We start from the raw sequence: 72,089 nt of genomic DNA on the forward strand, positions 1-72,089 counted from the left end.
AGAATTTACAAATTAATAGAATTTTAGATCTGGAATTTCCTCAGCTTACCTCTCAATGTCTACATTTTCAGGGTGGTGTTGACTCTGAGAGGATGTGGCATTCTGGCATTAGCCAATCTCGTCCTTGTCTTTCCTGTCCTGCAGGTGAGGCTCCAGGAGTCAGGAGACAGTCTTCTCTGTCTTGCCCAAGTTATTGTAAAAGATAGGGCAAGTGTGTGTGTGTGTGTGTGTGTGTGTGTGTGTGTGTGTGTGTGTGTGTACACACGCGTGCGCGCGTTCTCTAGTGTGATTGGAGACCACTGAGCAGGCAGCCACGCTCTTCTTTCTTCATCTTGGGGAGAAGAAGTACAGTTTAAAGTTTCTGTTGCGTAGTTGAATGGCTCCTGGACATTTTGGCATCTCCATTTAGCTGGCAACCAGCAGACTGAGGGCGCGGCTGGAACGAAAAAGCTTTGGATGTCAATGACAGCAGATAAAAGTTGCAAAAGCTCTGCCCAGGTTTCTGCTCTGGATCAACTTTCCAAGGCATCTGATGAACAGCTCTGAGGACCGGTCCGCTGGGATTGGCGGTGGCGCATCCTCCTTCGCACTCGTGCCTTTCTCTGTTCCCCACTCGGGCCCAGGGCTCCCGAGCTCGCAGAGTCCGCACCTGCCCGGGGCGCAGCCCGCGCGCCGGGGATGCTGGAGCCGCCGCGGCCGCGCTGCAGCCCGCTCCGCCAGGCACATGCGCAGTGGCGACGCCGGGCCGGCGCCTTCAGTCTCCTCCTCCGCCGCCTCCCGGTTCCGCAGTCACTTCCTGCAGCTGTTTCCCTGTGGGTCCGGTTGGACTGACTTTTGAGTCAGCCTTCAGCTGCTACGAGGGCTCGGCTGGGGCCGGCTGCGAGCGTTGCGCCGAGGGAGGCGGGGTGGAGCCCGGCCCAGCCCGGCGCGCAGGGCAGACGGCGGCGGGCGTCCCGGGCGGACTCGGCGTCCCGGGCGGACTCGGCGCCCCGACTCCCCGCGCGCCCCCGGGGTTCCGGTAAGTGCGAGCCATCCGGAGCCTCGGGGCGTCGGGGACGAGCCAGGATCCGCGGGGACTAGCGGTTCCTTTCGGCTGCGGTCTTTCCACCTGCCTCCCACGTGACAGACTCGCGCTGCTTCTATTTATCTGTTTGTTTTTAAGCCTTTCACGTGCTCCATTCGGATCATCGCGGCGGGCAGCTGCCGTGACCCTGTCGCTGCCCTCTCCCCCTCCTGGGAGACGGGGGATTCCATCTTTCGTGATGGCATCCTTACGAGGCTGGGGTGCGCGAGTGTGCGCGCTGCTGTGTACGCGTCTGCACGTTTCAGGGATGTGCGTCTCTGTGGGCGAGGCTGAAGTATCTGTAGCTTTGATTCAAATATGTAACCGGTGCCCTCGCATTAGGCACCGTCACAGCGGAAACTGGAAAACGTACGCCAATGCACCAAGGCCTCTTGGCCCCCCGACTCCTGCGTCCTTTTGGGTCTTCCTTACAGGAGATACCTTGCCTCGGCCGATTGTTTTTCTAGTTTTCTCTCTCATTCCTTCTGGCTGCGTTCTGGCCGCTCTGAATCATGCTCAGCGGCTTTTCCTCATTTCCAGAATTGCCAATTACAGACTTCCCTAGTTTGCTGAGGTGCCAGTAACCTGTTCCTTTACATTGTTCTCTTTATAGATGTCTCCAAATGAGAAGGTGATTGTCTTTCATACGGTAATGTGAAGAGTAGGCCCCAGTCCAATTATGAAACTGTGCCGTAATCATTCCTTTTCTTTAAACAGGATACACCGTGAGGCTTTGATTTTCTTTATTGTCCCCTCAACTCCTTCCAAACCGGGACATTAACCACCATAAATCCTTCCTTTGTGCCACTTCAAGCATCACATTGAATGGTTTTTATGATCTGAGGCATATTTTATTTACATCAGCCATCAAGTTAGTTTCTTTTGACCTAATGCAGTAGTTGAATGGACCTGAGTCACATATGCTTTGGTTTCTCTATGTTCGACCATTCACGCTTTTACTGCAAGCTTGGTTTTATTTCTTTTAGGTTTATATTTGTTTGCTTGCAAGTATAGTAAGTGATGTAATTGTCATGTATTCTTTTTGGTAATTGACATTATCATTTTGATTGCTGAATATTACAAGAAATAATTTTGGAATGTCTAGCTATTTAAAAATCTAAAGATAAAATGCGATAATGAGTAAGTTTGTACGTGGTGTGAATTTTTTCTTTAATTCAGGGGATTTTATCACCTATGGAAGGGGACCTCTTGTACCTCTGTGCTCTGAGAAGAGCTTCTGATGAAAATCTGTAGGCAACAATGGGGGAGACACATGCTGAAATTTCCTCCAGTGGGAGTGAGCTTCTATAAAACAAGTCCAGACATGTTTAATTGTTATTGGTAGCATTTGATTTTCTGTTGATATTGCTGATTTCCTTTATCCAGATGTTTTGACACCCTCCTCCACCATTTCTCTTCTGAACTGGCAGCTCATTTATGTCAATTTGGTATCAGTGTGTTGTGTCGGTACAGGCAGAATGTGTCGTCTTTTTAGTATATGTGCTGCCGAAGCGAGCACAGAATGTGTCGTCTTTTAATATTATGATTTACTATAATTATGTAGTTAAACTTTTTGAAAAAATGGTCTTTGTCTCCTTAGTTTTCCTTTTAAAAATGTCCGTATATCTGTCTTTACTTTCTGAATGTCTTTGCTTGATTTAATTGAGAGAAATAATATGATTATAGAGAACCTGTTTTTTCAAATGTTCTAAATCTATATTGCTTTTCTTTATGATCCCAGAGGTACATGCAGCATATTTCTGCTGAAGAATAAAATAATACTGTTTTTCTAAATGTTATGATTAAGGCGAGGTATTGTTAAATACTATAACTAATAATTTATGTACTTTGCTCTTAAGTACATTATTTCCCCATTGCACTGATATCCTCTGCTGCCCCAAGACCCTGAATTTAGTATAAAAGTTGTTATTTGATTGACATTTCAACATGTGTATACTTATTAAATATGGTAAAAGAGACTTCTGACTTTTCACAATTTATTTGGTTAATTTTAATAAATCTTGTCATAAAATGTACACATTTCTATTGCAGATGACAAATTTCAGCAGCCCCAAATATCCATATTCTGTTGACCAAGAAAAGAAGTTTTAATAGCTTTGAGAGAATGGAATAGTGGAGTTTGAAATAAAGATTTTGATTTGGGTTAATTAGAATCATGGGAACTCAAAATGTGTACTGTGGTTCATTTTGAGATACTCAGGGTTAGAAGATGCCATTTGGGTGGCAGGCACGAGAAATCATGGATAAACTTAAAGAAGGATTGGAATATATTGGATCTTTTCTTTGGGAAACAGAATAGAGACTACTAGTTATCTAATAAGGAAGGGAAAGGAAATAGCTGAAAGACTGAGGAACTGGAATTATATTTGGGCTGTGGTAGTGTGATCCATTCCCTCATTAGACAGTTGGTTGATACATTCTTTTGTACAGGTAATTTACCTCTAGAGGGAGAGAAAATATTCTGATTTTATAGGGGATTCCTGAATATATAGTCTAAGGCTGTGTGAGGTGAGGTCCTGAACTCAAGGATCCAGGCAGCAGGCCAAGTGGGGACTGAGGTGGCCCGGAGAAGGCAGGCGTGGCTACCGGGGACCCTGCTTTTCAGCACTAACTAGCTAATTGTTGCCCACGTGGGACCATGTGCTACGTTACCAGGTCATTCTTTTATCAAGAGAAGCCACAAATCTCTTGATTTTTAACTGTTGAAGACTACCTTGATTTAAAAAATGAAAGCAAAACAAAACACTAAATATTCCAAACAGAGCAAGTCTGTGGCTGCATGGCCTACAGCCTGTTTGCAGCCTCTGCAGTGAGGAGCTGTTGGCTCAACTATTTAAATGTTATTAGTTGATCAGAAGGTACACTTTTATTTTTGTCACATGGTAACTCCGAGTGATTCCTCGAGTTCCTTGATATTTTAGCTACTTCTAGAAGTGCTTTAAGGATTCTGAGAAGTGACTCTCTTTATTTCGTTCTTTTTGATATCATTCGGATGGAAAGACTAGTTTGGATGGAAAGGAGACGTTTGATAAGGTCCTTAGCTGGTGGAATTTTTGTCTATGCATGATTATCAAGAATGTTTAATTGTAAGTATGCCTGAGGGAAGGGGTCTGGACTAGGTGACCTTTGATGTCCATTTCAGCCATGTGACTTTTAGATTTAATTAGTTATGGATGCAGTGCTATTAATGTTCATGGGCCAGAGGGACCACAGTTGGAGCTGTGCCAAGAAAAATAGAACCAAATCTATAAATCTGTTCTCCGTGGAAGAGCATTGTGTCAATGTGCATTAACAGACAGGGGAAGTCTGCTAGATGAGGCAAAAAGAAAAAAGTCCCGAAGATGGTTTGGAGAAGTAGAGAAAGGGGTCAGGTGGTTGGATCATTTACATGTGGTATTGCTGAGGTCACATTTTAAAATGAGTATGTTTTTGCTCTTGATTCAGATTTGAAGACTTGACTTCTACTCGCCCACTGGATTATGCCCAGGGCTTTCATACCCAATGATCCTCTTGCAACACGCCGGGCTTCCTCTGCCTAAGCGGCCCTCATCGTCTCCTCCTATGTCAGTGGCCGCCAGGTCTACAGGAACCTTGCAGCATCTGCCACAGAAGCCTTTTGGGCAGGAGGCTTCCTTACCTCTGGCAGGAGAAGAAGAGTTATCTAAGGGAGGGGAGCAAGACTCTGCCCTGGAGGAGCTATGTAAGCCCCTGTACTGCAAGCTTTGCAATGTCACCTTGAACTCAGCGCAGCAAGCCCAGGCTCATTATCAGGTAAGGGAAGAAAAGAAGAGTAGGCATTTAGTGGGAGAACATTTCAGAGTTGTCTCTCCAGACATGACTGATTGTGCCTGGAGTAATCAAGGTGGCTTAGTGAACCACTAAGTATTCGTTTGTCTGATTAAAAGCATAATGTTCCTACTTTTAAAGAAAGCATCACTTTTTATAGAATGGGGTATTAGCCTTCTGTACTAAGCTGTGTGACATTTGATAGCTTACCTGTCATTGTAGGCAAGTGTATGCCATCTGTGTTGGTGTACAAACCTGTGATCCCAAGGAGAACAGGTATTTGAAGCATGGTATACCAAACTCAGTTCAATGTCACAATTGCCTAGGAGAATTAGCCTTATAAACTCTCTTCCAGCCAATACAGCTTGCATGAGTTCAAGGTAATGGCTGTCTACGATTCTTATGCTTTTCCTTTTTGACCTCTGACTCCTCTTATATACCCTACCACTGCTAAGGACAACACGGGCATCTTTCTGCAGGGAGAATAAAATGAGGTTGGAGTATTGAGTCTTACCCTTCATTCACAAGAAGCACACTGGGATTTCTATAAGCCCGTTAGTGTGAACTGATAATTATTTCTCAGATTTAAAGCTTTCGCCTCCATTTAGAGTAGCTAGCGGAAAGGACAAATTTAAAGGGTATTCTTACTTAGGAACAAACAGAAAATTAATTTTTGGCTAGAAAAAGAGAGTACCAAAGAGAGTCTTTTTATTCTAGATTGTTGTCTGTTTAAAATGATATAATTCATTTTTTGGAGAAAAGAGACCTGAGAAGCAATCGAGGCCAAACACCACTGAGTGAAAGTTTTCCTTTTGGATCATCATTGATTTGACTGTTCATTTTGTCTGTGAATGTCTACGGTAATAAGTCAGTATGGTAGACAGATGACTTGCACAGATATTTCTTCTATTATACCATCCTTTCTCCAACTTCAAGTTTTTATTTACTCTGGGTATACGTCTTTTCTGTTTTGTTTTGATCCTAAAGACTGATATTGTGTCACTTTGTGACTGTACATCAGAAGTATTTCGATGGTGTATTGTTTTCTCTGGGATTTAGGGGAACATACTGCTTCCCTGGAGTTCCTTTTGTTTGGGTTTGTTTTGCCCTCAGGTACAGAGTTGAGTTAATTATATCTCTCTGATCTTGGCACATGTCACCATTGGTTCATAAAGGCATCTTCTGGTTTTGTTATTACGTTGTTTCCCCAACCCCCGCTCTCATTCCCTCTGTGTATCACTTCCTACCACAATGGTTGGATACCGGGTTTTCCTTTGCCTGTTTTACCATTTGAGTGGAGTGTTGGGATGATCCATCTCAAACCCAAAACTTAGTGCTAGCTTTCCTCTTCATTTATTCTTATGGAATGTTCAGTTGTATAGCCAAAACTCACTTAGAAAAATCAAACCTGGGTTTTAAAGTTTTGATTTTTAGCTATATATAAGCCCCTAATAGATCATTAACTTGGAAGCAAACCCACTTGTGTGCCCTTTAAAGAAGAGTTGTCTGCTTTTATGAGGGAAGACTCTTTTTATGATGGAAGGGCATTGTGTAATTTTAATATATGTGCATGGATTATACCTGGACCTCCTGCCTTTTTTTTCCCCTTTAATATCGCTTTGTGTCTCCAGACAGTGATGGATGCTTCTGGTTACACATAGAAAGAATTCAGTTTGAGCAGGGTCATTGGAATATAAGGCTTAAAGCAGATAAGAAACAGAATCAACATTGTTTAGGTTTTTTATTCTACATTTGTGTGTGTGCTCTTAACTTTTGAGTTGACAAGATTATTAATTATACTTAATTTCAACTCCATCAGTCATACAGAGTGAATACATAAATTAGAAAATATAAGAAAAGGGAAATAAGATTTTTATAAACTTCTCAATAATCAGAATTATTAAGTGGAAAAATTGGAGGGGAAGGGACAGACTGTCATAGGGGACAATTCAAGCAGCTAAGAACGAGGGTAAAGATAGAGTAAAGAAGTAGCCAGTGGGTATTAAGAAAGTAGAATCTAATAGAAAATAAAAAGTTTGGGTGTAATAATCGCTTGTTTCTAAGAGCTTAGAAGCAAAGATTGGAATGAAACTAATACTATTAGTAATTCTTAAAGAGGGAGAAGTATTTTTACAGAGAGACCACGCAAGCAGTTATTGTATAAAAGTATGGGGCAATTCCATTATGAAAGCAGAGAAGAAAGCTAACCTTAGAAGTGAAATCTGGATTTTTACAAGATAGAAATGATCAAGATGAGAGAGTGTAGATCAAAGGATCAAAAAAAATAAAGACAATTAGAGCATGGCTATAACGTAGAGGTGGATGAACCAACATGGAAAGAAAGCATAGAAATATTAGCCTGAAATGTGTGTCAAAGGTTACACAAAGAGTACATAAAGAGGCAGTGATTCTTAAAGAAGTCCCTCTAACATTCCTTGTAATACTGGTTTGGAGGTGATGAACTCCTTCAGCTGTGTCTTGTCTGGGAAGCTCTTTATCTGTCCTTTCGATTCTAAATGATAGCTTTGCTGGGTAGAGTAATCTTGGTTGTAGGTCCTGGCTTTTCACCACTTTGAATATTACGTCCAATCCCTCTGGCCTCGAAAGTTTGTGTTGAGAAATCAGCTGCCAGTCTATGGGAGCTCCCTTGTAGGTAACTAACTACTATTCTCTTGCTGCTTTTAAGATTCTCTCTTTGTCTTTAACCTTTGGCATTTTAATTATGATGTGTCTTGGTGTGGGTCTGTTTGGTTCCATCTTATTTGGGACTTTCTGCTCTTCTTGGACTTGTACATGTGTTTCTTTTGCCGGGTTAGGGAAGTTTTCAGTTATTATTTCTTCAAATAATTTTGACATCTTTGCTCTCTGTCTTCTCCTTCTGGTACTCCATGATGTGAATGTTGTTATGCTTGATGTCCCTGAGGTCCGTTCAACATTTTTGGATTCTTTTTTCTTTTTTGCTCTTCTGATTAAGTGTTTTCCACTACCTTGTCTTCCAAATTGCTGATTCAGTCCTCTGCTTCATCTAATGTGCTGTTGATTCCCTCTAATATAGTCTTCATTTCAGTTATTGTATTCTTCATTTTTGACTGGTTCTTTTCAGAAGAAGAAAAAAAATATAAAGAAGAACATATTACAAAGAAAAACATTCTCACTGACAAAGGCAAACACATAATTAAATCAGTGGATCACCTAACACCAAAGCTAGTACAAAGGTTACAAGGCATAAAAATGTAGGAAGAGCCTGCGTATTTACCATAGTAAATTAAAACATACACACAAACACCTACAAAAGAAAAAAAAATGCCAAAAGCATAAATGTGGAAGATGTGAGTAAAAATGTTAGTGATTATAGAATGTGTTCAAACTTAAATGACCATCAACTTAAAATAGACGGCTATAAACATAGCTTGGCATGTATAACCACAAACTGAAAATCAACAAAAGACATACAAGAAATAAGAGAAGGGAATCCAAACACAATACTACAGAAAGCCATCAACATAAAAGAGAAGAGTGAGGAGAATAAGAAAGGAACAGAGAACTACAGAAACAATCAGAAAACAATAAAATGGCAATAACTACATACCTATCAATAATTACTTTACTGTAAATGGATTAAATGCTCCAATCAAAAGATGAATGGATAAAGATGTGGTACATATATACAATGGAATATTACTTAGCCATAAAAAGAGTAAAGTTTTACCATTTGCGACAACATAGATGGACCTAGAGGATATTGTGCTAAGTCAAATTAGTTGGACAGAGAAAGAGAAATACCATATGATTTCACTTATATGGGGAATCTCAAGAACAAAATAAATGAACAAGCAAGACAGAAGCAAACTCATAGATACAGAGAACAAACTGATGCTTGCCAGATGGGGAGAGGTTGGGGGGCTGAGTGAATAAGGTGAAGGGATTAAGAAGTACACATTTGCGGTTACAGAATGGTCCTGGGTATGTAAAGTACAGCTTAGGAAATATAGTCAATTTCATAAAAACGATACATGTCAGGGGGGGTGTAAGACTTATCTGGGGGATCACTTTGTAAGTTATATGAATGTCTAACCACTACGCTGTACACCTGAAACTAATATAATATTGAATGTTAACGGTAATTGAAAAAAACATTTAAAAAAAATCAACTGAAAAAAAAGGGCATTGATTTAAAAAGGCTACTAAAGACAAGGGTAAGACCAATGAGTAAGGTTTACCAAGAACCAGAAATAGGCAGAATGGCAATGATTGTAGAATAATAAAACAAAGTGGTTTATTTGAACTCTAAAAACCTGCTTTGTAATTTTAGCATAGAGTGATACCAAGATTGCAATTCACTATTTCAGCTATGTGTGAGATAAAAGGGGTTATTGGTAGCCTGCTTATAAGCTAGAAACACATTCATGTGAAGTGTTAAATCACTGTGATGACATTACTGAAAATGATCAAGTTCGTTGATGCCATTGTTGAAATCGCAAAGTTTCAAGTTGCCCAGGGAATTGTAAACAACCCTCAGTCTGGTTTGAGCAGTGTTACACTAGAGTCTGACTGTATCCGGTTCCAGTAATCCAGGACACACAAAACTGCTCAATCAATACTTTCCTTTAAGCTCACTACCAGTTTTTCCATTACATCCTGATGTTGTCAAGTGGGGGCTGCCTTAGCAATACCCATGTGTGTTTGGGGTCACCACAGATTTAGTTTTAGTTCCAAGACTTTTTAAACCGGTCAGTCTGCTTCAAAATACCCTTAGCTGTTCTTTTGTTTTTAATGAGGTTACCTATTTTTGCAGTCTCAAAATTATGGCTTTAGTTGTATCTTAATTTAAAATAAAACCTTTAGAGGAAAAACGTCTTCATTTTATTAAAATCTGCAGGGTTCAGGTTACTTAGGGCAACCCTGGCATGGAGTAACACAACGCTGTTTCAGCAGCATAAATGCCCAGAAGACGAACCACTTTAGGATGGAAGGTCATTAACAGAAATTAAAAAAGCAAAAAGCATGGATAAATTTTGCTTAGGCATCCACAATTTAAAATAAAGTCAAACAATTTATCTGCTAATTTGCATATTCATTTGAAAGAGAACTAGTTGCTCAAAGTACATTTCTAAAATTTGTCATAAACATGGATTTCTATTTATAGTATTTAGTAGCCAAATAACCTACCGTATTAGATTAATTATTAAGTTGGTGCAAAAGTAATTGCACCAAGTATTTTAATCTTTTAAACCGCAGTTACTTTTGCAGCAACCTAATAGAAAGAGAGATAGAACACATGTAAAAAAAGTAGTTCTAGCATTATGATGCTAAACGTCGGGATCTTAATTCATAATTCAGAGAGTGCAATTAGATGTTATCCCCAAATTTAAGTACTGATTTTGTCATGTACATTTGAACATTGATCATTCAGGTTTGGATGGCATGATCAGCAACTCTAATCTCAGCTAGTTTTTATGTTTTCAAAATTCTCCCATCTGATAGATTTCCAAATGCACTTGCCATGGACTGAGATGGTCAAAATACACTTCATTAGGGAACAGAAGCTCTCCATGATCCTGCCATTAGCTTGATCGCATCAGCTTTCTGCCTCCCCATCTGAGCCCTCCCCTACCTTGTTTCTTATTTCAGAAGAGTAGATATCCCTTCTCTGGACAAGGCTGATTCCTCACCCTGTACTCTGGATTTCATCACCTGTCATCACTTCTGCTCCTTGATCAAATTAAAAGCATGCTTAAGTTTTTTCCATATAAATAAAAATAGCAACAGCAACCTTCCGTTTACTTTTCATTCCTCCTGTTAGCAACCTTTCTTTTCTTTTTTGTCCTTAGAGTTCTGCCAGTTATAATTGTCCTCGTCAGGTCTTTGTTTCCCATTCATTCTCTCCAGCACTCTGGTTTCCATTCTAATATTCTACTGAAATGGTCTTTTTTTTAGAAAAAGATTTTTGTTAAAATATGGCTAACATACAATATTATATTAGTTTCAGGGGTACACCACAGCCATTCAACATTTATGTAGCTATCTACGTACAGAAGAGATCACCATGGTAAGTCCAGCAACCATCGGACACTGTACCACGCTACCACAATATTACTGACTACATTCCCTGTGCTGTACATCACATCCCCATGACTTACGTGTCTTATACCTAGAAATCTAAACCTCCTCTTCCCCTTCACCAATCCCCCCCTTTTTTAAATTTTGCAATTGCAATTGACATTCAGTATTGTTTTGTAATAGTTTGAGGTGGACAGCATAGTGGTTAGGCATTTATGTACTTTACGTAGTGATCCCCCTGACTAGTACCCACCTGGCACTGTACAGCGTTATTACCATATTTACTGTAACCCCTATGCTTCGCTTTACATCCCTATGACTGTTCTGTAACTACCCATCTGCATTTCCCAGTCCCTTCATCTTTCACCCAGCTCCCCAACCCACCACGCCTCTGGCAACCGTCAGTTTGTTGTCTGCATCTATGAGTCTGTTTCTGTTTTGTTTGTTTGTTTATTTTTGTTCTTTAGATTTCAATATAAGTGAGATCATATGGTGTTTATCTTTCTCAGTCTTACTTCTTTCACTCAGCATAATACCCTCTAGGTCCATGCACGTTGTCGCAAAGAGTAAGATTTTATCCTTTTTTGTGGCTGAGTAATATTCCATTGTGTATACGTACCATATCTTCTTCATCCAATTGTCTATTGATGGGTGCTTGGGTTGCTTCCATATCTTGGCTATTGTAAATAGTGCTGCAATGAATGTAGGGGTGCACATATTGTTTGGAGTTAGTGTTTTGGATTTTTTTCAGCTAAATACCCAGAAGTGGAATTGCTGGGTCATAAGGTAGTTCTGTTTTCAATTTTTTGAGGCACCTCCAAACCGTTTTCCATAGTGTCTGTGCCAATTTGCAGTCCCACCAACAGTTCACGAGGGTTCCCTTTTCTCCACAGCCTCACCCACACTTACTGTTTCTTGATTTATTGATGATGGCCATTCTGACAGGTGTCAGGTGCTATCTCCTTGTTTTAATTTGTGTTTCTCTGAGCATTAGTGACAATGAGCATCTTTTGCCTATTGGCCATGAGTATGCCCTGTTTGGAGAAATGTCCGGTCAGGTCCTCTGACCATTTTTTAAATGGTTTGTTGTTTTTTTGGGTTTTTTTTGGTGTTAGGTTTCGTGAGTTCTTTATAAATTTTGGATATTAACCCCTTATCAGGTGTATCATTGGTGAAATATCTTCTCCCATTCAGTAGTTATCTTTCCATTTTGTTATGGTTTCTTTTGCTGTGCAAAATGTTTTTAGTTTGCTGTAGTCCCATTTGTTGATTTTTTTCTTTTGTTTCCCTTACCAAAGATGACATATCAGAAAAAATATTACTAAGGCAATGTCTGTTTTATTGCTGTTTCCTTCTAGGAGTTCTATGGTTTTGGGTCTTACATTTAAGTCTTTAATCCATTTTGAATTTATTCTTGTATATGGTATAAAAAGATAGTCCAGTTTCATTTTTTTGCATATATCTGTCATTTTCCCAACACCATTTATTGAATATACTCTCTTTACCCCATTGTATATTCTTGTCTCCTTCGTCATAGATTAAATGACCATATAGGCGTGGGTTTATTTGTGGGCTCTCTGTTCTGTTTCGTTGATCTATAAGTCTGTTTTTATGCCAGTACCATGCTATTGATTACTATAGCCTGGTAATATAGTTTGATACAGGTAGTGCGATATCTCCTGCTTTGTTCTTCTTTCTCAAGATCGCATTGGCTATTTGGGATCTTTCATGGTTCCATATAAATTTTAGGATTATTTGTTCTGGTTCTGTGAAATATGCCATTGGTATTTTCAAAGGGATTGCAATGAATCTACAGATTGCTTTGGGTAGTATGGAAATTTGAATGATGTTAATTCTTTCTATCCATAAATATGATAAATCCTTCCATTTATTTCTATCTTCTTCTCCCTTCCTCACTCATCCCCTACCTTTTCTTTGTTCTCCATTCTCCTTTCTATCTCCTGTGCTGAGTTGGCTATAGTTTTACTTTGGCATTGTCAAGATTGATCACATTTTGTTTATTCTATAATTAAATTAAATTTTCCATGCTTTATTTGCAGGTTGATTCCAGTTGTTGAAAATGGACATTCGGCTTTTGCATAAATATCAGTAGGGAAATACTGTTCACTGTAGAGCTGTTTTCTTATCTATGTTTCCAATGTCATGATTCTGTTAAACAAAAGCTTTCATAGGCAAAAACTTTTCTGAAAGAAAGGGTTTATTGAGACACATGCTAGCCAGAAAAAGGACCACGTCTTGCAGCATGCAGTCTAAACCACCAGCAGCAGGGCTAGGTGGAGGAGACAATATGTCCACCATCGTGGGATTGATGGGACTCTTTTATACAGTGAGTTTGGGGAAGAAAGATATAATTTGTTTTGAAAGAATTTACATTGGTAATAGGTAAATGGGGTGGGATAAGGTAAAGTGGGGCTAGTTCTGGGATAAGTGCATATAGTCCATAAGGAAGAAGTGATTGTTCTTTTTGGATTAGGGGTGGGAATCAGTTTGGAAAGTTCTTGTCTAAGCAAGAATTGGAGGCACCTGGTATAATTGGTGGTGGCTGGCTTTTCTCTTTAGAAAATTGTGGAAATAGCCACCTGGAAGTTAATTCAAAGTTTCAACATACATTCGGAAATGTAAGTCACCTTTTGTGGGTTTTGGCCCACAGCTGTTAGCTGGTTAACCCATCTGTCTCTTCCTTTCATCCTCTGGCCTGCTGTAATTTAATGTGGGACATCTCAGAATTTTTTTCTTGTCAATTCAATGCTACTCAAAAGAGAAGTTAAAATGGGTAACCCTTTCATGAATGGCAGCAATTGCTCAAAATCATGCCCATTTTAGTTTGCTTCATATGTGGAGTATAACTTTGAAATAGACTTTTGTGTTTCCTTGAGTTTCTGACACGTTTGTTTAAAAAAGAAGAATCTTATACCTTTTTAACAAAACCATCTAGTAACTTCTAAATCTTTCTTTTTATTGCATACAATCCATTTCACTTATCTATCATCATGAAACCCACTGACTCCTTTTTCTAATTTGTTTCACATTTGGGTCATAATTTAATTGTGTAGCCTTTTGTATTTCCTAGAGTTTTTCATTGCCTTTCTTCTTTTCTTTTTCTTACATTATGTGTCACTAGCATATTGACTTTTCCCTTCAAACTCTCAGTCACACTGTGTGGAATCCCCCTTTTATCATCAGTTCTTCCACTTGCTCCATTTTCCACTGATCGCCGTCTGGGTTTGCTGCACGCTGTCAGTTTTGGACTTTTCTTTGTTGTTCTCTCGCTTGGGCTAGTATACTCGAGTATACATGTTTTCTTCTTTTTCTAAAAATAATCTTATTTGCATGCATCTTCACATTACTTGAAGGAAGAATAAATATAAATGTATATCACAACACATCTCCCTCTTTAGTGAGGGGGTAATGGGAGATAAATTTTTCTGAGCCTCTGTATGTCTAAAAATGTTTGCATTGTGCCTTCATAGTTGACAGTGTTAGGGGTGACTGACTTTAATTTTGTTTTTTTTTTCCCCCTGGAAGCTTTTGGTTTCTCCTTTTTATCCTTGGTACCTGAAATTTCACAATGATGGATGTGTCTAGGTCTAGGTCTTTTTTCATTTGTCCTTTCAATTTGCATACTCCTGTTTCTCTTGAGCTCAGGGGAATTTTCTTTGATACTATTTCTTTGATAATATTGCTCTCATGTTTTTTCTCTCTCTTTTCTGGTAATACTATTAGCCCTGTGTTGGACCAGCTGGATGGATTCTTTATATTGTTTACCTCTTCTCTCTTTTATCATTCCTTTATTTTAATTTCTTAGAGCTATTCTTGAATTTTAAATTGATTTTTTAAAAAAAATTTCGACAATGATATCTTTAGTTTTTAAGGATCTCTTGATTTCTTATTGTTACTTTTTCTAGCATCTGTTTTTTTAGGATATTAGCTAAGAACATGAAATCATGGACTTTGGGGTCAGACTGTTTAAATTGTAGTCTTACTACATACCAGATATATGATATTGGAAATATTTTCTAACTTCTCTATACCTCCAGAAGAAGATGATAAGAATGATTTAGCGTGTATAAGACATTCAGAACATTCTGATACCTGAGCTAGTCCTTAATACTGCTGAGTTGTCCTGTGGGGCAGTGGAGCATGGTGATATGGGCTCTGGAACCAGATTATCCCTAGCTCTGCTGTTTACTTTTGAGTGTGAATTTTATTGACTTTTCAGTGTGAATCACTTTTAACTTACAAACTAGTTCTAAAAATAGTGCAAAAAATTCCTGCAGGCACCTCACCCAGGTAACCCACATATTAATATTTTATATAACTACATTGCAATGATCAGAATTAGGAAATTAACACTGGTAACAATATTATCTAATATACAGACTATTTATGTTTTGCCAGTTGTCTACCGATGCCCTTTTTCTGGTTCTAGGATCTAATCCAGGATGAAATTTTGCATGTACTTGTTACGTCTCCTTTAATATGGACAGTTTTAGGTTTTCTTTGCTTTTATGATCCGGTAATTTTTGAAGAGCTGTTTTGTAGAATGTCCCCGTTTAGGTTTGTTTGATGTTTTCTTATGATTAAATTCAGGTTATTTTTTATTTTATTTTAGTTTTTGGCAAGAATACCACAGAAGTTCACCACTCAGAGTCAGTTCTCTTTCCTTCACCATATATTTGATCCCCTTTGCACACAATGTGATATATAGATGTAATTATACGTATAGATGATATATTACAGAAGTATACACCTGAAATCTATGTAACTTTACTAACAATTGTCACCCCAATAAACTTTAATTTAAAGAAAACCCAACAGCACAGAAGTCATATTGTGTCCTTCCCAGTGTATCATATTGGGAAGGACATGATGTGAATACTTTGCATCATTGGTGCTGTTGACTTTGATCATGGGTTAAGGTCACGCCTGCCAGGGTTCTTCTTTGTAAAGTTGCCATTTTTCTTCTTGTGCTTAATAAGTATCATCTTAGGGGGATACTTAGAGACTATGTGGATGTTTTATTTCTCATCATATTTTTAGTCAGTGATTTTAACATTCATTGATGATTCTTTCCTGCAGTGATTATTTACTGTGGTATTTGCCAAATGGTGATTTTTTTTAAATCATTCTTTCTACATTTATTAGTTGGAATTTTACTTTAAGGAAGATCTTTCTCTTTTTCTCTTTCTTTCCATCCATTCATTTATTTATATTCCTATGGATTCATGGATTCTTATTTTATTTTAGGGATATAATCTTTTACTATCATTATTTATTTTGATGTTTAAATTTTCCAGATTTGACGAGTATAAATCCCTTCAAGCTAGTGCTTGTGCCCTTTTGACATGTCCGCACAGGTTTTTTTTGCCTACTTCCTTAGTTTCTGCCAATATAAAACATTCCAGGATTTTCTTGCCCTTTTCTCATGCCAACCATTTCTTCAAGGAGCCAGACTTCCTTTTACTGGGGAGTGGTATTTAGAAAACAAAGAGCCAGGTGTGCTCTTAGGTACTGGGTTGTCATTGTTTTCAGATGCTCTCAGTGTCAGAGCTAGTAATATACTCGTATGTATATGTACATATATACACATACACATTTACGTATACATATACATGTACATGTACATATACTGAAAACTGAATTCAGGCTCTTCTTCCAATTTTGAGACGCCAAGATAGCGTTCATTCTAGCTTGCTTCTATCTTTTCTTCATGTTTAGCTCCATTCTTTAATAGTGAGAAACCTAGGCTTTATCTACAAAACACACACACTCTCACTGTGTCTCTCCACATAAAGTAGTTTAGGGATTTATAATCTATATCTCTGTGAAAAACAAACCTACTAACCAGAGGATAATATTTGTGTATTGTTTCTTTTGTCTTTAGCATTGCAGTATATAGTCAAAATATTTACTGTTTTACAAAGTTACTTAGATTACAGAGGTGCTGCCTGCCAGGTTTCTCTTTTGTAAAGTTACGTGTGTGTGTGTGTGTGTGTGTGTGTGTGTGTGTGTGTAATAAATATCATGGGGTTGATGCTTTGAAACTATGTGAACATATGAATAGTTTTTTCTCATTTCTCTCTTCATTGTGGTTATGTGGTTATGTTATTTTTTCATACAGTTAGGTTTGTTTGTTTCTCTTTGTATTTCATTTTGGGTCCGCCCCAGTCCTTATTGGCTTTGGTTCTTTTTTCTAAAGTCTGTGAAATGTTAATATAGTCCTAAAAGTCAGACCGATACAGAACTGTATATTCAAAGCAGTGTCACGCCCCACTGTCCTTTGCCATCCATTTTTATTCCCCTGTTATTTATGCATATTTACATGAGTTTACTTCCCTGTTTGGTTATTTAATATTTTACTATATGGTTTGTCAGTTTTTAATGGTATCCCAGCTATTGTCTATTGCAAAATCAATGAGCTTTTTCTACTTTCCTCTTTCCTTTTTTTCTCATTTTTTGTTGCATTATTTCCTTGGGTTATAGCATATAATATTTGAATGTTAATCTTTCATCCTCATCTCCACGTTTTATTTGTTCATTGATCTATAATTTTATGTACAGAGGGTGTCAAATAAAGTATACACATTTTAAGAAATGAACAAACTATTAAAATTGTAATACTCAGTATATACCGATAGCAAAAAATGAATACAAGTCATGTTTAACTTCTATAATTACAAGAGGTGCTCAAAGAGGTTACCATCAGCGTCTAGACACTTCTGATTATGGCGAACTACTGCTTGAGCAACGCTGACCAAAGTGTTCACTTGTATACATTTTTTTGGCACCCTTCATGTATATATATACACACACACATATATAAAATTATAGATTACCAAAATATGTGTGTGTGTGTATATATATATGTATATATATCATCAGTCCTTTTGCTGACGTTTTCCCAGTCATTTCTTGGTTAAATCAAGCTCCAATAGATCCCTCAAGAAACACTTATGAGTACAGAATTCTTAAGGTCTTCATGTTTAAAATGTTTTTCTATAGTCTTGACACTTGATACAGGGATAGTTGACTAGACATAAAATCCTTGCTTCACACTTTCATTAAGTTTTTAAAAAATGCCTCTCCATTATTGCTTTGTTTTGCATATTATAGATGCCATTCTGATTCTTTTGCCTTTGTAAGTTATTTGATCTTTTTTGCCTGGAGAACTTAAATACTTTTCTTTGAGGTCTTAAAGCTTTAAAAAGACATACCCTAGATTTGGTTGTTCTGGGTTAATTTTCTCAGGTATCTGGTATGCCTTTTCAATATTTAGATTCAGGTCTTCATTTACTTTTGGCCAGTTTTAAGCAGTTTTGGACAATTATAGTTTCAAATATTAGTTCTGTGTCGTTTCCAGTTTTACATTGTTATTCCTTCTTTACTTGTCTTCCATTTCCATTGTTTCCTCTCTGACCCTTTAAAATTTTTCCTTATATCGCTTTTATTTTCTTGATTACTTTTCTCCTATGTGTCTTATTACATTTTCATTTGAGTCTATTATCCTTTGGCACTTGTACTTACTCCTCATTTTTGACAAGATTCTGTTTTTGCCCTGAGTTTAATTGCTCTTTTCATTTCTCACTGTGGTTTGCCCATTTATGGGGGTACATTTTGAATTCCTGATTCAAGGTGTTTTTTACAATACCAAATTCTTGTTTGAATATATTTAATTCAATTTGGAGGGTTTTCTTCTATTTCATGTCGGGTTTTTTTGGTTTTGTTTTTTGTTGTTATTGGGGAGAGGTGCGTTCATTTGCTGAGATGTGTTGATTGTTTTGGTAGTAACTTCGTATAGACTTGATTAATTTTCATCTATTCATTTTGTGGATTTTGGGTAGCTTATGAGATTCTTAATTCATTGGAAAGTTTTTCTTCTTCCATCAATGCAGTAAAGTCCAGTTTTTTAATTTTTTTTTTTTAATGGTTAGGGGAGGGTTTTGTATGTCTTCTGTTCTTTTTTTTCCTTGGTCTTGCGCGACACTAGCTTTTCCTGTTTTGCTTCTTGTTCCCCTTCGACCTCCTAGTTGCCAAAGGATGCCTCTCCTTTTTTGCCCTTTTATCCTCCAGAGGCCACTTTGAAGACAACCACTTCAGACTGTGTGTACATTCGAGCCCCTTTCCAGCAGTCAGTGATTGGATAATGCTTTAGTTTAGGAAACCTAGGAGGCTTCCTTCTTCTGGTGGTGATTATAAGGTAGTTTTAGGTCTTCTGCTAGCCTCCTCTTCTCTCTTTCCGACAGTTTTTGTGAGACCACTCTTGTTTACTGTGAAGGATTATGGCAGGAGCATGAGTGATTGCTCAGTGGGGTTTGATATTTTGTGTTTTTCACCTACACTTCTTTTGAAGTCTGGACATTCTGTGGTGTCTAGTTCTGTGGAAGGCATGATGTGTATGTAGTTTTACTTGTTTTTCTTATTGTTCTGTATTGTTTGTAGGGGATATATGGGGAGATACAAATATTGGCAGCTTCTACCCAACTCTCTGGAAGCTCTTGGGCAAGTTTTTAACCCTCCGAGCTTAGTTTCCTCATAGTGAAATGGAAATAATAATTATACCTACTTGAGAGAGATTTCAGGAAGCTTAAATGAGATACTATTTATGAATTGTTTAGAACACTGTCAGTCACATAGTGCTCGAACATTGTTAGTTGTCATTATTACCATTATGTGATGGATGCAATATCTGTTTGAATACTCCTGTGGATACTGCTTTGAAAATAAAATCCCTGCTATTATCTAACGTGGACCCCTCCCATAGTACTGTGTACCCCTCTTCCGTGGACTGTGCTCCTGGAGCCATGCTGTAGCTTCTGTATCCTCTGTTCTTTTTTTTTTCTGACTTCTTCCTGTAGTCATGCAAAGTCGGCTAAGTAAAACCCATCTTGAAACAAATCTTTCACTGACCCATTTCCCCCTCTAGCTCTATACCCTGTTTCTCTTCTCCTTGTCATCGAACTTTTCTAAAAAGTTGCCTATACTAATAGTCTCCATTGTCACATCTCTCATTCTCTCCTTAAGCCGCTCCACATACCTGTCATCTTCCCTACTCCACTGAAATGGTTCTTACCAAAGTTACTCTTAACCTTTATCTTTTACAATCCAACCATTACTTCTGTGTCCTCACCCCACAGTAGCACTTGACCTGGTAAACCACTCCCTTTTTTGTTATTGTTGTTTTACATTATTACGAAATCCTTCAAACCTAAGAGTACTGAACATAATATAATGAGCATGTGTAGTTGCCATCTAGTTTTTAAGAGTGAAAATTATCAATTCAGTTGAAGCCTCCTGTCTCCCTTCCCAATTGTATCCCTTCCTATGCTCCCAGATGTAGGCACTATAGTGAATTGGTATTTATTTTTCCCATATTTGTTTTGTACTTTTGCTACATATGTTTTCTTATATAATATGTAGTGGTTTCTCATGTTTTAAACCTCCATATTCAAGCGATTATTCTTAAATATCTTCTGCAACTCGTGCTTTTTATTCAACATTTTGTTATGAGAATCATTCCTGTTGCCATGCATGATCCTAGGCTGTTTGTTTTCACTACTGTAAATAGTGTTCCATTGTATGACTGACTACAATTTATCCATTATCTTCTAAATGGACACTTAAGTTGTTTCCACTTTTCAGCTGTTACAATCCTTTTAGGAACATTCTTATAGGTATCTCCTTAGATGAGTTTCTGTTTGGTAATGCCTAAAAGTACGGTTTCTGAGTTATAATGTATCTAACTGGACCCTTCTTTTGAAACAACTTGGTTTAGGCTTCCGGGATACTATACTTGTCTGGTTTTCCTATTCCTTCGTATGCCAGGCATTCTCTATCTAATTTTCTGGATCCTCGTTCTCTACTACAGTCTATATTTTAGTGTCTTAGGTTTTGTCTTTGGCTTTTTTCTCTATAGTCCCAACTGCTAGCTTTGATTTACTCTAATTTAGCCCCATTCTGATCTTTAGCGAATACAAGCCAGTCATCCCACTGCTCTGCTTCAAGGCCTCCAGAGGCCGCCTGCTGCCTCTAAAGTCCAAGTTCTGGGGCATGGACAAAACCATTAAGGATTAGCCCCCGCGTGTCTCACCTCCTCCCTCTTCTCCAAAGGATCCTGAAGACCATCTCTCCCGCAGGCTGGGCCTTTGCGCAGACTGTTTGCTCTGTCCCCAGTTTTCTTTCCCCTGGCTCCTTAACTGCCTGGAACACTTTTGCTCATTTTAAAAGATGACTCAAAAATGTCCCCTTTTCAGGGCAGCCTTCCATGACACATTCAGGCAGAAGTAAGAAATTCCTCCTTGGTATTCTAGCAGTTTATCTATCTCCATTATACCACTCAATTCATTTATCCAACAAATATTTATTGATGGCCTGCTATATGCTAGAAACTGTTCCAAACGTTGGGGATAGAACAGTAAACAAGACCAGCAAGGTTCTTCTTTTCAAAGAGTCTATCTTCCAGAGGGTAGGAAAGAGAAAGAAACAGGTAACCAAATAATATTTTCAATAGTGATAAGTGGTAACGAGATAAAAAGTAAAGTCACACAATGTAGTTATGGTGGAGAACGTGTGTGGGACGAGTAGGTGGAGATGGGCATGACACTTCAGATTGCATGGGTGCTGTTTGAGTTGAGACCTGTAAGTTAAGAAGAAACTCTCTTGCAGCCATCTGAAAGAATATTCTAGCCAGAAACAGCAGCAAGTACAAAGTGAGCTGGAGTGAGTTTGGCATGTTTAAGGAACGGAAAGGCCAGTGAGGCAGGAGCCTAATGAGCAGGGGAAATACATGAAATAAAATCCGAGAAGTGGGCAGGACCAAGTCAAGTAGGGCCTTATAGGAAAGATTTGTTGATTTTAAATCTGTGAGAAAGCATTGGAAGATTTTACTTGAGAGAATGATATGGTCTGATTTATGTCTAGAATTCTCACTCTGGCTGATATGAGGAGAAGTATAAGACATGAGTGAGAGCAGAGACCGGTTAGGAGCTGTTGCTGTAAGTGGAAAATGTTGGTGGCTTAGATTACTGTGATGTTTGTAATGTCCATGGAAAGAAGTAGAATGACTTAGGATGCGTTTTGGAGGTAGGCTTACAGGATGTGCTGATGGATTAGGTGTGTTGGTTTTAAGGAGGGGTTGGAATCAAGAAAAGGACTCCTTGGCTTTTCTTGAGTAACCGGGTGTCATTTACTGACGTGTGGATGACTAGTGGTGGTGGCCATGATGAGAAACTTCTGTGGGGGAGGAATCAAGAGTTACGTTTTAGATATTTCCAGTTGGATATGTCTCTTAAGACTGCAAAGTGTGAGTGGCAGGAATACAGTTGGATAGATTGCCCCGTTGTAACAAATTACCAGAGACTGGGTGCCTCAAACAATGAATACTTGTTTCTCCAAGTTCTGGAGGCTGGAAGTCTGATATCACGGTGCGTGGTTCGGTTCTGCTGAGGACTCTCTTCCAGATTGCAGACAGCTACTTCCTCGCGTATTGTCACATGGTGGAAAAGGAGTGAGGGGTACGGACTTCTAGCCTCTTCATAAAAGGGCCCTAATTAGGCTCCACCCTCAAGACCTCATTACCTCCTAAAGGCCTCACCTCCTAAGACCATCATATTAGGATTAGATTGCAGCGTATGATTTTTGGCAGGACACAAATGTTCAGTCTATCCCTGACAGGTCGGACATAGATAATTTGGGGAGTCACCAACTTATTGATTATATTTTAAAGCTATGAGACTGGCTAAAATAACTCAGAGTCTGAGTGTAGATGGACAGAGAATAGAGCTGAGGGTAGAGCTTTGGACACCACAGCCTTTAGAGAATGAGAGGTAGGGGTGTAAGAGGGAGTCATGGAAGACAATAGAAGGAAGGGAGTATCAATTGTGTCATGTTGCTTAAAGTCAGACTGTGATGAAGGCACAGACGTGACTGTGACCGACTGCTGGATTTGACTACCTGGAGGTCACTGTGACCTTGGTGAGAGTACCTTTAGGGCATTCCAGTGGTCAGAAGGCGGGACTTACCTCATTACTTTAATTAACTGCTTATGTTTCTCTCTCCTGTAAAGCCTGTGCCAGTCGTATTTATTTTTAGGGCTTCCCATCTACGTGGTAGATGGTGAATAAATGTTTGCCTACGGGTTTGAATTTTACAGTGCAGTTTAAGGAATAATATACTGTTTTACCCTCATTTAGAATGCTTTTAGACCATGGACCCTTCCCACCAATTTGTATTAGTTCAAGGAGGATAGTCATGTAAATAACGACTTAAAAGAAAACACAAGAAGAGAGGCAAATCCATTTTAACAGAGATTTGCAGTGCGTCCTGAAGCCATCATGCTGTGTGAAATGGCCTTGCCTCAGACTCGGGAGGCCCGCCTCAGGCTCTGGCTCCACTGCTCAGCCTCCCTCAAGGTGCTGGCAGCCAGTACCAACCCCCCCCCCCATCTCTAGGTCACACTTCCTCAGCTGTCATATGTGGATAATCTTAACAAATCCCTCTTATAGGATTTTTGTGAGCAGCAAATGAGCTAATGCACAGAGTAAGAAGATACTCTGTAAGTGCTATTTTTTTGGTGTGTAAAAATAATTGGATTATCCATTGTAGATTAGATCAGAGTGTCTATGAGATTCATATTTAGGCAGTGGCATATGAATGGCAACAAGTTGGGGGAGGACACAGATCACTGGAAAAATGTGATACTTTTCCAGAAATATGTAGGAAATTAATTCTTTTGGCTTTGTTCCCTTGTCTTTCCCGGATAAATATAATCCTTCTGTTAGTACTGCATAGTACAGTCTCTTTAAAATCAAGTAATCAGATCTAGCTGGTGGTCTGTTTACCCCAGTATTGCATATACCTGAAAGAATAAAATGTAGTGCTTTTTTTTTTTCTTTTTTCTATTTTTTTTAATAAGTATATTAACTCGACATATTTTCTCCATGGTGATTACCCATTTCATCTTACTTCTAGGGTAAAAATCATGGTAAGAAACTCCGAAATTACTATGCAGCCAACAGCTGTCCTCCTCCGGCCAGAATGAGCAATGCGGTGGAACCTGTGGCTACTCCGGCTGCCCCGGTCCCTGCGCAGGTGAGACACGCGTCACGGGGGCAGCAGTCCTGTACACACATGGTCACGGATGACCTTTGTGAGAGTGCCCTTCAAGGCCCAGGTGGGCAGAAAGTCTTGAAATGTCCCAGTTGGCACTTTTAACTCTGAACTGTAGTGCTGGGTTCAATGCATGCCCACATCCATGAGCGTGGAGATTGCTCATTGGCTTTGGTTGTGATGCAAACAAATACGGTTTCATGAGTCTTTTCTCTATGCATTTCTCAAAATTCTGAGTTAACCTAGACCTTCAGGTCTAGGTTAAGCTAGAATAAAAACCAACTAACCCTGAGTAGAGAGGGATTTTAGAACATTTATCTTTGCAGTTGATAACTTCCAGCAAGATCAGTCTCTTGAGATTGCCTACCCCGTCCACCTACCCCCCCATTTCCCCCCCCCCCACAACTTCAACCAATTGATTTTTTTTAACCTCTGTGCAGCGAGCCCATGCAAACTCCTTCCGGTTGAGAGCAGAGTTCCTTTCACTCTTTGGAAGATACAGCACGTCTTTCATGCAAGATATTCCTGTACTTTATGACTTTGAAATATGGGTTCTACTCCTTAATCTGTCTCTGAACTATTATTTGTCCATGGAACAGTACAGCAGTCATAATAACTGATGGAGTGCTTACTGTGCCAAGCACTGTGCTAAGCACTTTCCATGCCTTATTTCATTCAGGGTTGGGACGAGGGTGCACTCGACTTGAGTACAAAGTTTAATGGAGAGACAAAAAACTCAGTCGTCAAAATAAATATTTTAAAAATTCGAAATTAATGTAAAAAGATAAAATCAATAGTTAATAAAAGGTCAAAAACTCGAAGACAGGATAAGTGTTCCTGATTTTCTTTTCGCCTCAGCTGACAATGTGGGTTGGCATGGCACTGTTACAGGTCTTGTCTTTATTTAAAATTTTGAAATTGTGTTCCTCATTGATTTTTTTTTTTTGCATTAGGTTTGATTTGTAAAAATATTCCATTGAGAGAAACAAAAACTCATAGACACAGACAATAATTTAGTGGTTACCAGAGGGTAAGGGGGTGGGGGGTGGGTGATGAGGGTAAAGGGGATCAAATATATGGTGATGGAAGGAGAACTGACTCTGGGTGGTGAGCACACAATGGGATTTATAGACGATGTAATACAGAATTGTACACCTGAAATCTATGTAAATTTACTAACAGTTGTCACCCCAATAAATTTAATTAAAAAAAATATTCCATTGAAATGTTATTTATCTTGATTGCTGAGTTGTTTTGGTACTCTCTTCAATTTTATGCCGGTGGCAAGTGCCTGCCTTGCCTCCTTCTCGTCCTGGACCCTGACTTCATGTCATGCTTGCAATAACTTACAGGTACCACTTTCACCTCTTAGGACTCAAAGTGTAACCCATGGGGCCAGCAACACAAGTCTCACCTAGAAGTTTATTAGAAGTTCAGGTGAGCTAAGTAACTTGTCCACGGAGTTACAAGTTTTGTAAAGTGGCGGTGCAAGAATCATTTTTGGACTTTAGACCTCTGCTGCTAACCACCAAGGGATAATTTTACTTTTCTGAATGTCGGTGTTCCAGTACTTACAGATAGCAATACCAGCTATTCCTCCATCCTCATGAATTCTTGGGGGTAAATGAGATACGTTAAAAACAGAATCAGAGGAAAGGAAAATTCTCAGAGAGACCTTCAGGTGGTGTCATTGTCACATTCCTGATTCCTCAAGGCTGCTCTAGAACAGAATGGCGGCTGCGTCTTGGGGACCAAGACGGGCAAATAGCCTTCACCTGCTTTCATTGCATAGCCCTTGGTGATTTTTGAAGACAGCTATCCTGTCCTCAGAAAAATCTTTCTTTCTAGGTGAAACAGTGTTATTTCCTTCAGCTGGTCCTGATAAGTTATGCTTTTCAGATTCTTGTATAGGTATTGTCCTCCAGACAAAATCTAGTATGTCATTTTTTTGTTAAACCACAATAATTTTTGAGTACATACTATCTTCTAGGCACTATGTTAGATTTCCTGTAACTCATTATTTCCTAACCTGAGTACAATTGTCTGGATCTTCGATTATTTTTCCCTAATTATATCATATCTGTAGCTAATTTGTAGACTCTTTGAGGGCAGGGCCTCATTTTTCAGTACATGTCTGCATATAGCTTCTGCATTAAGTAGCGAGCCCTATAAACAGTAGGCATTCAGTAAATACTTGTTGATGGAGTCTGAGCAGACTACCTTTTCTGGTAATGTGATTTTTTTTAGGCCTTAACTATACTACCCTAAATCTTCCATGCTGGGTTTTTAAACTTTTTTTTAAAAAAAATTCATCAATGGAAATAACAATGAGCCATTGATCAGAGGTACTTTGGTGATTATCATGCAAAACCGTGATTAGGTGTCTTGTAACCTTTTTTTCTATCGAATGAATTATTTCCTTTCCTTATAAAGCTGAGTGTTTGTGGTCATGCCATAACTTTTGGTTCCTATTCAACTCTTAAAAGGAACTTTGAAGAGAAGGAGGGAGTAAGATCCAGAGCTTTTTTAACCTTGTTTCTTGTGTCTTTGACGTCAGGTGGGCCACTTTAAGCCGGGAGGCCGAGTGATCCTGGCCACAGAGAACGATTACTGTAAGCTCTGTGATGCCTCCTTTAGTTCTCCGGCCGTGGCTCAGGCTCACTATCAAGGGAAGAATCACGCCAAGAGACTGCGGCTGGCGGAAGCTCAGAGTAACTCGTTCTCGTAGGTATTGCCGTTTTCTCTGAGGTCACAGTGTTTTGTGAGACTGTCTGTCTTCAGAGAGAAAGAGTTGAAAGGGACCCCTGTTTAGAAGTCTCACTCTTGAATAATTTCTTTTCTCCAGGGAATCCTCAGAGTCCGGTCAACGGCGGACCCGGAAAGAAGGGAATGAATATAAGATGATGCCTAATAGGAGAAATATGTATACAGTGCAGAATAATTCAGGTATCCTGTGGATTTCCACATACCTTGGCTACATTCTGCAAATGGTTTCCTTTATTTTTCTTTCTTTTAATGGTAATAGATAGCCCTGAGAATTTGAAGTTAGCTATTGTTTTGTTTGGTCTTTTCAAACTGGTGCTTATTTCAGGTCTGATTTATTTATTATTTATTTATTTATTTACTATTTAGGATATTATTTATTTTGATTTTAAACTATAGTGTATGTTTTAAGGTCTCTTACCATGGTCCCTTTATATTTCTTCTGGTGTTTGCCATCTGAGAAATGTAAAATGCATTATAAAAATGGGTTATTTGGTTTAAAGTTGCACCATGTTAAATCTCCATTTACTGGGGAGAATGAAAAATATTATAGCAATGGTGTTTAACCAGGATAGTGAATTAGAATTACTTGGGGAGTTTTTTACAAAATGCACATGCCTGCACTATGACTTAGAGATTTTCAATTAGTAAATTTGGAGTAGGACTCAGACATATGTGTGCTTTGAAAATGCTTCCTCAGTGATTCTGATCTAGACTACATTTAGTTTACAAGTACTAGTTTATAGGAATGTTTTCTACATATTTTGATTATTTTCAGTAGGGAAAATAGGACTGAGAAGTCCCTCATCCTCTCCCTACCCCCAGCTCCAATGAATACACATACAAGCACAGGTCATTCATGTGAACAGTAAAAATTAATGTTAATTGGAAAGGTAAGAGAAGCATAGAAGAAAAGGAATATAGAAAGCACAATGTAATATGTGCTTTTTAAAAAATAAAAGTCTAAACATATATTAGTAATTATGATGAATGTAAGTTTACTAATGTTCCAGTTAAAGGAAAAGGAATATAAGATTAGATTACAAAAAAATTAGCTGAAATGAAGGAAGCTGAGATATCTGTATCAATATTAGATAAAATAAACTTTAGGACAGAAGGCAGTTTAGATTGTTTTCTGACCAGAGTACAATTAAATGAGTGGTCAATAACAAAAATGTAAAAAACACAAAATTTTCTTTTATTTGGAAATTTAAAAACACGTCTAAATAACTCATGGGTCAAAGAAGAAATCATATTGGATATTAAAAATTCTTAGAATCAAATTGTAATAAAAATATATCAAATTTGTAGGATGCAATGAAAGTAATATTTTGAGAAAAGCCTTAAATTAAAAAGCTTAGTACAACTTAAGTCAGTTATGTAAAAAGAAGGAAATAAAATTATCAATAATTTTACCATCATTTTTGTATATGTCATTTCAATCTTTATGTATTACTTCCTTAAAATAGAAATGTGATTAAACTTTGTGATATTTTTGTTTCGCTTAATAGTATATTATAAACATATTTTCATGTAATTAAAGAGTTTTCATTATTTTTAGTGACTGCATGGTTTTCCATTGCAGTCATTTCCATAATTTTTCAAATTGTATTTTTGGATCTCTCCTTTCCTCACATCCACCCCCTACCCCAAAGCTTTTATAAATAGTGATGAAATAAATGTGTTTGTTTATAAATCTCTATGCAAAAATTCTTAATATTTTCTTAGGATAATTCTTAGAAATAGAATTTTCAGATTAAAGAGTTAGCATAATTATAAAACTTTTCATATAATGCTTGGAAATTAAATTATTTGTTAAATTTGTATTCACTTTTCAGAGCCATTGTCATTTAGAATTTGGGTTTAGCTTTACAGTAACCTTTCTGACAATAGTTGGAGGAATCAGTTTAGCTTTTAGATTAAATGTGTATAAAATTGTAATTTAAAAAACCCATTAACGTCACTTTCATTTAAAGCTAATAATCTGTGAATTTCATAATTTTAATTTAGAAATGCAAATTACACTGAAAATTGATCAGACCATCGTCATTCACTTAGTGAATATTTTGAAGTGAACACATTACCTTTGTCTCTTGCTTTAGCAGGTCCGTATTTCAATCGCCGCTCTCGGCAGAGAATTCCGCGTGATCTGGCCATGTGCGTTACTCCAAGTGGCCAGTTTTACTGCTCAATGTGTAATGTTGGGGCTGGCGAAGAGATGGAATTCCGGCAGCATTTAGAGAGCAAGCAACATAAAAGCAAGGTGTCTGAACAGCGGTACAGGAATGAGATGGAGAATCTGGGCTATGTATAGTGATTGCTGTGTTCAGATAGAGCAGCTCGGCCTGCCTGTTGTTTGCCTTCTGTCAACATGCCCTGCTTTGTGGTCCTTTTGATCTGAGTACATTCCTCTGCTTAATGTTAATACGTGTAACCTGCAGTGGTACCATGAGGTGTCAAAACTGGGGAAGGAAAACAACGTGCTTCTTAGGTCATGATGTTTTTTCAGATCAGTTGTGCTGAGTTGCTTAGAGCATGTGACTTATCTACCCCATGAGAAATCATTTTTTATCTTGACAAAGTTCTGGTCAATTAGTAGCCTGATCATTTAGAGCTTTAACTATTTAAACATTTCATCTTCTTTTGCAATTTTAGATTTGTGCATTGTTAAGTAAAGAATTTTATTGAGTTCTTACTTCAGAGCATAGTAAAAACATGTTAAGCAGAGATTTCAGTTTCCCAAGGCTTCTTTGGAACCACCACCTCAACTCAATGCCTTGTCTGTAGGATTTACTATTATAAACTGCACTAAGGTCTTTCCCAGGACATTTTCTCCTTTATCATGTCCTCTTGTTACTGAAATGCAAGTGTTCTTGGATTCAAACACTTCCAAAATGCTTGTAGACTTCCAAACAGTGAAACTTCATTTCCAGTTACAGATTTCACACATTTAAATGCCACCTTCTTCCCTGCTTTCCTCTCGGTTGAATTAGTTTGTCTAATAAGCTCATTTCATTCTCCAGCTATATTATGGGATTTCCAAATCCCACATTTGAATATCCAATGAATTTAAGATAGATGTGATATTTTTTTAAAAATATTTTTCAGCTGGTTTTAGAAAATGTAAAGATATGTTTGATTTTTCAATTTAGAGTTACTTCATTGATAATAACTTGTACTTATATGATGGTCTTAATCAGAAGTTTAGATCTCTTGATATTTGGTTTGGCAGACTTTTTAGATGATAAACTGATTCTTACATTTTACTTACATTCTTCTCTGTCTTGCTAGTTTGTTGGCTGTCGTAAAACTACTACCACCTTACTGTTTCATAGATAGAGAGGAATGAAAAAGTTAATCAAATTTCAGTACATCATTTCCAGTAGAAAAATACATGAACTTTGATTTCATTCTTTGTAATTCAGCTTCCTCGAAGATAATAGAAGTACATTATAGGTTACTTGGTATCTGATAATTACAACAGTATTATTATTTTTGTATTTTGTTTTTAAAATAAAGCTCTAGTATATGACTAGATTAACTAATGGAGTATTCTATGAACTTTCATTAACCGTATTTTATCTATTTACTATAATTACATGGATAAGACCGGTGCTCATCCATACTTCTTTTGAAAGGCCATATAGAAGTTTATATAGAACAGTATCTTTGCACTATAAGTATCTTTGGATGCTTATATTACTAATTAAAAACAAACCAAAACTATTTTTTCTTGAGAATCCTATAGATAAAGAGATGGGGAGAAGGAAAATCATAATCATGATTCCTGTCCTTTAATACTTCTAAGCAATTTTTGAAAAGTTTAGATCCATATTTAAAATTCAGTTTTGTGATTAACCTCTGGTACAGTATCAAGTTATTCTTCTGTTGAAGTGGTGGTTTCTGAAAAGTAGAATTGTTTAGTAATTTTTTTTTCCCAAGAGACAAAATCATGAAATAATGTTCTATTGAGATTCTATCCAGACCTGTGACTTAGTATAATAACCCTTTGTGCATTAATCTATAAAGTATAGTTGATTAGTTTAGAGCAATTTAGAGCTTATTTTATTGGTCAGTAGGTTATTCATTTTGCTGCCAGGACAGTTTTTTGGTAGATTTTAAATATTACAGTGCTGGCCACTTGGTTCTGTGATTATGTCAAAATTTCATTTTTCCTCTCTGTATGTGTATTTATATAGATATAGATATACATACATACATATATAAAATGATATATATATAAACACACATATATATACACACACACATATATGTGTGTGTGTATATATATATGGTTTTCTATGATACCATAGAGAAGATTTTATTGAATCCTTATTTCAGATCACAGTAAAAGATTGTGGATAAGAATTTACATTTTGTAAAAGTGACATTTGTTTGTTCTTTGCAAATAAAGTTGAAGGAAGAGTTTCCCTCACTCTCTCCATTTAACAATTTCATTATGTATACATAAAAAGTAGTGGATTTAAGGCCTTGATGTTTTTTTCTGGCCTTGAGTATTCAGGTTTCCAGTCTCCCAGTGCCCTTAATGGATATTATGAATGCATAAACGCATTTTCTTTAAAAAAAAAGTTAGATTTATAGTGTTATTTCTTACTTGCTGTTATTTCTTTGCACTAAAAAAGAGCTATGTGTTTGTTTTATATGACACTTTAGATACCATATTGCCTACAGTAACTCAGTTTGTTCCTTAATTTCCAAACTCTAGGAAGTTGATAAATAACTTCCGTGAGTACTTATAGATAAATAACTTCCATGAGTATTTACATACACATAACTCCCAACCCCCCTCCCCCCACAAATCTCTATGACAGTGGGTTGCGTTTTAGGCTTGTTACCTTGCAATATTCTCCTTGTTCCATAGGTGAAGCAAAGGGTGACAGAGGTTGTCAGAAAGGAAATACCCAAATAAATACATCTCTGCATGGTACGGTTTCTCAAACTCATGCATTCCTATAGACAGTGGTTTTTTTCCCTGTCAAAGAAGGTTGTTACTACTGCAGTCAATAATATGTGATTTCCATTGATTTCATTGTGTGTAGTCCAGTCCTGCTCTGTAATGTGCTTTAGAATTTGCACCCCTTGCTCTCTAGGAGTCATATTAATATCTTTTATATGCTGTATACAAGGATGGACAGAGACCTAAACAACGGAAAACCTTTAGTCAATTAAATTAAGTAGATTTCAGTAATCATCTGCCAGAAGAACTCATGGCATCCAGGTCTCTTGACTCTGTGAATATCTTTGTGTAAGTTGTCATTCAAAAGCAATGTTAGAAGATGACGATTAGAAACTCTTCTAAGATACTGAGAGCGAGAACTTGTAAAGGAAAAATTCTATGTTCCAATTAAAAGATTGGATTGCATATGCCTTTGAAGTGTTTTTTTTCCCCCCAAAAAAACTAAGCTACAAAACTGATTGTGCCATGTAATCCTTTTGACTCCACACTGAGCAGAAAATACTTTGGTCTCATATTGGTATATCATGTATTGCAATTTGTAAATATGTGCATGTTGATTATTACATTTGTCTGCCTATCTCTTATTGCACTGAATTCTGTAAGTAAATATTTTTTATACCATCCATTTTGAAAAAGTTCCTCCTCCGACTTCCTCACTATTTTCCCTTTCTAATGAGTTGGTACACTTAGAAAACCAGTTAGGATTTGTGAAACCCTAAGATTGAATGAAGAATTGTGGCTATCTGAGATCATCCTTATATCCCTCTGACCCAAACAGCTAAAAGGAAGCACAAGTTCTTCCACCTTATTTACAAAGTTGTTCTATAGCACTGGTGTAGTTGCTATAGTTACGTAGCTATGCTTTGTCAAGGATAAAAAGATATATGTATGTACACACACACATACATATATATGTGTATATTTATATACATATATATTCTTTAAATATATATTTAAATCTAAATATATATTGAAATCTTTAAATATATATATTTAAATCTTTAAATATATATATATCTTGAAATATCTTTATAAAATCTTTAAATTATATACATATATATGTGTATGTATATATATATATGTATATATATATATATTTAATTCTTCCGCTGTAAATAGATTTTAAGGATTAGCTGTGGGATTTATGGTTCCTTCACTCCTGAGTTGACTAGAACTGAGCAACTACACTTTGAGGACTATCTAGTGAGCTGTGTAAAATGTGTTTGCTTGTGTCAGGGGAGACATGTAACTGTTTAGCATAGTGTCCTCTTCATAGAGGCCTAGGAGTGGTGGGTTTGAAACCTAATCTATTTTGTTTCCTCAATGTCAGAACTTAGTCTGGAAGTACTCTGTAAAGGACTTGGTGGGGCATATGCAAGGACAAAAGAGCTGCTTTAGAAATAGAGAAATATTTTGTCAGTATAGACAAAAGTGTGATACAGACTGTGGAAGAGCTGTTTAAAAAATATTCTACCTTACCAACTTTTTTTTTTTTTTTTTACCAGCCAAATCACTGGTCAGCAGTTTCACACGTACTGAGTATTTAGTTGTTGCTTTTGGTTTTTGGTTGTTTTTTATTGTTGGTAGTGGATTCCTACCATTGTGAGTTATTACTCTCAGTCTAACTGAGTGGACAAATAGCTGTGTAAATAGCTTCTCATAAGACATTTCTACTGATAGCTGTTTGACATTTTCTTCCATCATAAATGGATCATTTGTAAACTCCCTCTCTGGGTAGCTACCAAAAAAAAAAAATACTGGCATATGGTCCCCTGTGACCATGTCTCCATTAAGGCCAGAATATGAGTGCCTTTAGCAAGATTTTAGTGTTTCACAGAAAGAAGAGATCATAGAGTTTATTGCCATTAATCAAAATTCATTAAACAGGATCTTGGAATAGCAAAGGTCTGTGTGAATTGTGTGTTCTACATCTTTTTTTTTTCTTAATGCAATCTCAATTTGTTACTGAATATAACTGTCATCATTATTAATCAGGAACCCATACACCCTGAAAATGAATCCAGTTGTCCCAGACTGGCAATACTTACCACTTTTCACCTTTATCTATATTACATTTATAGTTAGTGAATGGTGGTATGATGGTTGGGAAGAGCTTGACACTGATGTTTGGAAAAACTTCATTCCAGTGGTCTTTTTCAAACTTGTCTCTCTGTAGAGAGGAGAATATTAGGTGTTTGCAAATGAAATATGTAAAGAGATTGTCATGCACAGTAATTATAAATCGCGTTACTTTGTCTCTACATTTAAAAAAAGGATCTTCACAAATCAGGTTTGAGGCCTTTTAAACCAAAATTTTCCCTACTTCGGATAATTTGTAAAATTCTAAATCCTGAGAACTTTGAGTCTTTAAAACACTGCTAAATTGATTTTATTGTAGAAATATTAACATTTTACTTAACATTTTATTTTGAAAAATTTCAAACACATAATCAGAGTTAGAAAAGGTTTACAATATACCCACTACTGGATTCTACAATCAATATTTTACTATGCTTGTATTATCACATATCTGTCCATTCCTCTTGTCATCCATAAATCCACAGAGTTTTTTAAAATACACATTTCATGTAAATTTCAGAGAATACATTTCCCTTAAACACCTCAGCATAGGTGTCATTTACTAAAGTTTAATATTTGTTTAAATATTAATATCTTTTAAAAAGCAGTGTCTCAATCCTAAGTTTAGATCATAAGTTTCTTAAACTCATGAAGTTATTAACCGGAGCCAATTAACATATTTTTTCTCCTGTGGATTTTTAGCCTTCCAGTTTGTTTTTGTATATGTTTGGACAGAGGGAAGACAACTTCTTTTCAAACAGAACTTTTCTGCTGTTGGTCATTTTAAATGCTTAGTTGTCATACATTTTAAAGTTTCACAATAAGAATTTTTCCTCTGTCCCTCTTGTTAGTGATGTATTTTTGCTGAACTATGCAGCTCTTTAAAAACTGTAAATTATTAATTGGGGCTTATTAAATCAGCTTATACCTCATTTCAACCTACTGCTGCTTTTCTCAATGTTATCGCATTTTCTTTCACTACTTTCACCTGTTCTGCCAGGAAGTCTGGAGGAGTACAGTCAAACCTATAAATGATGAGCTGTTTTAAACAACTCTAGAAGGGCAGATTAAGTAGTTTAGAAAGTTAAAACCATTAATTTATCTAAAGCCTTTGAATTCCCTGAGAATGGTACTTGCCCATGCTTCCACTAGCCATAATTAGTAGGATTGAAAATGATTGTACTGTACAATGAATTGTTGAGATTGTGAGCCTTAGTAACCATCTTCAGCTTTAGTATAGTTTAGAATTTATTTTTTGACATAAGCATTTATTATGCCAGTTGTTTATGGATAAATAATTTAATTGGCTTGCTCCAGGGCATGATGGTGCAATGAATTCTTTTGCTAGTTTGGTAAGATTCATGGCTTCTAAAATAACTGAATACTTCCTGTGGGACTCTTAAAATGAATATGTGTATTTTTACTCATTAGACTTTCATTTTCAGGCATTTAATGATTTTTTTGAACTTAAAGAGCTTTTCATGGTAAGTTCCTCATTAAGCCAATGCAATTACTAAAAACAACAACAAAAAAAACCCAAATTTACTGTTCAATACTAATTAATAATGTAGGTTTGATCAAATTTGTTTTTGCATTTCAATGATATTCATGATTTGTTCATAACTTTCTATGTAAGTGCTTAAGTGACCCCCTCACTAGTGAAAATAAGTGTTCTATATCACTGATTATGTGTATATTCACTACACAATATATTTTTTTAAGGAAAAGTAACCCCAGGTGTCAGGATGAACAATATTATCCTAGGGCAAAGCACATATAAAGTTTATTTCTACTCTGCAAATCTGGCATTCATGGGAACAAAGCTTTTTCAGAGTGGCTTGGTCATTGTGTTTTGCCTTCTTTTGGTACTTGAGCCCCTTTCTGTAGTTTGTAAATCTGTGTGTCATTTTGTAAGAATTTCATGTTGATTCTGTGTTAATTGGTATTTACCTTGTGGTATCCTTGGTTGCCCATAATAATTTAGTGTGGTGTCTGCTTTGAAATGCCTTACTACATTATGTCAGACTGCTCTAAAGCATTCCATGTATCTGCTAGGACAATAAATTGCCTCTCTTGGATGTATGCTCTAGATCCAGAAGCAAAACTGAATTTGCTTTCACTGTTAAGATTGCATTTTAATGCAGTTATTGTTTTAAATTACAGAATAAAAGTCTAGAAAAACCAAGGGAGACTTTAGAACCCTTCATTTAATGGCATGGCAAACTTAAGATAGCTTTGCTATTTCGCTAGAACAATGTCTCTGGTTAAAAGATATAGCTAAAAAATGCCAGCCAAAACTGTATTAAGTTGGGGTTATTTCCTACAACTTTCTCTAACTGTCCAACAGAGGTTTAACATCTGTGTATGCTCTTGGGGCTAAGTGCCAGTCATTACTTTGGAAATCTGTTTCTGTTCTGGGGCTACAGAAATGACAAAATTGTCATAGGATAAAACCAATCAACTGTGAATTGTGAAATTGAAATTGCTCTTTTGGTTTTATTTTCTTCTGCATATTGAATATAGAAATCCAAAAGTTATTTAAAACTTACACTGCTTATGTTGATGGCTCATTTTGGCTGTGTATCTTCAATTATGTACTGATTTCTGATAAAGGCTTGGTATTATAACAGGCATTTTGTGTTCAATTTAATAAAACAGTTTCTGAGTCTTGTCTGCAAATTGTTTGGTTATGAGTTGGAGATCAAGGGAAAAAGTTACATGGTCAGTAAGGAGGTGTCATTTTCTCAGTGACTCAGTGGCTCCGGGTTCACCATTCATCAGTCTGCACATAACCTGCCACGGACTTCTTGAAGTCATGTTGAATATTGTCAGCTCTTCGGCTTGCAGTACAATTCACCTAGCTGCCCACACTACCCTACCCCTCCCTACATGCCTGTAGCTAGCCTGGGACTGGAGTTCTCAATTTTATTGATGTACTGAAAAATTTGTCTTCAAATTCTGAGGAAAGTAGAGCTTAGCAGGACCACAACTACTGCTTCTAGAAATAAACACATTACCAGGCACATGAGATATGACAATTAAGTTTGCAAACTTGTTGCAACGATGTTGCTAAACTTTTTTGATGTAAGAGCGATTATTCATTATGAATTTGTACCAACTGGACAGTTAACCAAGTTGACTATTTGCAAGTGCTGAAAAGGCTGCGTGAAAAAATCAGATGGCTTGAATTTTTCACCAACAATTCATGGCTCTTGCATCACAACAATGCACCAGCTCACACTGCACTGTCTGTGAGGGAGTTTTTAGCCAGTAAACAACTGTATTGGAACACCCTCCCTATTCACCTGATCTGGCCCTCAGTGACTTCTTTCTTTACCAGAAGATAATAGAAATATTGAAAGAAAGACATTTTGATGACATTCAGGACATCAAGGCTAATAAGATGACAGTGCTGATGGCCATTTCTGAAAAAGAGTTCCAAAATTGCTTTGAAGGGTGGACTAGGTGCTGCCATTGGTGCATAGCTTCCCAAGGGGAGGACTTCGAAGGTGACTGTAGTGATATTCAGCAATGAGGTGTGTATCATTTTTTCTAGGCTGAGTTTGCACACTTAATTGTCCGACAGGGTATACCTATTAATCTTTTGGTTATTTCACATATAAAATACTCATATATACAATATATCATTGGGGTATGGTCATTTAAGCACTGGTTTACTATATATCACGTGCTTTAAATGCTCATTTTAGAAAGTAGATTATAAACCTGGAAAGTATGGTTTGTGTAATTGGGATGCAAGACACATACACCTTCTGTCGTGGGAAAATTTCTAGTGTCTGCACAAAAAATAATGTTTCTGAATGAAGTGAATAGATCACACTGACTGTTGTAAAATATTCAAGGCATCAGCACATTTTATTAAATCATCTCCAAGAGATTTTTAATTTAAAAGAAAGCCATGATAATGGGAAACAACAACAACAAAAAGTCTCAAACCACTAGGGCTTTTTAGCTTTTTTTCCCACCAGGCATTTCTGAGACTTATTCATTGAAAATCTATTGAAGATCAAGTGCATGGTGTTATCCCTTAAAATTGCCTATCTGTAAAAGAATAGCAGTGAACTTCCCCAATCTATTATAATCGATAGAAGATTGTAAAGAGATCAGAAATACGTCTTTTTGTGATGATTTTTAAATTTTTAAGATTTTTATCATCTGAATTGAGAGCACACCCAGTTTTATGCCTATTTATAGGGTATTCATAAACTTGGAAATTGGGAACTCACAAAGAGATGAAGACAGGAAACTATTGTGAAATGTAAATATTATTTAATAGGGATGTAGTTATGATTCCTTACCAAAAAAACCAAAAATCACTTAAAAATACACTCCATGGTGTATTTTTGTGCATGTCTGTGAGAAAAGATACATGCGACTATATATCTTTTATATAAATATATTAATAACTCCCCCCAGTCCATATATATATATATATATATACATATACATACACACACACACACACACACACACACAAACACACATAGAGAGAGACAGAGAGACAGAGGTGTATTCGGAAGTATATATTAACATGTTTAAGAAGATCAAATACTTGTAATGAAGTAGGTCCAAAAGAGCGGATGTAAATTTGCCACTGGAAGAAACATGCTCCACCAATAAGCAGTCTATAACTTCTGCTTGGCATTTTGGATGTCTTTAGGTATGTAATTAGAGCTTCAAATGTGTTTTGGCTGGTAGCCGACCCTCCAGAAAGGAAAGAGGTGTCTTTAATATTAGCTTTAATTTTTAATCTTTGCTGATGCCAGGGGCTCTTCTCTGTCCCTGTTTTCTAGAAATAGCTTACTAGGCTATGGACTTTGACCAAAGGTATTTAGTGCCACCTTGTGGACTCTCTAAGTATTACAGTTAGCCGTTTGAATGTGATTGGTATACTACCTTTGAAGCAGGGTCTTTGACTAAAACACCACCTAGTGGAGGAGTTTTTATCCTCCATGCAAAGACAGACAGCATGTCTTTAGGAGGTTTCATAGAGTGTGTGCTTTTACTGCTGAATTATGCAGAGTGGGAAAAGTGGTAGATTGGGAATCAGGATACATATATGTGTATATGTATGTGTATATATGTATGTGTATGCATGATTTTTTGTGATTTTTAAAAATGTCTGTTTTGCTTTAAAAAATCTATTATTCATACATTTTTGGGTATGTGAACAACAAACATAGAAACCAAGTTGAAATAATGGTCAATTAAAGCCCCAAACTGGAAGGAAAGGGCTAGAAAAATCTTTCATCAAAGAAGATTGTTGAACATTTAAAAAGTATTTACAGGGCAAATGTTATCATACATGTGGAAATCATGCTGACAACATAAAAACTAAACTACAAAATACTAAAGTTTTCACAAACAATTTATTTTGGGTAAGAACATAATGATTTCTGCTTCAATAAGTTGGCAGTACAGAAGGAGACATTTTTAAGTCTTTTTATTAAATATTTCAAACACTTAGAAAAAGTACATTCTGGGATAACTGGTCCCAGTGCTGTCACTTCCGGTCTCTTGGGCATGTCACTTAACCTCTCTGACATTCAGTTACTAGAATTGGGGTAGTAAGTGTGAATTCCAGTTATGTATTTCCCTGTCAGTAGTATGGATAATTTAGAGAATTGATCTCTTTAAAAAATCAGTTGGGTTTTCTGAATAAATATGTTTTGAACATTGTTCTTTAGATTTATCTATGATGATACATGTAGCCATAATTTATTCATTTTAAATTCTGTCCCACTGTGTGAATATAGCACAATTAACACCCTTTTTTTTGATGAACATTTGGGTGGTTTTTCAATATTTTGTTATTGCAAACAATACTACAGTGAATTTTTAAAACATACAAAGGTCTGACAATTAAGTTCGCGAACTCAGCCTAGAAAAAAATGATACACACCTCATTGCTGAATATCACTATGGTCACCTTCGAAGTCCTCCCCTTGGGAAGTTATGCACCCATGCCAGCAACTAGTCCACCCTTCCGAAAGATCCACCCTTCCGAAAGCAATTTTGGAACACCCTTCCAAAAGCAATTTTGGAGTTCTTTTTCTGGAATGGCCATCAGAGCTGTCGTCATATTACCCTTGATGTCCTGAATGTCATCAAAATGTCTTCCTTTCAATATTTTCTTTATCTTCGGGTAAAGAAAGAAGTCATTGGGGGCCAGATCAGGTGAGTAGGGAGGGTGTTCCAATACAATTATTTGTTTACTGGCTACAAACTCCCTCACAGACAGTGCCCTGTGAGCTGGTGCATTGTCATGATACAAAAGCCATGAATTGTTGGTGAAAAGTTCAGGTCAACTAACTTTTTCACGCAGCCTTTTCAGCACTTCCAAATAGTCAACTTGGTTAACTGTTTGTGCAGTTGGTACACATTCATAATGAATAATCCCTTTGATATCAAAAAAGGTGAGCAACATTGTTGAATGAAGTTCGCGAAGTTCATTGTCAGACCTCGTATATTTCCATAGACCCTACAAACTAGGTCCTTGCTACATCATCTTGGTGCTTGTGAGAAATGCAGCATCCCAGGCCCCACTCCAGACCTACTGAATTAGAACCTATCTTTATGCAAGATCCCCGGATGATTCATAGGTATATTCAAGTTTAGCAGCTGTTTTCAAACTTAGTAGCACCTGGGAAGTTAAAAGCAACAACAAATTTATGCCTGGGTCATGCCCCAGAAATTTTTATTAATAGGGTGTTCCTGGATGTCCAGGGATTTTAAAAGCACCTTAGGTGATTGTACTATCTAGCGAAGATTTAGAATGGTTGCTTGGACACAAACAGCCGTGTCTGCATTGTGTGTGTCGCTTGTCTTTTACTGGGATGCCACTCCAAAAACGGACAGTTTTACTCACAAGGGGCGACAGCAGGCAGGAAGATGCTCTGATGGAACTTCTCATCCAGTAAATTATCAAAGCACTTGAGCAAATACTTTGTCCTGGTTTAAGTACAACCAGTTCTTAGTCCATAGAGATTAATTTATTTAACAAACATTTGTAAGGCACGAACATATCACATAATCTTCTAAAAAGGACTTTATTAACATTATCTTAATATTTGTTGGAAATTTTCCTCTCTACTCAAAAAGCTTTGAAAGTTTGAGTGAAATAGTGCAGTTTATCAGAAAGAATGCGTAGAAATCAGCACGTGCTGCAGGGTGGTGTTTCCAGCTTTGTGCTCAGCGTCAGCCTGGGACTCTTCCCCGGGAAGCTGCCACCCACTCGCCCAACAGTGCACGGGCTGTGAGTGCACAAAACTACTGCTTCTGAAGGAAGAGGACAACGTACTCTGTTTAATCACAGGGGCTTTTCTGATCAACTCTCCAATGTCATTGGGGTCAAAGCTGGGATAATTCCTGATCTTCCAGCGGCATCTTGGGGCAAATTATTCATCAATCACTCTGCATTTTTGCAAATAACTTGTGGAACAGAGCATTTAAATTACAACTGGATTGGCTATTTCTATTTCAAAGTATATTTAGGTGATCTGAAGGGACTTTCTGAGAGAGGAAATTTTTTTCCCATTACTTAAATACATGTTCAATCACATAAGTAGACTTAATATACATTTTCACTGTCAAGTATTCAAACCCTTTTGAAAAGGGGAAATACTTCTTAACCTCCCCATTTCCCCAATTCCACTTTTTCCCTTCCCAGAGGTAACTGGTGTTATTAGCATAACGTGTATCCTTCTAATCCTTTTCCTACGTATAATGTTTCTAGATATGTCGTTTTTATGTTTTATCAGATAATTTCTACACCCTCTACTTCTAATATCTTTTGTAGTGCTTCTTATTTAACCGTATTTCCTCGTCTGTCTCCCAGAATTGCTAAATTCAATCTTGTGTCATACTAGCTATGAATTAATTCACCCAGGATACAGCTTAAAAATACACTCCAGAGAATTAAAACAAACAACCGAAGTCGTCGAGTTCACAACTCTACCAGAATTATATTTTAAAAATCAAGCAGTGACACCTGAGTTATATATATCTCCTGTTTTGGATGGATTACACTGGAAGGACAAAGACTTTCCTGGGAGGAGAAACGTGTCTCAGTTTTTCACTGGGACTCCTCATCCTCCAGTGCTGGGTGGCACATGTAGCCAGCAGCATGGGTGGGGGTAGGGTGAAGGGAGGGTGGGTTCATTTGCTGAATGTGATGCTGTTCTTCCTCTCTTCCCCTCCTCCACTTGCACAGGATCACTGATCAGTTTTGTTCCCTAGGAATTCTCTCTGGTTGTTGGCAGGACAGTCCCCAGCCAGTGGGCTCGTGTTATCAGCAAGGGCCTTAGGAGATACTCACTGTGTCCCGCAGATGGCCACTTTCAAAACTGCTGTTGCCTAACGCCATTCTACATTTCATCAGCATGCCCTCCTGCCGGGTGTTTCTTAGTAGACTGAGGAGAGAGAAGGAGCAGCTGCTTGTTTATTTGCATGTGATCACCACTTCATCGCTTGGTAGCTGGCGAGGAAAACAGGAATTCATCTTTGGGCTCAAGGACTTTGCAAAGTCACTACCAATTAGACAAATTGACCTGTGCTGGATTTCAGGAGAGATTTGTACACGACTTGATAACTGCCCTACGGCAGGTGGTTGCCATTTTGGAATTCATGATCCTATGGGCTGAAGAGGAAAGGCCAAGCATTTGCAGAAGGGGCATATTTCCAAGAAAAATCTGGCCATTGGATTTTTTGCTTAAAAACTTTCACTTGTTCCCCCATGGCCAAAAATTTAAATTCTATTGTTATAGAATTAAATCAAAGCCTTTTTAAAGCAGAGACCACAAACTAGGAGACTAGGACTGAATTTGGCAGATATGCTTTGTCTGGTACCACAGTGTTTTAGGAAAAAAATAGAATTAGCTACCAAGAGAGCAAGGTCAAGGGATTTAACATAAAAATGTGGATTTCTGGCCATATTGGCCAGCCTTTCTGTATAAATTAGATGAAATGAGTGTGGCTGCACTCTTCAGATGGGGCATGAGCTTTCCACTTTGCAATAGTCTCCCCTGTATTGGACCCCCTGAGGCTTTTGTTCCTGTAAATCTTACTTTCTGCCCCATAGCCTCTCTTGTGCTGCAGGGTGGGGTGTAGGAAGGAATTCACTAACCTTTCTGATACAGATGCACTGGTAAGTATGAAAGTGTTCCTACCCTGTAGGACATCCCCTGAGTAAAGAGGATGAAGAGCTAGTTGATAAATACACCTCACTTTTATGTCTCAGGTGGGTGATACCGAGGGGTATTCTACAGAGTAATTCTATATAGCTCTTCAAGAGTCCCCAGTACAAAAACGCAGCCGTTTTCTACAGCAGTAACCAGATCCACAGTAATCTTTGGATTGGCTTTCTCTGGTCGTTTTTACTCTTTCCATTCCCTCACTCTCACTCCTTGGGAATACCTCCCTTAAGCCCCAGCCACAGGCTCTGATTTTAGGTGGGAACCAAGGCTACCTTCCTGGTTCCATAGGCATTTGAAGTTGTGACCCTGCCTTAGAGATTCACCTGTAGAAACACACTCCAGGTGTTCTACACCATGACCACCTGTGCAACTCCTCAAGCACCCAATGCAATATGAAAAGCTCTTTGCAACTGTTCTTTCCTTTGCTTGAAACCCCACCCTGCATCTTCCCACCAATTCCTTGCTACCTTCCTTCCATTGAGCAAATTCCTACTTAGTCTTCAAGTCCAGCTTCAGTTTAGCTTCCTCTGTGGACCCTTCTCTAACTCCCCCACACTCATGCATCTTTAAGGCTAAGGAGAGAGAGCTAGGGAAGAGGGAGAGATTGCAGATAGAGGAAGAAGTGGCTGATGGGGCCAGCTCTTTTTGGAAATGATGAGAATGGCCTCATGGGCACAGATGCAGGAATTTAATTCTAATGGAGAAGAATTCTTCAATCTCTGAGATTGGAATAATGACAGAGAATGCTGATATATACTTACTACATGCCAGGCATTGTTTTGACTGCTTTTAAAATATTTAGTAAATATTCGCCTTTCTTCTTCCCAAGGACTCTGTAAGGTATGTATTATTATTGTCCCATTTTACTGACTAGAAAATTGAAGCACAGAGTCTTTAAATAACTGCCCAAGATCTCACACCTGGAGGATAGTCAGTTAATCTGGTTTTAAAGGTCATGCGCTTGATGACCATGTATTACTACTTCTTAAGGGAGGCTAAGGTAGACAATGTGAGTACACATACCGGAAAAAGAAAGCTGAGATGGTTTATATCCGGCAGCCTAAATTTTCTCAATGAAGCAGGAGACAAGGGCAGCCAATTTGACTGTAGGAGGCAGTGACCCTGTTTGAATTTGACTAAGGAGTGAGAAAAAGAAGCAGGGAGAGTAAATTGGTCTTGGTCCTGTTTTCCAAAGGCTTCTAAAATATCAGTAACACTGTGTCTGCCTCTTAGCACATTGTTAAGTACTTGGCAACTAAATGTCTGCTTTTGCCAAATGGCATCATTCCTCTTCTGTTGGTTTTCCTTGTGGCACTTCCAGAAACCACAGTGCCTGAGGCTCTGACATGTTTTGGAAATGACAGTTACAGGAATGGACTGTCCAGAAGACGCAGTCCGGGGGGGAACATGCTTCTGGCAGAAGGACCTTTGTTTTTTCCAGCGTTGCTGTAAACACCTCGGAAGGATTTTGAGGTGTTTTATAGTCAGGCAAAGACAAGCGTCAGATCTCCATGAGAATAGAAAAGAAGATGTCTCATGCCCAGCAAATTCTCCTCTGCAGGAGGGTGTTTAATCTACACTAGTGCATCTCCCTGTGCAATGTGGAGGGATCTAGGAGACTTTGCTTCTATTTGTGTTATTGTCTGCTTTATATAACCATCTTTGAAAGAAACTTGACATCCTTGATGTCAGTGGGAATCTTTCCATAATCTCATAACCATCTTGTGGGGACACACACAACTGACTTACCACAATACGGGCAAGAATAGAGCTGTGTGAAGTGGTGGAAGGACAGTGCACCTGATTCCAGGATGTAATACTCAAACTTATTACATGTAACAAGCTTAATTAGGAGCCTAAGTGGAAGCAAACGAACAAACAAAGCAGCCAATCAAATGGGTGGATACACATGTTGGTAAAGTAATGGAAAAGAAAATGTGGGAAATTGCATTTTCCCATTTTCTCACTGTGGATGGTTTTTCCATATTTTGTTTTGTGAAAAACTTGTTTGCCATAGTCTTACATCATCTTTGCCTTTTGGAGCAAAGCTAAAAGCCCTTCAGTTGTGGCAATTATCTTTCACTCATGTGTTGGTAACAAAAGATAAAACAAGAATAAATGAAAGGTAACATCCTGAAAATAATCAGAGGACTCTTTGGGCGTCCTAGCTACTTGAGATGGAAGCTGCCATTCCCAACCTTCAGTGAGCCGTAGAATACCCAAGATGCTCTTCCTTTAGCCCCACCCTCAGTAATTCGGATTCTGTAAACCTGGGCTTGAGTCAGAAACCTACATTTTGAACAAGGTAAACCTGGTGAAATGGCGCCCACACTAGTTTAGAGGGAATATTTATGTTTTGTTTTCAAAGATAAGAAAATGAAAAGAACGCATTGTTTTAATACTTTAATTAAGCTATTGCTGGGATTCTTAAAATGAGTAGCCTGGCAAAAATCTCGATACTTTGGGTGAGTTGTGGTAGTCTGTGTTTTTTGGAAAAATGGTTCTGTTTGTCTAAGTTGTCAATGTTTGTTATGTGTGTAGTTATTCATAGTATGCCTTATTATCCTTTTGTTGGCTACAGAGTCTGTAGTGATAGCCCTGTCTTTGCCGATATTAGTTATTTGTCTTCTCTCGTTTTGTCTTTTGTTAATTTTGCTAAAATTTTGTGTTTTATTGATCTTTTCAGAAACTAGTTCTGTGTTTCATTGATTTTTCTCTATTGTTGTTCTGTTTTCAATTTCATGGATTTCTTCTCTTATCTTTATTATTTCCTTCCTTAAGCTTGCTTTGGGTTTATTTTACTCTTAATTTTCTAGATTGTTGAGGTAAGAGCTTAGATTATCAAGTTGAGCTTTTTCCTTGTTTCTAATATATGCATTTAGTACCATCATTTTCGCTCTCAGCACAGCTTTAGTGGTGTCTTACACATTGCATTATGTTTTATTTTGACTTTTATTTCATTTAATATATATGTATGTATACACACACATATTTATTTATTTCACTTGATACTTCCTCTTTGACTCATGGATTATTTAAAAATGAAGAGTGTGTTGCTTACCTTCCAGGTGTTTGGAGATTTTCCTGTTACTGATTTCTAGTTTGATGCTCCTGTGGTCCAAAAACACACTCTGTCTTATTTCAGTTCTTTTAAGTTTGTTGAGGTTTGTTTTATGGCCCAGAATATGGCCTAACTTGGTATATGTTCTGTGGGAACTTGAAAAGAATGTATATGCTGCTGTTGAGTGGGAATATTCTATAAATGCTGATTAGCTCCCGTTGAAGGATGTGTTTTTGAGTTCTGTATCCTCGCTGATACTTTCTCTAGTTCTGGTAATTGTGGAGCGAGAAGTGTTGAGGTCTTCAACTGTAAGTGTGGATTTGTCTATTCTCTCAGTTTTATCAGGGTTTGCATCATGTAATTTGCAGCTTTATTGATCGGTGTATCCACAGTTAGGACTGCTGTAACTTCTTCGTGGGTTGATCCCTTTACCATTACATAATGCCTTTCTCTGTCTCTAGTAATTTTCTTTGCTCTGAAAACTTCTTTACTTGAGTAGTCATATAGTCACTACTTTTTTTTTTTTGATTAAAGTTTTCATGGTAAAACTTTTTCATCTTTTTACTTTCTATGTGCTTATGTTGCTATATTTAAAGTGAGTTTCTTGTCAATAACATAGTTAGGTCATGATTTTTAAAACACTCTGCCAATCTGTGTCTTTTAATTGTTGCATTTAGACCATTCCATTTAAGGTAATTATTAATATATCAGGGCTTAAATCTGCTGTTTTATTTTATTTTTTGTTTTCTGGTTGGTCTCTCTGCTTTTTGTTTCTGTTTTCTTTTTCCTACCCCTCTGTAGATTACTTGAACATTGTTTAGATTTAATTTTGATTTATCTATAGTGTATTGGTGGTATCTCTTTGTATAACCTTTTTAGTAGTTGCTTTAGGTATTACACTGTATCTGCCTAACTTACTAGTTTATTGTCCTTTTACTAGTTCAAGTGAAGTACAGAAACCTTACCTACTGTTACATTCCTTTACCCTCCCACATTTATAATTTTCTTAAGTATTTCTTCACATACATTTAGAACCATATCAGACAGTATTATAGTTTTTGCTTCAATCCTCAAACATAATTAAAAAAACTGAAGAGCAGAAGAATTCTACTGTATTTACCCATGTTTTCTTTTTTGCCCTCCTGATATTCCAAGGTTCTTATTCTATTATTAATACTTCCTTTTTGTTTAGAGAACATACTTTAGCTATTCTTTCAGGGTAGCTCTGCTGGTGACAAATTCTCTTAGTTTTCCTTCATCTGGGGATGTCTTGATTTTCTCTTCCTTCCTTGAGGTTATTTTTGCTGGAGTTGGATTCTGGGTTGAGAGTTCCTTCTTTCAGCAGTTGAAAATTGTGCCATTTCCTTCAGACATCTACGGGTATGGTTTCTGGTGAGAAACATATTGTAATTTTAATTGTTTGCTTCTATAGATAACATCTCATTCCTCTCTTGCTGCTTTCAAGAGTTTTCTTTGTCTTTCATTTTTAGACGTTTTCCTATGATGTGTCTTGGTGTAGATTTCTTTGGTTTTCCTTATTTGGGATTTTCTCAACATCTTGAATCTGTAGGTTCATGTCTTTTGCTAAATTTGGGAATTTTTTAGCCATTATTTCTTTGAGTACTTTTTTTTAGCCCCTCTTGCTTTCTCCTCTCTTTAGAATTCTGATGACACAAATATTTGATCTGTATTATAGTTCCATAGCTCCCTGAAGCTATGTCCATTTTAAAAAATATATATATGTTTCTTTCTGACTATTCAGATTTGGTAATTTCATTCTAACTTATATTTTACAGAGTCTTTCTTCTGTTCTTTTCATTCTGCTGTTGAGTCCACTCACTGAATTTTTAATTTTGTTTATTCTATTTTTCAGTTATAAAATTTCCCTTTCAGTCTTTTTTTAACCTTCTGTTTCTTTGCTGAGACTTTCAATTGTGACTTCCAGGTGGGGATGGAAGGCCAGGTTTCCACTTGGTATCCACTGACACCATAAGGAGGCTCCTTATTACTCTCGGTCAGGGGTGGGAATTCTGGCTCTTATTGGGCCTCCAGTGATACCTGCCTAGCCGGGAGGGGTGGGAATGCTTGTTTCTGCTCCCTGCATAGCCTCAACTGACACTATGAGAGGAAAATGGCCTCATCACCATTAGGCAGTGGTGAAGATTCTGACTTATCTGTAGGATTCTGATATTACCCAAGTGGGAAGAGCAGGGTCACCAAATGGAGATGGAAGAGATCTCTTCTGACATTGCTGGAGGGGGGCTCATTACTGACTGATAGGAATGAAAGTCCAGCTTCTCTGCTTGGCCTTCACAGACATAACCCTAGCAGAGGGGTTGGGGTGCCTTATTATAGCCTGGTGAGTCCAGACTCCCCACTCAGCCATTGTTGGCTTGTATGGATGGGTTTGGGACCATAGTATTTCTATGGTGTTTGGTTGGAATAGAGTATATTGTCTAAAAATTTTCTATCTTGTTTGGCAGCCTTTTGCTGGTCCTTTGGCTAGAGAAATCAAGCTTTTGATAGGGTTTTTTAAAAAATCTGTAGTTATCGGTATTTACTGGGTGACTGGCTTCCTTAGCTGCAAGTCTAGGATATATGAAGCAAACAGAAAAATAACCATATCATTCCTTGGGTCTTGAGGTCTCTAGCCATTCTGCTTCTTTTCTCCAGCTTTCTGATTATTCTTATGTTTGATTTACATATCATGTCCAGGGATTTGAGTTGTACTTAGCAAGAGGAATTGGGAAAATATATCTACTCCATCTTCCCAGAAGTCCAGAGCTTTTTTTTTTTCCTTTTTATTTATTTATTTATTAGTTTCAGGTGTACAAGACAAGGTAATACTTAGACGTTCATCATTTATATCCCTCACACTGTGAACCCCCCTCCCCCCATCCACTATCCCTCCGACCTCACACTGAACCGTCACATTATATATATAAAATTATAGTTGGCATTCATTAATGTTTAGCTTCTGGTGTACAATGCCATGATCAGGTATCCACAGTATCCCTGAGGTGGTCTCCCAAATAGGACGCATGTCCATCGGATACCCAACAAAATCTTTACAACATTATAGAATACCTTCCCCAAATTAATTTTCAAAAAAACCCTGAGGCCATCTTGTGGTTACCAGCTGCTTCCAAATCCCTTCACCTTTCCCCTTATCCCCAACCCCCTCCCACACACCCATCTAACCACTCTCGGTTTTTTCTCTGCGTCCCCAAAACTGTCTCTGATTAGTTCATTCACATAGTCTTTTCTTTAGATTCCATATATAAGTGAGATCATATGGTACTTGTCTTTCTCTTTCTGACTTATTTCACTTAACATAATGTTCTCTAGATCCATCCATGTTGCTGCAAATGATAAGATTTCTTTCTTCTTTATGGCTGCGTAATACTCCATTGTATAAATGTACCACAGCTTCTTAATCCAGTCATCTACCGATGGGCATTTCGGTTGTTTCCATATCTTGGCTATTGTGTAAAGTGCTGCAATAAACATAGGAGTGCATACAGATTTTTGAATTGGAGTTTTGGAATTCTCCGGGTAGATGCCTAGGAGTGGAATTACTGGATCATAGGGTAGTTCCATTTTCAGATTCCTGAGATACCTCCATATTGTTTTCCATAGTGGCTGCACTAATCTGCAGTCCCACCAACAGTGCACTAGCGTTCCCTTTTCTCCACATCCGCGCCAGCATTTGTTGTTTGTTGATTTATTGATAATAGCCATTTTGACTGGAGTGAGGTGGTATCTCATTGTGGTTTTTATTTGCATTTCTCTGATGGTTAGTGAGGTTGAGCATTTCTTCATATGTCTTCTTGCCTTCTGTATGTCCTTTTTAGAGAAATGTCTCCCCAAGTCCTCTGCCCATTTTTTAATTGGGTTGTTTGTTTTTTTGGAGTTGAGTTGAGTAAGTTTTTTATAGATTTGTGATATTAATCCCTTATCAGATATATCATTGGCAAATATCTTTTCCCATACAGTAGGATCCCTTTTTGTTTTATTGATGGTTTCCTTTGCTGTGAAGAAACTTTTTAGTTTGATGTAATCCCACATGTTTATTTTTTCTCTTACTTCGCTCGCGCGAGGGGATATATCAGTGAAAATCTTACTCCGGGTAATGTCCATGAAGTTTCTTCCTATATTTTCTTCTAGATATTTTATGGTTTTAGATCTTACATTTAAGTCTTTAAGCCATTTTGAATTTGTTTTTGTATATGGTGTAAGGAGGTGGTCCAGCTTCATTTTCTTGCATGTGTCTGTCCAGGTTTCCCAACACCACTTATTGAACAGACTGTCTTTACCCCATCCTACATTCTTGCTTCCATTGTCGTAGATTAGATGGGCATATAGGCATGGATTTACGTCTGGACTCTCTATTCTGTTCCATTGGTCTATGTATCTATTTTTATGCCAGTACCATGTTGTTTTGATTACTGTAGCCTTGTAGTATAGTTTGAAATCAGGTATCATTATACCTCCCACTTTGTTCTTATTTCTCAAGATTGCTGAGGCTATCCGGGGTCTTTTACGGTCCCATATAAATTTTAGGATTATATGTTCTATTTCTGTGAAAAACGTCGTTGGTAGTTTGATAGGAATTGCGTTGAATATGTATATTGCCTTAGGCAGTATGGACATTTTAACTATATTAATTCTTCCTATCCATGAACATGGAATGTGTTTCCATCTATTTATGTCTTCTTTCATTTCTTTCTTCAGTGTTGTATAATTTTCTGAGTACAGATCCTTTACATCTTTGGTTAGACAGAGCTTTTTAAATACATATTTCCACAAAATGAATGTGAGCTATGAGATACAGCTGCTGTTTCTACTTAACATATTATTATGGGGATTTTTTTTTTTTTTAGGTTATAAGTCCCTGAAAAATTCTACTTTTAATTGCATAATATAGCATTGCTTCTCTGGGCCTTAATTTATTCAACTAATCCCCCCCTTTTTAATACTTCGTCTATTTTCATTTTTTTCACTAGTGTAGATAACACTAAGTAAACGTAGTTTTTCATAATAATTGCCCAATTCTCTGATTATTTTTCTAGTATATATTTAGAAGGGAAGTTGCCAGATCGGAGGCTACAGAACATTAAAATATCGTTATACCTATTTGTTTCCAGAACAGTTATGCTGATATTGACTCTTATAAGTAATATATCAAAATGCCTGAGTTACCATACTCACTTGAATATTATTAGTTAAAAAACTGATTTAAAGGGAAAAAAGAGTATTTTAATATTAAATAGGATTTCTTTGATAAATAGTGAGGTTGAACTTCACTGAAAGGCTAATTCAATAATTTCACCAACAACATGTAAGTTTAAAAAAATAAATACTATATTCAGGAGATTTAAAGCTTAATACTATTATCATGATCTATCTTGGTATCATCATAACATCATATCATGATAATATATCATGAATCCACATATGTGATAAAATTACATAGAACTATATACACACAAAAACACAAATGAATGCATGTAAAACGGGTGAAATCTGAATAAGGTCTGTGGATTGTACCAGTTAGTTTTTTTATTGTGATGTTATATTATTGTTGTATAAATTATTACCATTGCAAGAAACTTGTTGATGGGAATGTGGGATCTCTCTGAACTAATGTTTGTAAACATCGATAATCAATATCTTCTGTTGTATTTTCATAAACATTATTCTCTTGGAGTGCCTGAACCAGCCTGGATCTTGAACTAGTTTCTTTTGAAGTTTCTCTCCTTCAATCAGGGACAAAAGAAGTCTCTATTCTAGTTGTCACACCTGACTCTGACACGGTCACTTGTCCTTCCTCCTGTGGAAGCCTCACTCCTATTGAGCTTATTCCATATCTGGCCAGGACAGCGCTTTATGCCTTGTTCCTGACTCATATGAACCTGGAATTTCCACTCCCCACTTTAGTATTCTGCTGGATAGGACCCTGTGTCTTCTGTCATTTGACCCCAGCTGAAAATGGAATCTGTTCTGTTCTTTGTTTTTCCTGGAAAGGGATTGATAATTGCCCACAGAACCTGTGACACTGGTGAGTTCTGAAGGATACCGACAGGATGGTTTCTGATCAAAAGTAAGAATGGGCATACAGCACGATTAAGTTTTAAAATAGTGAATCATTTTCCAAATGTTACAATAATAGCGAAGTTTCAACTAAAAAGAGACCAGTGTGTAAGGATATTCCTAGGATTTCAGGACTTTCTCTGTCAGGCAGGACCAGGCTCGGGACTTGAAATGTTATTTTTGAATTGTATCTGCTCCCATCCTCAGAAAAATCCAAATACAACTTTCACAGTTCTGATTTGAGTCATATAGAAAGCATGCTCACATAGACATCGGAGTTCGGGTGTCTGTAGTTCTAGTCCCAAAGGATAGATGTGACAAAATATTTTATTCGAAAGAGGTGAGTAGGTTTTGGAATAGACACATGTGTCCAGAGCAGAGAAGGTAATGTTATCACTGGCCCCTGAATGAGCGGGAGGGAATTTGGAGTGCCACGCCCAGTTTGTGATATCACACTTTAATGTGGCAAGAATATACTCATGCAGTTTATCAAGTGTGGGCCTTGGGCCACCTGCATCAGGAAGAGAGACCTGAGCATTCGGACTCAGGGCCCATTCCAGAGATTCTGATTCTATCAAAGTGTGGAGGTCAGAGTGAGGCTGGCAGAATTCATCTTTAACAGGCGTTCCGGCAGCTCATAGAACACTGAAGTTTCATGCCAAAACACAGTCCCTAGGGCTTTGGGGATCTAGAAACCATGCCATCTGAGTTTCAAAGGGAACTGGAACTGCAGTAGGCCCTTCAACAACTTGGAGGTGGGAGTGCTGACGCTGACCCCCAAGAGTAGAAAATACGCGTATAACTTTCGACTCCCCCAGAACATAACGACAGTCCATCCTTCACAATAGTAGGTTTAGCCAACCCTGGATTGAAAAAAGTATTTTTGATCTGGGCGTGGGAATTTGCGGTTGGGAAACTGCAGTTTGGAATGCAAAATGCACGGTTGGCTGAATCTGCCGAAGGGAAACCCGCAGATAGAAAGGGCTGACTGTAAACAGGGTTTGAACTGCCTAAGTCCATCACCTGAAAAAAATCTGCAGGTGATGGACTTAGGCAGTTCAAACCCGTGTTGTTCAAGGGTCAACTGTATTTGGTTTGGAGAATGGCAGGCATGGAGAGGAACGTCTTCATTTTTCAAGACCTCTCATGGAGACTTATTATTTTCACTACTCCAGAAGTCCTAGGATCAGTAAATGTGTTATATGCCGGCAGATTTTAGCCCAATGCAAACAGAGAAACAGTTTTTCTTTTAAATTAGCATTTAAAAATGTAAGACTGCCTTGGTAGTAAACCTTCTGGTCAGCAGACATTCTCAGTCAGAGGGTATAGGAACTTGTTGAATGGAATAAGGATCTATATCTCTTTTTAAGAATCTCTGATCCCATGTCACTTTATTAGTTTTTCTGCCTTTAGAAGAATATATGTTCCCAAAGTGTTCAGAATTTACATCTTCCCTTGGTAAGTCGTGGTAACTAGTGTGTTAATTGCTTTATGTTTTGAGGTGCTTTTTCAGATGAGTCCTAAATCCCTTTCGATATGTGAGCTTCGGCTAGAGAGACCCCATAGGTTTATCCAAAGCTGAGTTGGAGAAGTTTCCAGGCACCTCAGTGTTATTGCTGCCTTCTATTAACTTTCTGCTTCTAAATGACAGCCCAGCTTGGCAGAAAATGGTCACTGACAATGAAGCCTCATCTTTCTTCTCCATTTTGTAATCACACACACTTTTCACCTTCTACTTTACTTTTGAAAAGTGTCTCTAGTTATTTCTGCCTACTCTTTCAGTTTGCTGAAATGATTTTGAATTTGTTTTGAGTAAATGTCTCAGGGCCCTGGATTGCTCTTGGACGGCTTGACTGAGTGCTGTGAACTTAGTGAACCTCTTACCCATTCCATCCATGTTCGTGAAGCTTACCAGCAAGTTCAGAATCTGGACGGTGTATGTGCAATGTGTGTGTGTGTGTGTGTGTGTGGTGTGTGTGTGGTATGTGGTAGAGAACTGATTGATAACAATGGGCCCCATGATCCTCTTCTTTCTGGGGGTCCTAGAAAATAGGCTAAGGTTGTGGTGAGAGAAGGAAGTTGGACTTTTCAAGTTAATACTATTAATATTTATAAGAAGGGCAGCTTATGGGAGAGAACAGGGTCCATAGTTAGCCAGCATCTTCAATAAGGAGTTGATACTTCTAAGTGGAAGATAGTATGCATGTTCCCTGATAGAGGAATCTTTTTCCTGGCAGGTGACATACTATGGCTTAGTGTGGAAATGCTGTTATCTGTTGTTATTCCTACCAAATCTTCTGACACCAAATGTGTGGGTTTTCTATACCAAATAATTCTCTAATTCTCTGTGAACACCAACTGGCTGTCCTACAACTTAATTCAATTCTGATACTAACTATCCAGAGTTAGAGACCCCAAAGGTTAAAGACTGAGTCCCACAAAACTGCTCCCCGCTTCAGATGCCAAATGCAAGTAGTGTGTCCCCAAGTAACCCACACTTTTGATTGACTTGGCTACAAATTGGAGGTTCCCATGAGCCCCTCCTCAGGTTTGGTAATTGATCATTTGCTATAACAGCTCATTGGACTCAGGAAAATTCTTTAATTACTATTTTATTATGAAGGATATTATAAAGGGTACAAATACAAAGCCAGATGAAGAGTATATGGGGTGAGGTCTGGAAGGGTCCTGAGTGCAGGAGCTTCTGTCCTCATGGAGTTTGGGATATGCCACCTTCCTGGCCCATGAATACATTCACCAACCTGGGAGGTTTCCGAACCATGTTGTTTAGGGTTTTTATGGAGGTTTCATTCTTGATTAAATCATGATTGATTAAATCATTGACCATTGGTAATTAACTCAATTTCTAGCCCCTGTCCCCAGCTTGTAGATTGGGGGTGGGGCTGAAAGTTCCAACCTTCTAGTCCCATGCTTGGTTCCCCTGGCAACCAGCCCCTATCCTGAAGTTTTCCAGGACCCCGTCAAGAGTCAGCTCACTAACATAAAATCAGGTGTGGTTGGAAGGCGCTTATTATAGATAGATAACAAAAAAATACTCCTCTCAACCTTGTCACTCAGGAAATTCCAAGCTTTTTTTGGGGGGGAGCTCTGTGTCAGGAACCAGGAATGAAGATCAAGTGTATATTTCTTACGGTGTCACAATATAACAGTCCCATCTTTTCTTGTTTCATTTAAATTTTCCCTTTCTTAAAATTAGGGTAAATAATAGGAATGACTCCTGACTATAGGGTAAGGTGATTAACTCAATGAAGTCCAACTTATTTGAAGTTTTTGGAGAAGATTGTTTTGGAAAGAGAAAGCTGTATTCGTGTTAAAACTATTTATTATCCCTTTTCTAATGACTTTTTTCCTAGATAATTCTAAGTAAATTCTAGGACTTGAATCCCTCTGCCCCCATTTTAAAAATTAAATACTATATCTATGTCTCCTTTTTGGAGCTACCAATTTTGGAGTCCTTGCTGAGACTAGGGGTCACTCACTGCGAGTCACCTCATCATGATGTCTAACATGAGAGAGCACTTCACAGTCCAGCAAATGCCTTCACAGAGGTTGTCTCTTTGGATCTTACCACAGCCTAGTGAACAAGGCGGAGAATTAGGTGTCTGGGGCTTTGGGGTTTGCTGCGCAGTGATTCTGCTGTTCATTGAGCTGAAAACCCTGGTCCTGACTTAGCTTGTCTGTGTTTTTGTAGCCTTCTCCTCTCTGTACCTGCTTCCGGAGGGGGACACAGTCTATTGGGCATCATTACCTCCCCCACCCCAACTCTTATCAGTGGTGACTGGGTCTATGCTTCAGAAGTGTCCTCTCATCTGAATTACAGCATCTTAAGGTTCTATACGATTATTTTGAAGAGAGTCCTAACGATGGGTTTAAACTCTTTCTTTTACCTGCTTCCTATACACTGTTTCTTCATTTCCCGTAGGGTAAAAACAGTGAAAATGAAAAGTAATAAAAATCTCATTGATTTGATCATATTTATTCATATTCTAAGAGTGTCTGGCACGTGGTATATGGTCAATAAATAGCTGATGAATAAATGGATGAATAATGATGACACAGCACATCCACATGGAAGGTGGTGTGTGTAGTTGACAGAGTGTGAGCTCTGGAACCAGACTACCTGGGTTTGAATCTCAGAGATTCAGTTTAGTAGTTGGGAGACCTTAGGCTAGTTACTTAATTTCTCTGCCTCAGTTTCCTTATCTGTAAAAGAGGGATAAAATAGTCTTTATAAAGTTGTTTTGAGGATTAAATAAGCTAATAGATAATAAGGGCTAAAAATAGTATTAAAGTGAATTTTCATATGGAATCTTATTTTATTCTAACAGCCACTCGATGGTATAATTGAAACAGATATATCTGGATCTCATGGCTGAGGAATCTCAAGTTCACAGGACTGGTAAGTAGTGTAGAGGTGTCTAAAATTCAGTTCTGATTTCAAAGTCTAATTTTCTAGATTAGAGTCATTTGTCTAGTTTGGAAGATGATTAAAAGACACACATACACACACACATACACACACATACACACAAAGAAAGCAGTTAGCTTTGATTTCGGTAAAAGTTAGAGGTCTTATATAAGGACAAAACCCCTTTCTGTAGTTGAATGAGATGAAAAGAGGTTGTATGAAGTAACAATGAGAACTGGCAGTGCAGAAATACCGAGCCCTTATCAAAATACCTCAGTCACTCTGGGGAAGAGGAAAGAAGCAGTAGAAAAACCGAGGAAAAGAATCAATCCATCCAATTTACAGCTAAATAATACCTTCTTTATTCTTTAGTGTTTGCACTGAGCTTTTGCTGAAAAATCGCTTTGCTCTAAAATGGCCTAATTTTTCCTTTTAATTTGCATTTCCTTCCTGCCCAGATGCAATTGGCAGCAGCTCAGGGATAGTTCCACTAAAACGACTGTGCTCCAGCACCTCAATTTGGATCTCAGAGCTATCCTTTTACATGTGTTTCTTTGCATAATTTGTCAAACTTTGCCAGTTGCACACCAAAATCTGCCAACAAAGAATAGGAAGTTTGGGCCATCTGGGTTTACTGTTATCTTACTGTTTTTTTTCCCCAACAACTGGATTCAAGCCCTGGTGAAAGTATTAACATATTAGCCATTTGGAATCATGCACAAATCTTTTGGGCAATGAATATATTAAAAGAAAAAAAACTGAGCAAATTTGGGCACATTATTTATACATTTGGTGAGCTCATTCACTCACCCAGGGAAATCAGGTGAACAGCCGCCAGCCCAAGGTTAATTTATTTTCTTCTCAGCCAGGAACGGGGTGTGCTATTACACAGAGAGTAGAATAAGGACTTTTTAATTGGCAAAGAGGAACTTCTGCTGTGTAAGGAGATATTCCGATTGCCGGAGGTCAATAGAAGTGCTTTAGGATTTTAAAATCCTGCTGTGCTCACAGTTTAATATGAAGTCCTCCAAATGGCTAGAATTCAAAGAACCCTGCATTAACTGTTTAGAAACAGAAGAGGGCATCTTTATGCTTTATGTCGCATTTATTTTTTTTTTAAGAATGAAAAGGAAGCTGGTCTTTGAAAAGCAAATGAACAGCGTTTCCTCTTTGGAATGAATGAATGAATGAAAATATTCTGTTAATATTTCAAAGGCTTAAATATGACTAAAATGCTGTATTTACCTTCTCGTTTCAAGAGATCTCAGAGTTTTAGTTGGAGACTAAACTATAATAAGCTTTATTATATTATAAAGTGGCTGTCAAACGCAGTGTATGTAGATTTGAAGCGAAGTACCACATCGAAAACCTTCTTCCCCACTGGCTAGGTAGCTCACGTTAGATAAACCCCTCTTACTTCTCAGGGTTAAATCCCAGTTTTTCTCAAAATTCATTCTTTCTGAGCATCCATGAATCTTCTAAAATTATATGCAAAATGTATGTTTGTGTGTTTTTCTAGAGGAAGTTTGTAGTTGTGGATGATAAAGGGGTCTCATATTAAACCTGAGAAGCTCAAGGAAGGCCGGCATCATGAACTTTACAAACTCAGAGACCAAAAGTAACCACATAGGATGGTCTGAACATAAAAATTCCTACCTAAGAGAGAGTCATGGTGGGTAATCATATCTTAGGCCTGTAGCTTCCTTGACAAAGGTCAATCTTTACCTTAAGTGAGCTTGTCTATTGTCTTTTTGCATCTAAGATAACATACCCTTGGAATGTCAGAGTAATCCCTTTTTTGGACCCCTCAGGGTACAGCCCACCACACTAGGGCAGGAAACTACAAAACCCCTCACTGTTATTTTGTTCCCTGAATATCATCTCTATGTGCTGTGAATGTTAATTTACTAGCCTGTACTCACCAATGTAAAAGAAGTACACGTCTATCCATTTTACTTATCCAATCCCAGAGATTTCCCCTCTTTGCTTTCTCCCACCAGTGGATTTCATGTAACCCTCCTTATGTCTCCACCTTTGATTGCAATGTATAAAATAAGCTGCAAATCTGCCATTATCTGGAGCATTTTCTTAATCCATTAAGATTTTGCTTTCTGGCAATTGTTACCGGTTTGGTTCTAATAAACTCATTAAACTTCTCTTCAGGTTTGGACATTTGTTATGTTGACATAGTTTTAAACATATCATCTACTCTCTTTCTTGAGTAAACTCCTAGGAAGTTTCCATGTTTAATTCTACCTTATACTAACTGGTTCTTTACTCAATATTCTGTGTATATTTAAAGACTCATTTTGTGATAACCGGGACAAAACCTGTTACAATAAACACCACCGAACTGAAAAATCTCAGGATTTGTCTAGTAATTTAAATCACACCCCTTGTGGAATACAGCAACAAGCCTTTTGCAAGTCTTTGACATTCTTTGTATTAAGTTCAAATCAGAGCCTAAAGGGAACTTTTCACTCTTATCTAGTCACTTCATTTACTGGTTCCCGAGAGCAGCGGTGTTCTGTGCAGCGTTACACAGGCAGTGAGTGTCAGTATTCAGGATCAATACCCAGTCTCTGACCTTCTAGTCCATTGTTCATTGCCTTCAGTCGCTTCTGGTCCAAAGCTTGCATTGGTCCAAAAGATATGGGATCCTTATGTTGTTCTGTTCATGCATGTGTGTTGTTTTTTGTGTTTTATAATTTTGTGGACAGTTTTACTTTCTAAGTTAACACTTTATTTTTTTTTTAATTTTTATTTTTTATAAAGATTTTATTGGGGAAGGGGAACAGGACTTTTTTGGGGAACAGTGTGTACTTCCAGGACTTTTTTCCAAGTCAAGTTATTGTCCTTTCAATCTTAGTTATGGAGGGTGCCGTTCAGCTTCAAGTTGTCCTTTCAGTCTTAGTTGTGGAGGGCGCAGCTCAGCTCCAGGTCCAGTTGCCGTTGCTAGTCGCAGGGGGCACAGCCCACCATCCCTTGTGGGAGTCGAACGGGCAACCTTGTGGTTGAGAACCCACTGGCCCATGTGGAAATCGAACCAGCAGCCTTCGGAGTTAGGAGCATGGAGCTCTAACCGCCTGAGCCACCGGGCCGGCCCTAAGTTAACACTTTAAAAGCAGAAAAATGTATTTTGTTTCTTTTCCAGTTTTCCTAATTATTTGTCCTAGCAGTGCTTAATTCAGTTTTATGAAAGGATGAATTTAATGAGGATAAAGTGAGTTTGGAAGCACAGAGGGGCTGTTGGAAGACGGGGTAGGAAAAGTTAGATTTTGATTTGACCTCTGGACTTTTAATAATACTTATTGTACGGTAAGAATCTATTTCATTGTTTTATTAATGTTGTCTTTTTAATTACAAGTTTTAGATATACAAACAACATATTGATTAGACATTTACACCCCTCACAAAGTGATAACCCCCCTAATCTACTACCCCTCTGACATCATATACAGCTGTTACAATACCATTGACTATATTCCCTATCTTGTACTTTATATCATGTGAATATAGATATATACTTTAAATTACAGTTGACATTCAGTATTATTTTATATTAGTTTCAGGTGTATAGTGCAGTGGTTAGGAATTTATATAAGAAGTGATCCCCCCAATAAGTTTAGGTCCCATTTGACAACATACATAATTTTTACAACATTATTGACTATATTCCTCATACTGTATTTCACATCCCTGTGACTACTTTGTAACTACCAATTTGTACTTCTTAATCACTTCACCTTTCTCACTTATCCTCCCAACACCCCTCTCATCTAGCAACCATTAGTTTGTTCTCTGTATCTATGAGTCTATTCCTGTTTTGTTTGTTCATTTATTCTGTTCTTTAGATTCTACATATAAGTGAGATCATATGGTATTTGTCTTTCTCAGTCTGACTTATTTCACTTAACATAATATCCTCTAGGTCCATCCATGTAGTTGCAAATGGTAAGATTCCATTCTTTTTTATGGCAGAGTAATACTCCACTGTATAAATGTACTGCAATTTCTTTATCCAATTGTCTGTTGATGGGCATTTGGGTTGTTTCCATACCTTGGCTGTTGCGAATAGTGCTGTAGTAAACATAAAAGTGTATATTGTGTGTGTATATATATATATATATATATATATATATATATATATACATTGAATTAGTGGTTTGGATTTCTTTGGATAAATACCCAGGAGTGAAATGGCTGGGTCATAAGGTAGTTCTATTTTTAATTTTTTAGGACGCTCCATACTGTTTTACACAGTGGCTGCACCAATCTGCAATCCCAGCAACAGTGCACCAGGGTTCCCTTTTCTCTACATCCTCTCCAACACTTGTTGTTTGTTGATTTATTGATGATAACCATTTTGACAGGAGTGAGGTGGTATCTCATTGTGGTTTTTATATGCATTTTATATAGCATCTTTTCATATGTCTATCGACCATGTGTATGTCCTCTTTGGAGAAATGTTTATTCAGGTCCTCTACCCTTTTTTAAATTGAATTGTTTGTTTTTTTGATGTTTGCTATATGAGTTTTATAAATAATTTTAGATATTAACCCCTAATCAGATGTATCACTGGCAAATATGTTCTCCCATTCAGTAGAATGTCTATTTGTTTTGTTCACTGTTTCCTTTGCTATGAAAAATCTTTTTAGTTTGATGTAGTCCCATTTGTTGATTTTTTTTTTTCTTTTGTTCCCCTTGCCCGAGGAGATATACCAGTAAAAATATTACTAAAGGTAACGCCTGAGAGTTTACTTCTTATATTTTCTTCCAGGAGTTTTATGGTTTTAGGTCTTACATTTAAGTCTTTATTCTATTTTGAGTTTATTGTATATGGAGTAAAAAGGTAGTCTGTTACATTTTTTTTTGTCTGTATCTGTCCAGTTTTCCCAGTGCCATGCTATGACCCCAAAGTAAATTCTTGCTTCATTAGTCAAAGATTGAATGACCATATAGGCATGGATTTATTTCTGGGCTCTCTACTCTGTTTCACTGATCTATATGTCTGTTTTTATACCAGTACCATGCTGTTTTGATTACTGTGGCCTTGTAGGATGATTTGATACCAGGTAGCATTATATCTCCAGTTTTGTTCTTCTTTTTCAGGATTGACCTGGCTATTCGGGGTCTTTTATGGTTCCAAATAAATTTTATGATTATTTGTTCTAGTTCTGTGAAAAATGCTATTGGTATTTTGATAAGGATTGCATTGACTCTATAGATTGCTTTAGGTAGTATGAACATTTTAATTATATTAATTCTTTCTGTCCATGAGCATGGTATATGTTTACATTTATTTGCATTTTCTTTAATTTCTCTTTTCAATGTTTTGTAATTTTCTGAGTACAGGTCTTTTACTTGGTTAAATTTATTCCTAAGTATTTTGATTTTTTTGATGCAATTATAAATGGGATTGTTTTCTTAATTTCTCTTTCTAATAGTTCATTATTGGTATATAAAAATGCAACTTATTTCTGAATACTAATTTTACATTTTGCTACTTTACTAAATTCATTTATCAGTTCTAATAGTTTTCTGGAGGAATCTTGGGGTTCTTTCTATATACTAGTATTATGTTATCTGCATTAATGTTGTCTTTAGTGGCCCCATATAAAACTTGAAACTGGCCCTTTGTAGTACACTTTCTATTTCCAACATTCAAGTTGGCTATTTGCTAAGAACAATTAAACTTTCAGGGAAAAATAAAATTCCTTGTCATATGACATGTCTCATTCTTGAAGCTTATTCTCTACCCCTGAGCCCCAGGTTTGAGGTAAAGATGAGGAATGTTTGTAGCATATATTACTTGGTAATTCAAAAAATTTTTTTAATATTTTGATATGGCTGTTTTGATTTGCTTGATTTAATCAGCCAATGTAATGTCTTGCTTTGCCCTGGAACTCTCTGGTACATATCATAAGTTGCTCTGGAGTTGAAATTAAAGCCTTTAGGAACTCTGGTTGGCAGAAGAAGTGTTCTGGGGACTACAGATTTCATGTTCTGGGTAGGGCTAAAATGTGAGGATCTCCCTGTGTGCTGGGCAATGTTTCAGCATATAGATTGCTTCCATATAGATTGAGTCTATAATTAAGGCTAATTATACTTTATTCAGTATTCATGCCCATGTATTTTCCCCTTAGTGCAGTTATGGGATGTATATTTTGGAATCTAATAGCTGCGTATGCTCTTCTCTGGGTACAATTACAACTGAGACTGTGTTCATTCCTTTGTTTTAGGGACCTGATTTCTTTTCTTTCCTTCCCCCACATTACACACCTACCCTGCCATCAATCCCTAAACATCTAAGCAATGTGGAGACAATGTGAAAGGAGTTTAATTGTAAGTACCTCCTTTGGAAAGGAAAAAAGTCATGGGTAGAGAAGAGAGGAGAGAGGTAGAGAAGGGACTTCTAGTTAGATGGGGTATCAATAATTGTAGAAACATAAGGGGAATTTTATTGAAGACTTAATTGTTATTTTTAAACAATCGTTAAATTGTTAACTATTTTAAATTGTTGTTAAAAAAATTAGGACAAGGTAGGCAAAATGAGAGATCTGAAAAGCTGATATAGATATTTAGGCATTTCAGGACCCAAGTTCTACCACCTGCTTTGTAAGGTTAAAAAAAATTAGGACATGAATTATCCAGGCAAATTATCTGTCGATGGTAGTTCAACCTGTTAGCTAGTTGCTTTATTTCCTATTTAATTTTAGTTGTGTAGACATAATTTTATAAAAGTGTTCATAAGTATCTGCGGATAGATTAATTTTGCAAAGCATGATTGTCAATTCCACTGACACTGGGCAATATGCAGGTATTTAAAGGGGCAGTTGCTTTCTAATAATAATAATAACAAACATGTTGTCAAAAATCAAACTCTCAACACTGAGTAAAACAAAGTAGAAAGATGATTTTATTGCAAGGCTTTTGACCTGCAAACCAGGAAACTCAAGGCTATGGGAGCAATGAATTCTGAGTTGCTCACAGACTAAGGGGTTTTTAATGCGGTAACATGGAAATTATTTGGCTTTCTCAGCTGATTGATTGACTAGCTGTCTTCTTCCCTGTTTGGATCAGGGATGCGCTGTTTCTATTTTGTCCCTGACATAAGTGACTCCATTTTAGTTTGATTCTATAATGCATATAGCATTTACTACCTACCAGGCACTTAATTTCACCCTTAGATGATCCTACAAGTTGGATTCCGTTGTTATTCCCATTTAATAGACAGAACAACTGAATTTCAGAGACATTAAGTAATTTGCCCCAAATTAGAAAATCTATAGTGGCAAAGCTAGGATTTGAACTCATGTAAATACAACACTGTGTAATCAATTGACCTTTGGATAGCTTTTTGATTTCTTTCTGGCATAGGCCAAACTGATAAGCAAGAACCCCACAATCTTGAATTATTTTTATTTTAAGAGATTATTTGGTTCTAATCTAGGGATGAAAAGTGGAGATTACAAAGTCAAGTGGGAACCAGACAGAGAACATTAGTAAGTGAAGAGAATTGGGTAAAAGGTAGCCAAAAAGCCCTCTTAGTTTCCATTTTTTCTTCCCAATTTAAATAAAGACATTTTTACAGAAAAATATTTTTCTACTATAAAAAGAAAAATAATGCAAGTGAAATGATGATGGTCACTGACTTTGGTTCTCAGTGTTAGGGAAACAATAGGAACAGTTGGGGATTGCAACACGCTGGAGATTTCTTTCTCTGTTTATAAAGGGCAGACATCATTAAGGTTGGTATCAACAGAACTTTTTTCAAAATAAAAAAGGCAGATGTTCACATTATTATGTGAATTATGTAGAATTTTAAATTGTTAACTCAATATTTTAAAAGGTATAAGAACAACTAAATAAAATCTATTTTTCAGCTAAAGTTTACCAGTTTGTGGTCTCTGAAAGTGATACTATCTTGCAGTTGTGTTTGGGAGGATTTTCAGCTGAAAGAATAGACGGAAAGATAGTTATTTTGTATTTTAGCCCAAAGTCAATGAGCAATTACAGTAATCACCTTTTAGCTGGAAGATATAAAAGGAGAGGTTTTCTTTCTTTCTTTTCTTTTTTTTTTTAAAGGAGAGGTTTTCAATGATTTGGTTTCCTAGTCAGAGAAAGAAGAGCTATGGAAATTTCCTAATAGCAGGCTTATAGATTTATAAAGTAAAAAAAAAATCTTCATAAATATTTAAGTGAATCAATGTGGTCCAGGGACAATAATAATAGGCAAGTATTTCTCTGTGTGTACAGAGTAATCTGCAATTGCTGTAGCAATTTGCATCTTGATTAGATGGATTATTTTATCTATAGATGATTTTGAGCTCTTCCTTTCATTCTGTGAAATATAGGCTTAGGCAATTCTACTGTTTTCTTTTACTATTGAGATACTGAGATATGTAGACAATAAATATGTTTGAAGGGGAAAAGAATCTGAATTGTCAGTTTCTACTCCATCCAGTCCCATCCCAAGTGTGCATGCAGAGTGAGCATTTCTGAAGACTTCTCTGACTTTCTCCTTTCACTAATGACAGTACAGTTGCAATGGCTTTTTTTTTTTTTTTAAGTTAATATCTGGAGATCAAGGAGTGAGACATTTGGAATGGTAGAATGAGGAGCATAGCAAATCCTCTTCCCAAAAAGCAATGATAAAACTGGATAATACTACCAAAAACAGCCATTTCAGAAACTGTAAGATTAACTAAGGGCAGAAACAAATTGATAAGTATTTATTTAACAAGAACCACTAAATCTCAGGTATAAGCAATGAGTGTCTGTGCTATTAACCTGGGCTGTTCCCATTCCACCTTCCTCACTTCCATCATGTGATAGTTTGGTGGGGCAAGCCTTGAAAAAGAAGAACTTAGCAGCTAGAGAGGGAAGACTTGATTTGGAGAGGCCAGTAGAAAATCCCATGCCCTCAATTATTGTTAGAAATAGGAAATACACTGGATCGTCAAATGGTACAGCTAGCCTGAAGCTGTGCTCCTAGTTGGGAAAAGCAAGAAATGAACAAATTATTGAGAAATTTAACAGGGAGACAATGGAAATGAGATAGCCACAGTGGGTCTTGGTAAACTCTCACCTATCCCCAGTGGTCTGGAAAAAGGCCTGCGTGCCCAGGGCTGTGTGCATGCTCAGGAGTTCTCCACAAATCGCCTGATGAGTCTGAGGCCTTCAGCTGAGAAGTAAAAACTGGAACAGGCTTGTAAACAACGTGCTTTGTGTAGTGGGTTGAATGGTGTTCCCCCAAAGGATAAGTCCAAGTTCTAACCCTAGGTTCCTGTGAATGTGACCTTATTTGGAAACAGGGTCTTTGCAGATGTAATTAAGTAAAGGTTCTTGAGACAAGATAATCCTGGATTTAGGGTGGGCCTTAGATCAGTGAATGATATCTGTATAAGAGAAAGGAGAGTGGGATTTCAGATGCACAGACAAAGGAGAAACATTGAGGAAGATGCCATGAAGATGGAAACAGATGGGAATGGTGCATATACAAGGCAAAGAACACCTAGGATTGCCAGCACCTACCACAAACTAGGCGAGATGCATGGGACAGATTCTCCCTCTGAGCCTCCAGAAGGAATCCACCCTGCCGACACCATGATTTTAGATGTCCAATCTGCACAACTGATAGAGAATGAATTTCTATTGTTATAAGACACCAAGTTTGTGTAATTTGTTGCAGCAGTCCTAGGAAACTAATACACTTGGTGTTGGGAATGTACAGATGAATATGTTAACTTCCCACAATGGAAAGAGTGAGGATGTTGGGCTCAGAGAGACCTGCTGTGTCTGGTTTCTGACTCCACCAATTACCAGTTTGTGATCATGAACATTCAACCTCTGTGAATGTCAGTTTTCTTATCTATAAAATGGGCTTCCTTGCAGAAGAAGCCTTCCCCAAATCCAGGCTGTAACAAACTCTTGTTCTCTAGGCCAACTTTCCCTTTATCTCTGCACTTAGACACATTGTATTGAATTATTTTTGCACATATTTGATTGTATGAGACTGAAACTTCTCTAAGGCTAGACACCGTGTTATATTTTCCTTAATGGTCAGAGTATCTGTAACATAGTAGGTATAATCAACCCATGCTTATAAGGTTGATGTGATGTGAAGAGTAAGACTGGTACTTGGTAGAAGTGGGACGTGCGATTATTATTTATGTATGTCTTTAAGATTTGTATTCCTCGTTTCCATTTTTAGCTTTGCATCTGTTTATCTCTCAGGAGAAAGACAGAGTTTGAACTGTTCTTCGAGCAAAGTGTAGTTCTTAGGTTGGTGGAGAAGTTCAAGGAGGATACTCCAGGTGAAAGAAACTACAGGAAACAGCATGGTCTGCTCGCATAATGCCACGAGGGGAAGATTCAATGTACTCATTAAAAGACGCCAAATGTACTCTTAGCTTTACTATAAGTTCTCTCTCCCTTAAAGCATGGTATGCAACCTTGACAATATGGGATCTATGTTTGTATACATATATTCATGTTTGTTAAACTTCTTAGTTCATATATGTGTCCTTAATGTGTTTCCGGCCTAGGGTCATTAGCGGTAAAACTAAGTGGGATCACAGATCTTAGAACCAGACCAGCTGTCCAAATTTGGGGTTATTTCCAGTTATAAATAGTGACTGGGCACAGAATCAACCAGCAAAATTAGGGGTAGAGGGCTTGAGTATTTGGGGAAAAGAAGAAAAGAGTGCCAAAAAATCCAAATGTTACAAATTAACGCTCCAGGAGCAAGAGAAGCAGAAAGTTCTAGACAATGGCAACTGAAGGCCGTAAATCTTGCCAGGAAAAGAAATATATGAATTGGTGAAGAGGAAAATACAGGGTTTTTTGACAGGCTAACCACCCTTTGAGTTAGAACTGTGTCCTCTCCTTTTAAAAATAATTTAAAAGATTCCAGTCTTTAAGGAAACTGTGTGGAAAAATGTGATTCTCAAAGTCTATAAAACAAGTGTAAAAATAATATTAGCATTTAAAAAGGGATTTTTTTTGAATGTCATAAAAAAGCAATATGTGCTCTCTTAGAAAGCACCATATGTTATTAAAGTTTTTGGAATCATATAAAATTACCAATAGACTTAGAAAGCTTTTCACTTCATTATTATTTTGGTAAAAAATCATGACATACACAATACATATACATGGCAGAAAAATTTAGACACTCTAGCTAAGTATTAATTTTCAAAATGACTCATTTTCTACCATCCAAAGGTAATAGCATAAACATATTAATGTGGGTCCTCCTAGACATATGTGTCATGCTAAAATGGGCTTCTACACTATTATTAAATTCTTGAGATTAGTTTGACTATTGTGTCGTGATTACTCGCAGTCACTTTTAGAGGGATTTAATTGATGCAGACGTGACATATTTCTTTAAGTTTCTCAAATATATTACTTGTTGAGGACAAGGGTTTATTCGTCTAGCCATCTGTTTGTCTAGCTAGCTGGCTGGCCAGCTCCTATGGATCTGAACCCCTTCCTGTGGCAAGGCTTCCTTTGCATGGTAGAAGCTGGAAGGGCCAGAGGTGTGTTCCTCAATCTGCCTTGCAGCTAGGGTGGAGCTGCAGGGCTTCACTTCTAACACTCTTTGAATCCTGAAACATATAACCTAGAGAATCCAGTCCAGGGTGATGGCAGGAGGGGTGCCAGAAACATGCAGGGTCCACAGTGCAGTGGCTGGTAGTGCTGATGCCACAGTCTGTCTGTTACCTCATCTTTGTTTTGGTCCTGCTGCTGCCCAGCTTCCCTTGTTCCTGTTTATTTTCCTAGCCTATTTCTCCATATTGTCTGGCAATTCTGGAAACTATCCAGAAATCTTTAAAAAAATTATTTTCTTTCTTAAAGCAGCTAAAGTCTTTTCATGGCTTGCAACTAAGAACTGATTGATAGAGTGCTCCTCTCAGTTCCACCCAGAAAATGGAAGCCCCTATTATGTTCAGTGGGATAGTGAGCCATCTGGATTTTAACGATCCCTAGGGAGCCTAGAAATTTAGACTGGAAAGAATTTTGGAGATGGTCTTTCTATCTGCATATATCAAGGACAATCATTTCCTATAGTGGAAAGAGCTAGATGGATGGTACAAGTCTTCACTGTCACTTGGTAAATGTAGGATATTGGGAATATCAGTTAGTTCCCTGGGTTATATATGTGTGTGTCTGTGTGTGTGACTGTATATGTATCTGACTTCTGAAGGAAGAGAGTTAGACTTGCATTTCCACCATATTTGGAATTCTTGGAATTCTTCGGAATGACTTTTAAGCAGATCCTGAATCTTTAGACTTCAGACTGTTGCTCCTAATTCTGACTTCTCAGTCCCAGTAATTATATAATGCTCAACAAGTGGAAATAATCATGAAAACACCAAAGAAGTATACGGGGAGTAAATCTATATCTTTCTTTTGGAAGGTTAAACTGATTTGACCTTTTGACAAATTAGTAGCAGCACAGGTATCCAGATGGATTAATGTATATAGATGAAGGGGCACTGTGTGTTCATGTTCATTGCTGAAGACACAAATTAGTTTTTCACAATTATAAATTATTAGTTTCTTCTATTGTACCTTCTCAATCTATACAAGAAAGTTCTTAAATGTTATTAATACTGTGTGTATTTAGTATGATGTCTTTCCCAATGGCATGTCAAAGACCCCAAATCTAATCTCAAGTGAAACTTTGAAGATTAAACCTGGGCATAGTTAACCTGTATGTTGATAGGAAGGCACAAGTAGGTCAACTTTACACTGTCCAGGTGATGTTTAGATAATGAGTACTTTCATCTGCTTCCTCTGATGCAAAATTCAGCATGACTAGTCATAGTATTTTAGTGCTGGAAAGCATCTAGTCCAATTACTATATTTTAAAACAAGAATAAAGAGCCTGAGAGACTAAATAACTTGTCCAAGGTCATGTAACTACCTTCAAGTTCAGTGGTAGATTTGAGACTAGAACCTAGGACTTACACTTTAAGTAATATGATGACTGAAATAGTGTTTCTCTTGATCGCTGTTGAAACCCAGAGCTTTGTACATGAGGGTACACATTCATTAAATGTTGACAGTCAGTTCCAGCACAGTGTCATTTTTGCTATCATGTGTGTACTGAGGAAGCTGAAAAAATATTTAAAATTTAATTTAAAAAATAAGACTGGATATTTTAATGCTGGAACCCAGTAATTTAGGCCTAGAGTCAAGTTGCTGAAATCTGTAACTGTTAATACTGTATGGAAATAGATGATAACTGACCCAGTATCTTTCATTCTGAAAGCTTGAATTGGTGTAGGATGGTAGTGACATTGCTTGTTTCCTTGGTTTATCAGAATATTAATGTTGATGTAGAGCATGTGGTCAGGCCATTTAACCTGTGCTCTGATTAATAGGCCATTATTCCTCCATCATGGTATCTGACACATGCACAGCATGGTTCAGTGGCTGTGCTCTGTTCCCGGCTGGGTGAGGATTATTTGCTTAGACTTTGATCTGAAATATTTACAATGTATTAAATTGTACTAGCATTTATTTGAATGTGGTTAAAGCAGAATAGCCAATCTCCCAACAGTGTATAATGACTTAGTTAGAATGTAGTTTATCAGATGAGACTGATATTCTGACAATAATACCCCAATCAAGTTAAAACAAAGGGCAGCAGAGATAAAATCCCACCAAGGATGCATTCAGAAATACGTGTCTAGATTAATTTTGGAATCTTGGTAATTAAAATGCAAGCTGAGCTGATGTCTTAGATCTCCTCTGCCTCCTTCCATATTTCACTGTCATCTCTTCCCAGTTTAAGGCTCCTCTTTCATTTTTCTGCCATTTTGTTCCTTTCCACTGAGAAGCAATTGGACCTCTTTCTATATTATACTACATGAAAAAGTAGTCTTTTACATGTTAAAGTTTGCAGTTAGTTTTCCTGGAGTTAGAAGATCTATTTAAATAAGATAAAATAAAAACAGAAAGGGATGTTCTTCAATAATTATAGACCTGGTGTTTCCATGTTGGGGAGATTTCCTGGCAAAAGAAAAATGGCTTTGAATACTCGACAGAAAGTACTCTCCTTATATTTTTCACTGAGGGATTACTCTTTCATAGAGTTTAGACTGTGGCAGGTACCTTTCCAGGTTCTGTGTCCTACAGATACTGTGGACATTATTTATACATTGAAGTTAGAAGACAGGAGAGTAACAGAAATCGCCGGAGTAAATAGTAAGCACTAAAAGAAGGTAAAAAGATGTGGGATTTTTAATTGCCAAAAAAGACTCACATTGCATGCAGGATATTTTCAACAAATGTTTTGTTATTTAACATTCAAGTTACTCCATTGCTCCATTACCTGGTACTTCTGTGTAGATACAGGGCAAGAAAATTTATAATAATAATAATAATAACAATGATTTGAAGCACCATGAGATTAATAAGTCCTTTTTAAACAAATGGGTTTTCAACGTAAAAAGAAAAAATTAGTGGCAACCTTTATGAAATAAAATCATATATTACACCACCAGAGTAAACAGAGAAGCAGAGCTATTTGCTACTTGTGTGGTTTGCAGTAATGGAGCCTGTTTTCCTTGGCCACCTATACCTACTCTCTCTGTGCTTGGATTTGCTGCGGTGTTTTCACACGCCCCTGTACAGTTTCAAAGACAAATTGCATCCTCTTTGGCATCGTTTAAATGTGGCGTATCTTAAAAACCAAATTCTAATTTGGAAAACAGCAATGTCTATGTCATGTATGTTGAGATTTTTTATTAACTAGAATGGAAAACCCATTTTCAGACCTTGCTAGATAACAGTTTATTATTCTCTGAGCAGATTTTCTAAGTAGGTTGAGTAAGTGGCTTCATTTATGATTACATTTGAAGGGTGTCAAAGGCCCGTGGGCAAAGCTATCTCCCTTACAATGATAGAGGTCACACGTGAAAGAGGATTCTGTAAGGGCTCTTGATTTAAGTGGCTGAAAAAATTACCTTATCTGGGTAAGTAATATATTAGCAGGGATTTCCATCCATTTCAACATGAATGTGTTGAATGTCTATGATGTGCAAGGTACTGTACTATCTTTCTGGAATATAAAGGTGAATAGAACAGATCTTTCCCTCAGAAAGTTTACGGTTTGGCTGTGGGTCCTAGTAAGTGTACGTCGATGTATATGACATACCTTTTAAAAAATTACTTTAGACTTTTGTTTGCCTGGTTAAATAAATATATCATTATTATTTGAAACAATAACATATTAATGCAATATTTGTTACAGTTATATCATAACTGTATATATCATAGGGAGCTGATTATCCTTACTTTATTATTTATTAAGTGTACCCTCAAGGATCAGAAATTTTCTTCCATTAAACATCTGTAAAACAGGTCCTGATGATAGTTCCAAAAGAGAAATTTAAAAA

The 72,089-nt window shown here is 37.3% G+C and overlaps 1 protein-coding gene across 2 annotated transcripts; it reads left to right on the forward strand.

Moving 5' to 3' along the window:
• Nucleotides 1-814: 814 nt before the first annotated feature.
• ZMAT3 (zinc finger matrin-type 3) lies at nucleotides 815-32,200 on the forward strand. Of its 2 annotated transcripts, none has more exons than XM_081029589.1 (6): nucleotides 815-1,018; nucleotides 4,529-4,855; nucleotides 23,918-24,037; nucleotides 26,613-26,779; nucleotides 26,901-27,001; nucleotides 28,924-32,200. In XM_081029589.1, exons 2-6 carry the CDS (start codon nucleotides 4,586-4,588, stop codon nucleotides 29,130-29,132), a joined length of 867 nt encoding a protein of 288 aa, XP_080885715.1. In that variant the 5' UTR covers nucleotides 815-1,018; nucleotides 4,529-4,585; the 3' UTR covers nucleotides 29,133-32,200. The 2 variants fall into 2 exon arrangements, with proteins under 2 accessions (XP_080885715.1, XP_080885714.1); XM_081029588.1 differs by having other exon boundaries at nucleotides 886-1,018; nucleotides 28,921-32,200.
• The last annotated feature ends 39,889 nt before the right edge of the window (nucleotides 32,201-72,089 follow it).

Source organism: Rhinolophus hipposideros (genome assembly GCF_964194185.1).
Source record: "Rhinolophus hipposideros genome assembly, chromosome: 2".
Classification (NCBI taxonomy): domain Eukaryota; kingdom Metazoa; phylum Chordata; class Mammalia; order Chiroptera; family Rhinolophidae; genus Rhinolophus; species Rhinolophus hipposideros.

Bases quoted from the DNA above. Each gene is read 5' to 3' on its own strand.
- ZMAT3 (XM_081029588.1), top strand. From the start codon at position 4,586: ATGATCCTCTTGCAACACGCCGGGCTTCCTCTGCCTAAGCGGCCCTCA. The intron at 4,856-23,917 runs GTAAGGGAAGAA...TCTTACTTCTAG, and splicing joins AAGCCCAGGCTCATTATCAG to GGTAAAAATCATGGTAAGAA. The intron at 24,038-26,612 runs GTGAGACACGCG...CTTTGACGTCAG, and splicing joins CTGCCCCGGTCCCTGCGCAG to GTGGGCCACTTTAAGCCGGG.